The sequence below is a fragment of the Eptatretus burgeri genome, chromosome 13 (assembly GCF_056783735.1).
Source record: "Eptatretus burgeri isolate ZD-2024b chromosome 13, Ebu_testis_v1, whole genome shotgun sequence".
NCBI lineage: Eukaryota > Metazoa > Chordata > Myxini > Myxiniformes > Myxinidae > Eptatretus > Eptatretus burgeri.
In genome coordinates, this window is record NC_140973.1 from 30971753 (window position 1) to 31033693 (window position 61941).

Genomic DNA, 61941 nt, shown 5'->3' on the forward strand with positions numbered 1-61941 from the left:
ACAGGTAAATCAAGAATATGTGTATTGGGGAGTTTTTCTTGACAGACAAATTTTCGAGCAAGATGACAGGACAACATGTGCATGCAAAACGAGCAAGTGAGAATGATTGAATCGGTAAAAGGAAAGAGGAGGAAAAACCAAAAACTCCAACTGTCTATTTTCATCGGGACGATGCGGATTGGAGCGGGAAGGTCACGTGATTGGAGCGTAGAGGTCACGTGATTGGAGCGGGAAGGTCACGTGATTGGAGGGGAAGGTCACGGGATTGGAGGAGGAAGGTCACGTGATTGGAGTGCTTTCTGTCTTGTCTTGGCACGTGACTCACGAATCTGCTTCAACGAATCCGCGTATTTTACAGGTCTCTGTGCAAAAGCTCTTTTTAAATTGGTTTAATTAGTATCCTTAAACAAGTAAATGCCAATCATGGTCTCTCGTGTTCCACAAACAATAAAGGTGTGTGTTTCATTTACGATCCCTTCGCAGGTCCAACATTGTAATAATTATTGCACGTATATTTATGTTAAGAATACGTACTTCTTGTTAATACGGTCTTACAAGGTTTTAAAAATTAAAAAAAACCGCTGCGTCTTCGTGAGGTAATTGAAAGGGAACTTGCGATTCGAACAACATACACTTCCCGAACTGTGGGAAATGAAGCCGAAATGGCTGTGAATATGCAAAGCGAGAGCAAGACAGACCATTAAAAACCCAAGCAGGAGGTAACTATAACATTGAAAAGATGAGCATAGCGAACAAGATAGAAACGAGTGTTCGGGTGACGTTGCGGCATGTCCTGTGACGTGATGACGTTGTGACGTGTGACGTTGCGACATGATGACGTTGCGACGTGATGGCGTTGCGACGTGTTGACGTCGTGACGAATGACGTTGCGACGTGATGACGTCGTGACGAATGACGTTGCGACGTGATGACGTCGTGACGAATGACGTTGCGACTTGATGACGTCGTGACGAATGACGTTGCGACTTGATGACGTCGTGACGAATGACGTTGCGACGTGACGACGTCGTGACGAATGACGTTGCGACGTGATGATGTCGTGACGAATGACGTAGTTCCGCGTCGTGTTTTTTTTATATTTATTTATTTATTTTTGCTTCGGCCGAACAAAGATGTAGAATTGGTTGGCGGGAAATACGAATATTCGCATCCTGACTTGATTAAGCGCTCCAAGAGAAAGTTTCGGTGATGGTCGGCACAAGATCGAAGGCTACGGCCGGACCTTCCAAAATGATGCCGCAAGTGAGAAAGATCAACGTTGTTCGACCGAAGCAGGGTAAGGTTCCATTGCATTAGATTAGGCCTTTCCGTTGCGAGTCCGAGAGCGAGGACGTTTCCATTGACTGAAGAGAACGCACTCGTCTCGGTGGACATGTTCGTGCACGGCAAGCGACCAGGATTGTTTGTGAGAACCCACAGACTTGTTTTGAGTTATTAGGAGACCGTTTGCCCCCATCCTGCCTGCTGTGCTCTGTATGAATAAATACCGACGTCACAGACGTCACAATCGTTACACGTATACATTCATACATGCTGCCCAACTCCTTTCTAGGGAGACCATTCCATGTGTGAACTGTTGTATGGAGTGAAATACCTCCTGCCTTGCTCCACTCCGAACTCTTCTTTCTCACTCGAGGGCTGCTGTGGCCTCTGGTCTTGAGTGACCACCTCTCGTTTACCATCTCAGGCTGCTGTGGCCCCTGGTCTTGAGTGACCACCTCTCGTTTACCATCTAGGGCTGCTGTGGTCCCTGGTCTTGAGTGACCACCTCTCGTTTACCATCTAGGGCTGCTGTGGCCCCTGGTCTTGAGTGACCACCTCTCGTTTACCATCTCAGGCTGCTGTGGTCCCTGGTCTTGAGTGACCACCTCTCGTTTACCATCTCAGGCTGCTGTGTCCCCTGGTCTTGAGTGACCACCTCTCGTTTACCATCTAGGACTGCTGTGGTCCCTGGTCTTGAGTGACCACCTCTCGTTTACCATCTAGGACTGCTGTGGTCCCTGGTCTTGAGTGACCACCTCTCGTTTACCATCTCAGGCTGCTGTGGTCCCTGGTCTTGAGTGACCACCTCTCGTTTACCATCTAGGACTGCTGTGGTCCCTGGTCTTGAGTGACCACCTCTCGTTTACCATCTCGGGCTGCTGTGGCCCCTGGTCTTGAGTGACCACCTCTCGTTTACCATCTAGGACTGCTGTGGTCCCTGGTCTTGAGTGACCACCTCTCATTTACCATCACCACCTGAATGCATGGATTTATTTTCATTTGACCACCTGTTAAACGTCACCGATAGACGTCGAATCTGGGCCGTGCCACGACCGGTTATGAAAGGTGGTTAATTTTACGATCGCACGTTTCGGAAAGCTACTTGCCTGGTGGCCTCTTTATAACAGTTTGACCGAATTGTTGTTTTTAATTTGGTACATCGTCCGTTTGGGTCACAGGTATTTCCAAACTGACCAATTATGAATCGGAGCTTGCATGCGTTTTTTAGTTTTAGCGTAGGTGAGTGAGTCAATTGGTCCGTAAACACTTCAGTCGTTATCGTGAGAACCAAACACACGATTTTGATGAAACTTGACCGCAAGCTTCATATCTGATGCCGAATGAAGGTTTATTGACCGCATCAAAATCTGCGCTCATGAAGGGGATCTGCAGGGGGTTCTTTTCCCCCCCCCCAAATATACCAAATAGGTATTTGCTCTCTTCTCCAAAACTGCATATGCACAATTTTGATGAAATTTGATTACAACCTCCATCACCTGTAATGCACCAAAGTTTTTTTTTGACTACATCAAAATCTGCACTCACTGAGGGGGTCTACAGGGAGGGGGAGGGGTTGACCACTGAAATAGGTATTTGCTCTCCATTCTGGACTCCACACACAATTTCAATGAAACTTTACCACAACTCTCACCTTCATCACCCTTGATGTACCAAAATTTGTTCATGGCATTAATAAAAATTCAGGGTCTCAGGAGGTCGTGGGGCAGTGGCGGGGTGGGTGGGTGTGGGGGGGCTTGAGTGGCTGTTGCTCCTGATCCAGGTGTGCTTCAGGTTAGGCTGTCCTACTTTTTTAGGTCATCTCGTTAGAGATGACCTAATAAAACCAGTCTTGATGTCCGTACGTACGTACGTCCCCATTTTTCTTCCGATTTTCTTGATATTTGGTATGTGGGTAGATGTCGATGAGGGATGCACGACGGTATGACCTTTGACCTGATTGAAGGTCAAGCCCACACCAAAGTTGCGAAATCGTCCATTTTCAAAATCTATCTCCTCCGCCGTTTATGATCCGATCTTCGAAATTCCTTTGGATTCTGATAATATGGAACAATATCTAAACTTGGTCGAGCCGGTTTTTTAAAAAATTCGTCTTGGTTATCGAGTCACGTGTCTTCAAAGTTGGAAAAATCGTCGATATGATACGGTCAAAAAAAAAAATTCGCCCGATCTTGATGAAACTTGGTATGTAGGTAGGGGTCGATGAGTGATGCACGACGGTATGACTTTAGACATGATTGAAGGTCAAGGTCAAGGCCACTCCAAAGTTGTGAAATCGTCCATTTTCAAAATGTATCTCCTCCGCCGTTTGTGATCCGATCTTCAAAATTTCTTCGGATCCTGATAATATGGAACAATATCTAAATTTGTTCGGGCCGGTTTTCTGAAATTCGTCCTGGTTATCGAGTCGCGTGTCTTCAAAGTTGGAAAAATCGTCGATGTGATACGGCCAAAAAATTTTTGTCCGATCTTGATGAAACTTGGTATGTCGGTAGGGGTCGATGAGTGATGCACGGCGGTATGACATTAGACTGATTGAAGGTCAATGTCTAGGTCACCGATGCTGTAAACTTGTGAAATCATCCGCCGTTTTTGACTCAGAAATGCGGTTTGATTTCTGAGGTCCGGTTTCTATCCTTTTGAAGACACATTGATCATAAATGTTCCAAATCAACCATTTTCAAAATCGATCTCCAGATAACTCAGAAATGTAGTTAGATATCTGAGATTTTCTATCCTTTTTACTCCCGGGCTTTCGTCTGTACGTTGACCCAAAAGACAAGACGACATCGAAGCCATTCTAAGCCGATCAGAGATCCACATCTACAGAGCTTCAGAGATGACCGTCACCCCCAACCGGGGGTAATTTTTTGGTATTTCTCACCGAAGGATATGAAGTTGATATAAAAACCACCAAACAAATTGTAAACTCGAGTGCATACCTCTGCGAGGCTGAACAGTTTACGTTTTCTATCCCACTGATGCACCAGATCTGGATTCTGACCTGAACTAAAATTTAATCTGCCGGTTCTTGTCACCGAACCAACTCTTCCACCTCATGTTGTCATAACATGTGCACAACTTTTTGAGATCGTGCTATTATATCGTTTTTGGCCCAATCTCTCAATGGTGAAGAATCATTTGAAAAATTCTCCTATCCAGATTGGTCGTTTTACACTGCAGGGAAAAGACTGGTGTTGTCATCATGGTAAAGGTGGCTTGGCTGCCTTACGATCTTTGGGTCTTGAGACTGAGCCTCTGTTCTGCTGTTTAAATATCACTAGGCGGTTTGACTCAGCTTGTCATCCTTCCGAGGTCAGCAAAATGAGCACCAGCTTACTGGTAACAGGGACACTGCATTAGTGGTACAGCCATGCTTCTCGAAGTGATGCAATCAGCAGGCACAGGCTGCATACGAAACAACTGCAGAGAAAACTTTTAGGGAGGGAACGGCGATTGTGAATATGACGGCTCTGAAGTTATAAACATACCACACCACACTACACCTCATCCATTTATAGTACATTGGTGAATCTGGTGTGATTTCATGTAAACCTTCGCATGTAGGGAACGAATTGTCACAAACTCGGACTCTATCTTCACTTTTGCAACAGAATCTGCAACATAAACAAGCCATTAAAACGAAACTTTCACACTTTCCATTTCTTTTAAGTAGTGAAAAATATTTTAAAAACTAAATGCTTGCTTTGAGTCTCATGAGAATTGGCTCCCACGAACACTGGAACAGATATGTAGATGACGCCTTCGTCATTGTGCGTACGAACATGGTAGACCACCTACTGAGACGACTTGGCTGGGTATTCCCCAGCATTAACTTCACAATGGAAATTGAAAAAGAAAGCAAAGTGGCATTTTTGTATGTGGAGGTTCACCGTAAACCTGACTGCTCCAAAAAGACCTCTGTTTACAGAAAACGAACCCACATCAGCAGATTACTGGATTTTAACTCCTGCAACCCATTCTCACACAAACGCAGTTCAGCACGGACCTTAGCAGCTCGAGCATGGACGTTGTCATCTTCCAAAGCCGAGGCAATTAAAGAAATCAGATTGGTTTGAGGAGTCCTGCTCAGACACACTTGAGCACTGTGTACTGCCATATTACCCGGGCCTTTCTGAAAGGATTGGCAGGATAGTACGTGGTGCACGGATTGGCGTAGCCGACAAGCCTCCACACACCATCCGTAATGTCATCTCAAAACTAAAGGACCCAATACCAACTGGTGATAAATCTGGAGTAGTTTACCATTCATCATGCAAAGAATGTGACCAATTCCACGATGGTGAAACTGGAAGGAATTTGAAACGATGACTAGATGAACATGATGGAGCAATTAGTCTTGGAAAGGTGACCCAGTCAGCCATAGCACATCATTGCCTGCAATCTGGCCATAAGTTTGATTTTGATGGGACCCGTGTCCTGGACACTACACGTAACAAACGGCACAGGTTGATTTTGGAAGCGTGGCACGTGAAGAGCCAGGAGGATGGTCTAACTGGGGAGACGTTGGACATACCCACACAATACACACCTCTAATGCAAATGGGGAAAACTGGATGGTGCAAACGGTTGGATAAGATGAGCAACAAACACTCAATCCCAAACACCACATCCACATGTGCACAACACTCGCACAACCAACACCTCATCATGCCCAGACATGAAACCAGCCGTGTCCGTGCCCCGGAAAAACAAAAACAACAAGTGCACACACGTGCTCACCCACACACATACAACACGAGATCACGTGTAAATCTAAACAAAAAAAGAGCAGAGTATCCCTTCAATGATGTGATTTGACATTTGTTTTTGCTTTTGCAAAATAAAATTTAAAGAATTACTCCTCCATTTGACCTCGAGCACCAGTACGTGACCGGAAATGAGCGGTCGTATTGAAATAGAAACCGGACACGTGGCGCGGCTCAGGGTCTACTTTACCGAATGAAGCCGGCGAAACGTTGCCCAAGCCCAGGTCTGCTCTTGCTTTTTTGCTCAAATTCGTGGAGTCGATCTAGTTTTTTTACTTTTGGTTGGAAGCCCCTTCTTCATATATATATATATATATATATATATATATATATATATATATATATATATATATATATATATATATATATATATATATATATATACACACACACACACACACACACACACACACACACACACACACACACACACACACACACACACACACACACACACACACACAGTATGCCTGGTATTGGCTAAATGGTAAGGGAGGTGGTTTGGGATCCTAGGATCCTGCGTTCAAATCCCACTCAGCTGTTGAAGTAATACCAGGTGGGGTTGACTCTGCCTGTCATACTCCCAAGATCGGCAAAATGAGTGCCAGCTTGCTGGTATCCTGTGTCGGAGTGGCGACCCATCCAGGATTGTGCCCAATAGCCCAGGAGACTGCTTCGGTAGCATCAACGCTCTGTGATATTTTTCCCCATATTTCCTCAGGGCGCTCAAGGTCCGCCAGCAACACCCTTCTGGTAAAATTACCAAAATCAAGAATCACTGCTCACCTTCACTCTTTAATTCCTCTCTTTTCCCACCTTTGGAACAAACTCCCACACTCTTTTCAATCCCACTCTTCCCTCCAGGTCTTCAAAACAGCTGTTCACTACCATCTTGTCTTTTCCCATCCAAAACCATGATCTTTTCTACCCCCGTTAATCCATCCCAAACGCATCTCCTTCAAATTCCCTGCTTTCCTTCCTGAAAGTCCCTGCTGTGTGAGGACCTGAAAGTCCCTGTAGTGTCCATCTTATGTACCCCAACCCTTCCTTCACCGTTCCACAGATCTCCGAATGTCTCTGTTCCCCACTGTTTTGTTCTTCCCTCTCCCGCCCTTCTTGTCTCCTGCTCCCCTTATACGTTTTGTGCGTTTGCTCTCATACGAGCCTCGACATTGCATACAAAACAAAAACAAAGAAATGCATCAAGAAAAAAATAATAACAAAAAAAAGCCTGTATTTACAAAAAGAAACAAAGTATTCCTTGAATGGAGTTTTTCTAACTGATTTTACTGTGTTGATGATGCTTGACTATGGGATTTGGCTGAAAAACTTTTTAAAAAATATCATATTTAATGTTTTTGCAATGTAAATTTATTTACTTCCTTATTTTTTGTAGGTAACTTGGTGAAATCATGCACGCAGCGAAAGACGAGACGAAACATGGTAGGCTTTCATGTGATTTTTCTGATATGTGACATCCTTTTCCAAGATAACATTTTTGTGCTGCACTGCAATCCTGCTGAGAAATTTACACAATACAGTTGTGAATGGGAATTTTTCTGGAATTACCTGGATTAATTACAATAATGTGTTTGTGAAAAATATAATTCCAATATTGCAACGGGATGTAGTCGTTGGCCTTTCTACTCATGAGGCTCTCTCGCTGAGAGAATCTTGTGAACAGGATTAGTGTCAGGAAAACAAGCCACATGTCCGTACAGCCGCAGCTGACACTCACAGATTACACAGATAACAAATCTCATTTGAGTCTCACTCAGCAACCGCTCGTTGGACACAGTCTAATCAGCGATAGCCAAGGATTCTCCGAAGAGACCTGGTACCGAAGGAGTTGAGTTTTCATCTCAGACCATTTGTCAGAGTCTAAGTCTCACATCCTTCGAGCAAGACTGAAGGCACCAAGGACCTGAAGACTCAGACTTTCGTTCTTCTGCTCAGATACTGACAGCGCCGCACCCCATGATGCAGTGAATCCATGACTCCCCAGGCCCGACCCAGACATCTATTCATCTCTGGCTCACAACATGCGGAGACATAAATATCACTGCCAAGTTAAGTAAATCTCTCTGTGACCTCAACATCCTCACCACAAACAGGTACAGACAATATGTCGTTGAAAGCCTGTATCTTTGTTTTGATCCAGGAAGCCCATAATCCCAGCAGCTTCAATTCCTCATTCATCGCTTTGAGGGCCCCTGAAAGATATCCAGCGTCTCCACAAGGATGACTGCATCATCTGTGAAATATTGTCAGAGATCTTGACATTCCCAAGTGATGCACCATAGCTTGATCTCTGACATCTTCCCCAGAATCGAGTCCACGCAAGTGTTGAAGAATGTGGGGGCAATACACACGCCTAACAAACTCCAGTTATAACTTGAAACAAGTCGGAGATGGAACTACCACACCTCACAGCACTCTCTGTACCAGAGTATAGTTCAGAAATCGGATCGATCCGTTTTGGTGGCACCCCAAAGACTGAAAATCCTCCAGAGGGCATCCCGATTCACTGAATCAAACACTTTGCAGAGATCAACATAGGCTGCAAGCAGCCTGTGCCGAACAAATCTCTCGTCTGCGTTTGGTAAGGACCCAGAGAGCAAGGATGCGGTCATTCATTGACCTCTTTGGTGTAAAGCCCGACTGCTCTGGACGCTGGTGCTCAAGCAGATGGTGGCGAACCCTTTAAAGAATTATCCGAGCAAAGACCTTGCCCAGCACTGAAAGCAGTGTCACCCCTCGGTAGTTGTTTCAGTACTGGTGATTACCCTTCCTTTTCTAGAGAGGGACAATAACCCCGCTCTTCCATTCAGTTGAGATGATGCCTGTGCTCCAAACGGAGCACAGAACTGCATGCAATAATAGGAGTACAGCATTTCCACCAGTCTTGAGAAGTTCAACATGGATGCCACAAATCCCAGGGGCTTTACACCTTTTCAACGAGTTCACCACAGCGTGTTTCCACAAATGAAGATGGTTCACAATTGATTGAATGGTCAGTGATGGGGATAGTAATATCCCTTATATCAAACTCAACAGCTCGGTGGGTCAGCCTGGTACAACCGCTCAAAGTAGCCGGCCCAGTGGGCTTTCACTTCGGACTCCTCTGTCAAGAGCCTACCACCCTCCACTCTAACTGCAGTACACTGAGGGACGGGCTTGGAGGAATGCAATGCACAAATTCCTCTGGAAGCAGTTTGAGAATTACTCGTCCACAGGTGATGTTCTACGCCTTCACAGATTCTTCGCACATTGGCCTCCTTGTCCGCCCACAGCGCCCGTACAGTTTTACGCCTCAGCTCCTTGAACAGCTCAGCTTGGCCATGATGCCTGGCCCTGCGACTCTGGTCAATGGTATCCAGTGTCCCTTGAGAGACAAAATTCTTCTTCACCCTACGGTGAGTTCCAATACATCCACCGGCAACATCAAGGATGGTAGTCTTGAAGGCGCTCCACAACTCTTCAGGCTTCCCCATGGACATCCTTATCAGTGCCAGTCTATGCATTAAAATCCAGCAAGACTGGAAGAGTATCTCGCCTGGGGCACTGATCGAGCACAACATAGAATGCCTCCTTCACAGTGAGATCAATTGCTTCAGTCGGAGCATATACAGACCAGCGAAATGACACCCAAGGAGTGACAAATCCTCAGTCTCATAATATGTTCATTGACCGGTGTTCCCTCAATTATCATGGGAATCAGCTTATTGGACACAGCTACAGTAGCTCCTTGGGTATGGTGACGATCAGAGTGATCAGACCAGTAGTAGGTGTAACCACCCACCATGATCTCACCACTATCCACTCTCCGAACCTCGGAGAGTGCTGCATTACCGATGTCTAAAAGCTGGAGCTTAGATGATAGCAGAGACGGGTGATCATTCTCTCGAAGTAATAGGACATGCCAGGCACCCACCTGAATCGACCGCCTCAGGTTAACCCGAGGAGACCACCGTCTGGTGGACGACACATCCCACGGTAATCCGACCCAGGAAAGTTACCCCGTGCTTTTCTTCCCGTCAAAGATGGGGGTCCCAAAGGCTTTGCTCCAATCCTGTCATCCCGTGAGCTGCACAGGAGTTACTCCCACGGAGTTGGGCTGGCCTGTTATTCTGTTTGTCTGTCTCTGTCAATCGTCTGCAAGACACATTTTTTTTTTTAAAGATCACTGCTTTAGATCTTTTTAAAGATCAATAGTTCAAAGGCTAAGGTCACATAAATCGTCAATTTCATCTGATTGACTTGATATGTATATACTGTATATAAAACCAAAAAACATGGATGGATGGTACCTCATCGAGGTGACTCCTTGGTCGACCTATTTGAGTACGTCTATGAATTACGTGTTGTTTTTAACATGACTTGGACCTTGATTATGTCTATTAATTACGGACTATTGGAAGATACTTTTTCGACTTTTATACCTTTAAAGACCCTTTATACCCCCTGAGACCTATTCAGCCTTTTCACCCTGTCGACCTCTTCGAGCCCTTGACACTTTAGACCCATTAACTATATTCAGATATTTTATTCCACTGTTCTTCATTGCACGGCCCGCGAGCCACTGGCAGCCTAAAGTGCAGCCGAGAATACACAAATATGAAAACGCCCCATCATAATCTGCCATAAATACAATGAAATTGAATTTTTAAATTGACATAATGGTTTCAAATGAGCGTTCCAACGCAAAGCATAAACGTTGCACAACTACATCAGGAGGTGGTTGCAGTATACAAACAATAATGCTTGCAGCCCAGTTAACCACAACAGAGAAGAGTACGTGGTGACGGGGCCTAATAGCAGCCCCTGCAGGCGGTGTGGCGGCTCTCACACTGATGCTATATCGGGAAAAGTGCCCCCCCCCCCTTCTATATAAAAGTGAAGATCATTGCTTTGGACCTCTTGACTCTCAGAACTATTATACAGCCTTGTGGCAAAAAATGTTGTGGTCTGACGAAATCAAGATGGAACATTTTGGCCGAAATGCAAAACGTTATGTTTGGCACACACACAGCACATCACCCAAAGAACACCATCCCGACTGAAGTATGGTGGTGGCAGCATCATATTATGGTGATGTTTCTCATAAGTAGGAACTGGGGCACTTGCCAGGATGAAAGGGAAAATGGATGGAGCAAAATACAGAAATATCCTCTAGGAAAACCTGCTGCCCTCTGCAAGAAAGCTGAAATTGGGACGGAAGTTCACCTTTCAGCATGCAACCAAAGCTCCACTGGAGTGGCTAAGGAACAAAATGATAAATGTCCTTGAGTGGCCCAGTCAGAGCCCTGACCTAAATCCAATCGAAAATCTGTGGCATGGCTTGAAGATTGCTGTCCATCAACACTCCCCATGTAAATTGACTGAGCTTGAACAGTTTTGTGCAGAAGAATGGCCAAATATTGCCCAATCAAGGTGTGCAAAGTTGGTAGAAACCTATCCCAACAGACTCGGCTGTAATTGCTGTCAAAAGTGCTTCCACCAAGTATTAACTCAGTGGTGGACACTTTTCCAACCAAGGTTTTGTATTTTTAATTGATTTTCTGAAATTTGTAGAATTTGTTTTTCACTTGGAAGTTGTGGGTTACAATGTGTAAATAAATTGGACTTCCGCTTCCGGTTTTGGAGCGGCAAGAGGTCTCCTTCGGGGCTCCCTGCTGACGTTCTCAAAGTTAAGTTTCCGGTTGTTATTTGTCCCGTTTTAACTGTTTAATTTTCTCACCTACATGTTAATGTGTGTTCCTAGTTCGGTTTTGTTTCAAAAATCGTGCTATTTTGTGAGTATTTTTGTCGACGTTCTTACCTGGTGTTTGAGGCCTAGGCCTAGGCTTGAGGCCTACCGGTTCCACTCGGTGTTTGATCGTTTTTTTTTTTTTTGTTGTTTGTTTGTTTTTTCTCCCCATTACCTTCAATTTCTATCCTCCCCATTCCATGTTCCCCGTCCCATCCCCATCCCTCTGCCTTCCACAGTTCACCTAATGTGTCTGTTCCCCAATGTTTTGTCCCTTCCACTCCCGCCCCTCTTGTCTCATGCCTCATTGCTGTGAGTTGTGTGTTAGCTCTCATACGAGCCTCGACCAAGGTATACAAAAAAAAAATGTGGGTAAAGGTTGATTTAACCTAATTTGATTCCAGGCTATAAGGCAACAAAAGGTGAAAAATTTGAAAGGGGTTGTAGACTTTCTATCGGCACGGTATATATTCACACAGGGTGATTGTTATTTATTTATTTTAATTCGAGAATCCTAAATAATTCCCATACACTAAACTATATCGGTGAGGAATCTAATATTTTGCATAAATGTGGCCAAATTTCATAGAAATATGTGACATGATCCACACAATTGATTTCCTTAAATGAAGTGGTGAAAGTGTCGACCACCACATTTCAGGCACAAATTCATTCTTCGCAGCATGCTCTCCAGCACAGAGTGTCGCATTTCTTGGGGAATATTGCTGATTGTGTCGCTGATTATTGCTTTTAATTCACGAAGAGCATGTGGATTTGTAGCGTACACTATATCCTTAAAATATCCCCTCAAAAAGAAATATGTGCGACATAAGATCTGGGGATCGAGGTGGCCAAAATAACTTGGACACTACACGGTCACCAAAGAGTAGCTGAAGTTCGTTCATGCTGTATCGTGAAGTGTGACTCGTGGCATCATCTTGCTGAAACCATCCTTGGTTGATTTCATCGTCAGTTCGGTGCCCAAGAAACTCATGGATTATGTTGATGTAACGTCCTGAGTTTACCATTTCTGAGAGGAGAATTTGGCCAATCATTCATTGCTGACTTGCAGCACACCAAACACCAATTTTTCACGGAATGCAATGGCCTTTCATGCATTATATAAAATTGTTCACTTGGCCATAAACGAGTATTTTGTGAATTTACATGCCCAGAAAGATGAAACCAACTTTCTGTAACATTAGGCTTCATTTACACAAAATATTAGGTTCCTATCGGGTATAGTTTTTAGTATATGGGAATTATTTAGGGTTCTCAAAAAAAAAATAAAAAAACATCACCCCGTATAAATACAATAGACAGTGACCCAATCACGTCGGGTAGCGTTTGAAATGGCAAAGGGCTTTCGTAGCTTTTCATGGTTGCTTTTTGTAGCTTTCTTCGGCTAGAAGTCCATTTATCCATAATCCGAGCCACCTGAGGTAATTGATTCGGTGAGATCTAATTGGTTATTCCCTCCAGTCGCAGGTGAAAAACATTTTTTTTTAATAATATCAATAAGTATTGTGACCAACCAGTATACAGTTAAACCCCGATTCACATTGTTTCATGATAGCGTCGTTTGAAATACAGTACTGTACTTGTATACAGTATAATACTTTCGCACGATCTGCTGCAAATTATTTTAATTTGTCTCTTCTTAAATTTTACATACACTTGAGGGCAAAAGTATCTGCACTAGAAATCCATTCTGCTTATTGGTGTCCTTGTCATATTTTATAATAGGTGTGTAAAGCAGTGGAGTCCAGCTCTCGGGGAAAGATGCGCTTTTCAGGAATGTTACTTCCACAATATTTAATGATTGGCTTTCAATGAAAATGCATTTTTTTAAAAAAGGTGCACAAATGCATCTCAGTGACATGAATGCATCCTTGCAGTGCAACCCCCCCTCCCCCAAAGAAAAAAAAATGCATCACACCATTTGAGGCACGACATTCGGCACTTTTTTTTTCTCCCACTGCATTGTAACGTTGTAATGCTTGCTTTTTTTTGTTAACTATGGCGTCAATACGCCCAATTAGTGTCAATGTTGCTTCTGAAAGCAAAGGGTCTCGAAAAAGTCTAACACGAGATCAGAAAATGAAGGTGAAAAGGTGCTTCAATTCAGGTGATCATGCCATAACCACGATGAGGACAACTTTTAAACTTTTGGACAAAATTGGATTCACTGGCCAAAATGTGACTCCTTTGACTGCAACTAAGGTGACATAGTAGAAGCAGTGTGATGTTTCGTGAATGACGAAACTGTTGTCTGTGTGGATTGAGGACCAAAATGAGCAGAATATGCCCCTGAGCCAGCTAGTTATTATGGAAAAGGCTAATAGTTTGTTTGAAAAATTAAAACAAGAAGGCGGCGAAAGTTCAATCGTGAATAATTTTACAGCGAGCCGAGGTTGGTTTGAGCTTTTTAAGCGGTGCAGAAAGAAACCTGCAGTGTCAAGATTACTGGTGAGACTGTGAGTGCTCTCTCTATCAAGTGCAGCCTGTGGCTGCTGGTTGCATCATTGGTTGGGATGCGGCTATGCCGCTGATGCAGTGTCACCCTTATCAGTACACTGGTACTTATTTTGTCGACCTCGGAAGGATGACAGGCTGAGTCAACCTCCTGGTGTATTTTAATTCAGCGGCCAACGGGGCTTGAACTCAGGACCTGAGGATCCCAAGCCGTCACCCTAACCACTAAGCCAACACCAGGCTTACTGTGAGTACTGACATGCAGACAGTGGTATCAGCTGACATCAAAACTGAAGTTGTGTTTCTTCCTCCAAACACAACTTCTCTCCAACAGCTGATGGATCAGGGCACCATCGCAGTATTCAAGGCTTACTACCTGCAATGCACGTTTTCTCACCCAATCTGTGAGACCGATGGCAAAGACAGCCAATCCATTTGAGACTTCTGGCAGTCTTTTTAACATCGTAAAAGCCATTGAAAACATTGCTGATGCCTAGAGGGAAGTCATGGAAAACTGCATGATGGTGTTTGGAGGAAGGTTTGGCCAGAGTGCATCAACGACTTCATGTGATTTGAACCTGAGCTACTCACAGTGCACAATGAAATCGCCGAAGTGGGATTTGACCAAGTCAATACATGAGATGTGGAAGAGTTGCTTAACTCTCATGGGGAGAGTTTGACCAATGAGGACCTGATAGAGCTCGACCAACAGTGGGCAGAAGAAGAGGCTGAAGAAGCAACAGAAGAGGGACCAACCAGTGTGGACTTTAACATGCAAAATTCTTTCAAACAGCCTGAAGAAAGAATATCAGGCCCTGGATCTCGCGTTTAAAAATGATCCTGGTTTGGGGCACAGCACTGTGGTGATAGGATTGGCGTTGGATGCTTTTTCATGCTACAATGAACTCTGCAAGGAAAAAGGATGCCAAGACCACTTTCTCCACTCATTTTTCAAAAGAAAACAGCTTGCACTTGCACCAGACTCTCAGGAGGGTAATGCAAATATCCCCACCTACCCCTTCCTCTCCCAAACAACTCCTACCGACCCCAATCCCACATCAAGGCAAAGGCATACAGTGACATCAACACGGCCGACACGAGCTCCAAGATAAGACTGGTGAGTGTTAAAATGAACTTTTTGTTTTTGTTAATTTTCAGATATGTATTCTTTTAGCATCTATATAAATAATACCATTCCTTTCATGCCATAATGGCATATAGGGCTGCCGAGGAAGTTTCCTTGGCTAGGAGTACAGTCCTGGACGGGTCGCCACTCCGACGCAGGTTACCCCAAATGGTTATTACCCCAGTACACTGGTATTCATTTGCCAACCTCGGTAGGATGACAGGTTGAGTTAACCCCACCTGGTATTACTTCAACAGCAGAGCGGGATTTCAACTCAGGACCGTGGTATCCCAAGCCTGCCACCCTAACCATTAAGGCAACACCAGGCTTTAAATATACTCTATATTAATTTATATACTGTATATTAATCTGCTTCATGCTATCGACGATGCTAACAGAAGTTACAATTATAACGTCGTCAGGTCGCATCCCCCCATTTATACATGCAGGTCTATGGGAAATTATACCCTGCTTAACATCGTTTTGCTTAACGTCGTGTCTGGAACACCTATACAATGCTAAATGAGGTATTATTGTATTCATGTAATTCTGATTGGGAAAGGTTATATTTGTTGTGACCTTTCCTGTGAAGTCACAGCAATAACCACAACAACAGTAAGATGAAAAAGGCAACTACAGTTTTAGAATCGAAAGGGGAGATAAGGTCGAGACGGAGAAAAAAAGGCGTTGACGCGTTCTCTTGAGCTGCTGCGATCTGTTTGGAGGAGTGCACATAATTTTAAAACCGACATACTCTGTGAAGGAGGAATTGTGGTCTTCTGTAGGCGAAGTATTCACGAGAGCAGAACATGAAAGCAGAAAATGTAATCGTGGTCGTGGTCTTGAAGTATTCCCCTTCCCACGACGACTAATCGTGGTCTTGAGGTATTTCCCTTCCCATGACGAATACACTTTAACCCGCTTCCGCTGGTCAGTGGAGATTCAGTTTCTCTTGTACATACTCGTGGAGGTATTGCTCTCAGCTGAATTCCCTCAACTATTCGTGGGACCTCCCTGTTGGACATTGCATTCCTATCATCTTGGTGATGATTCCAACATTGCTCCTTATATTCCCTCGTTGGCACCATTCTGCTTGATTTTCATTCCATTTTGAGAAGGCACTCGGCGTGTTGACCTGTGCGTATCCTCGGAGCTTATTCGTCCCTCCAAGCTTTCCTGTCCTTCAACCACCTCATCCTTTTCAGCTTGAGTTCCCTTCTTCATTATCTCGATTGCAGCCGTACCGATTGACTTGGGTTCTTTTCCATGCTTTGGTGATTCACCTTCTGAGGACTGGTTGACCGTGACAGACTGACTGCCTGTGTTGCCTTCACCATTTGTGCACACCTTTCGGACTTTGATCCTTCAATTCGGTGCTCACTGCCGGCCCTTCGCTCATTTATAGTCTGTTGGGGTTTAATGTGCGAACTACTTGAGTAAACTTGCCACGTCTTGTCTTGATTTATTGTACAGCTGCATTGCTGTATGTAACGTTCATACTTATTTAATATGGCGATTATGAGGAAAGTCATTAATTGTTGCATTGAATAAAAATTATTGTGCTTAATATAGACATTATGGATTAATTACGATTTCTTACAACATTACCCTTCTGTCTCCTGTCGTATCTTGGTTTCATCCTTAAAACAACACAAAGGGCACATTAGTGTTTTTATTTATTTTCTGCCGTGATGCTCTCTGGGTTAGGGCCCTGTCACACCTTGACGTTTTTTTAGCCAGCGTATGGCAAGGTATCAAAATGTATGTAAAACGCTGGCGTACGCTGAACCATTGATGTTTTTTTCCAGTTTTGGACGTATTCATAACGAGTTGGACGTATGCATAACGTATTATTAACGTACACAGAACGTTTCGATAACATATAGATAACTTGTATCAACGAATGCTGAGCGTGTTGTCGGCGTTCACAACCTATGCCCAACGATAGTCTAACTTATGCGTAGCGCGGCAGCGTATCGCCGACGATCACGTGTCGTAGGCTATTAATAGGCTGCGGCTCGACGATTCAAATCACTACAATCACAAAACTGCACTAGACATCGAAGTGTCAAGCCGCTGTCACACCTTAACGTTTTAGCCAGCGTATGCTGACGTATGAAAAACTTGCCAAATACGCTGGCACACGTTGAATACGTTATGGGTAAGTTTTGTATACGTTAAGAGCACGCTGAAGCACGCTGGCAGACGTCGTAGTACGCAGAGTACGTCGACAAATTTTCAGCATGTTGAAAATTTTTCGAAGTACTCGGCGTATGATACACGTTCCGCATTCGCTGGCCATAAGTTGTAGGCACGTTACGCGATCGTTGACACACGTCGACACACGCTACTTGTAAGTTACTCATAAGTCGAAACACGTCGAGGTAATTGTTAGCGTCAGTGTTCCAGACTCCCTGTTTTTTTTTTTTTCTTCGGTATGACGGTGATGTTGACACTTCAATTTCTAGTGCAGTTATGATTTAAATCATTAAGCGGTAGCCTATTAATTATACTAGCGATACCCGTGCACATGCACGGGATAGCAGTACAACATAGCTGGTAGCAGATGATAGACCGTACATGTGGAATGACAAAAATACGCATTGTGCAAAATGCAAGTGGTACTATGGAACGCTAAGACTTCCCAAACATTGTCGGCATGTCCGTTAAGTGCCACAGCAATTTCATAGGGATCGTGTGACGGTGAGCCGAGTTTTTAGTGTGCAAGCTTGGTATTATAATAGAGATTATATTATAACCGCACTAGAAATCGAAGTGTCGAACATCACCGTCATACCGAAGAAAAAAAAAAAAAACCAAAAAAAACCATGGAGTCTGGAACACTGACGCTAAACATTACCTCGACGTGTTTCGACTTATGAGTAACTTTCAAGTAACATGTGTCAACGATCGCGTAACGTGCCTACAACACGTTACTCATAGGTTAGAAATAAGTTTCGGGTATGCTAAACATTACCTCGACGTGTTTCGACTTATGAGTAACTTACAAGTAACGTGTGTCAACGATCGCGTAACATGCCTACAACTTATGGCCAGCATTATGCGGAACGTGTGAGTCATACGCTGGCATACGTCGAAAAATTTCAAGCATGGAAAATTTGTCAAACAGTTCGGCGTCCTACGACATATGCCAGCGTGCTCTTAACGGATACAAAACTTACCCATACGTATTCGATGTGTGCCAGCGTTTTAGACAAATTTTTCATACGTCGGCATACGCTGGCTAAAACGTCAAGGTGTGACAGGGCCTTTACCGATGCACTCGCTGCGGTGCTCTGAAGTCGACACACAACAGTATTACCAAAAACATAAAATATGTACAAATTTCATTCATAATAATTCCCCTCACTCAGACTCCTCTGATATGTCAGCAGTGGGAGGATCCTTATCCTGCTGTAAAATGAAGGCGGAGTAAACAGTGCTAATTGGCCCTGAGCTTCTGCAAACAGTACAAATGATAAGTAAAAGTTTTCTCCAGGACAAAGAGCACAATAACGAATCAGCATTCTACGGGGCAGGGATTACTGTATGTTGCTGTTCGTCTTTCGGCTGCTCCCGTTAGGGGTCGCCACAGCGGATCATCCGTTATGATCCGCCTACTGATTTGGCATAGGTTTTACGCCGGATTCCATTCCTGACGCAACCCTGGTCGCCTCTTACGACACAGGGATAAGGATTGGGTTTCGCCGTGATTGCGGGCTGCCCTACACCCTCTCATAGCGCGGCCCAGCGCAGAGCTCCCGTCCTCAAGCGATCCTCCAACCCAAGCCTCCGGGTAGCCGGATTACAGGCGCATGCCACTACGCCCGGTTATGTATGTACTGTATATCAATTATGAAAACAAACCTGGGCCAGGGCTATTAATATTATGCATCCCTGTATACTGTATAGCATAAAAAAATCCTCTTGGTGCCCCTTTCATATTGGAAACTTCATAGCAATCCCAAAACTCGAAGGGCACTCGGTGGAGCCCATACCTCCACCATGCAATGCCTGATCAAGTAGAACATATCGGGCTCAATAAATTTTTGAAATACTTTTTGACCTCATCTCTCAATGGTGAAGAATGTATCTTAATTAAAATTAAAATTAATTTAAAAATTAAAATTTATAGTATCCAGATCTTCACAAAAATTGAATCATGTCGGCCTTCTCACTCACCTGACTTGTTCACCAAGTTTTACCCGAAACAGTCCACAACTTTTTGAGATATCCTGTTCACAGATAAATAGCGATGAAAACATAACCTCCTTCCACCTTTGGTGGTGGAGGTAATGACCTCATGTATTTTTGGTTTGTTGGTTTTATCTTAGCTGTGATATATATATATATATATATATATATATATATATATATATATATATATATATATATATATATATATATATATTATATTGGGTGTTTACATTTTTATTCCTCTCTTTGTAGGAAATGGGGAAGAAGAATGTGGAAGAGGAAGAAAATGTGGAACCAGTATCGACACGTAAAATGATTAATCCTCGAAGAATAAGAGTAGGTCATTAGTTTAATGTCGCATTGCAATTGTTGCAAGGATGGATAGTTTTAAGCCAATTATCTGAGACTGGTTTAGTTGGAGCCATCTCTTTAGTCTATACTTCAAAATGTTGATTCCTCTCTTACTTTTTATTCTCCACTCAAAAAAATTAATTCACCCCCTCTCCCATTCTGTATTTATCATTAATCCCTCTTCCATTGCCATTCCTTGTATCTCCTACGATTCCACTTTCATGCCTTCTTTGTTTCTCTTGCCTTCCACATTTCTAATTATTTTATTTTTTCAATTTTTAACTGTCTCAAGTTTGTCCTCAACTTTCATTACCCCCGCCGAATGATTCGGAGAGGGTATTGCATTTGGGTCTGTTTGTTTGTCCGCACAGAACTTTCGTGTTTTTCTCCGCAACCGCTTGTCGGAGTGAGATGAAATTCTCACCATTGGTGCAACTACTCATGTAGAATGTTTCATTGATAATTACGATGTCATAGGTCACGTGGTGCGGCAGCCATATTGAAAAAAAACCGGAAAAACTTTGGACCTCTGTATCTCAAACGGCACCAAGGAAAATTTTTTAACTTGGCACATCGCAAGTACTCTTCATGGGGAATGTGATTTAAAAAAAAATTTTTGAATAATGTCATAGGTGCCCTTGTTTTGACGCCATAATTGCATATGTAGAACGCCACATCCGATCAGTATAAAACATTTTGAGAGTCATGAAGGGATAAAATTGTGCTTAAATTTTTGTTGATGATGTCATAGGTCACGTGATTTGGAAGCCATATTGTTGTTGTTTTTTTTTAAACCTTCAAAGATCTCTGAAATGGCTGAAAATATTGAGGCGAAACTTTACACATATGACCGCCTATCCACGAGGAACAAAAGTCACACATATGATGTCATAGGTCACATGGTTTGGCAGCCATATTGGATTTACCTGAAAACCTTTAAAAATACACCACTCAAAAAAGAAGTCTTGGCAATAGTTTGCAATCTCTGATTACTCTTTTTCTTGTTTTGGATGTAATGAATCGATCTGCCCTTTTATTGATTTCAAGGCATGCAACACCATGTCTTTCAACCAATGAAAAGACCCATCTGTTTATTGATTTATAAGGGTGCATCCACATTTTCGATAAACGATAGAACAAAGCCAATTAAAGGGCCATCCCCATTAGTTTCTCAAAAAACAAAAATAAGTGTGGATGCCACAAAGTGATGAGCACTGCCTCCATCACATTGTATCCTCAAGTGACTGCATTTACTTTGACTTTAAAATGTTTCTTCAGTGAAATGTGTGTCGACCTTTGTAATCGTTTCCTGTTGTGTTTTTTCTTTTCTGTACAACCTTCCTCAAGGTTCCATTCCATTCTTCACCCTTGCAAAGTGTTCATAACATGAAAAAGAATAACTTTAAAATGGTATTTGGTTCATACCTCATGTGGTGTTTTATATCTGATGTTTTATACGTATACCTGATGCGGTCTCAGTATAACAAATCCATTTGCTTAATTGACTGATTGCTCCATAAAATTTGTTGCACTCCAACTTCAAAACATCCAGGACAACACAAATGGGACGCATTGTCACCCCAATGCCCTCGCAGCACAGACTCGACCATTGCATTGGCACACTTCACTGTGTTGTGATGCTGAACCTTCACACACAAGACTTGTGGCACCATCTCAAACTTTGAATAATTGGCCATGATATCTCGTAAAGCATTACACAACATGATACGATTGTCAGGTGGTTAATTTTTTTTCCCCTTCGTTTGGCAGGAATTGGGAAAGAAGGAGGACGTAAAAGTGGAAGCTAATGTGGAACCAGAATCAACAAGAAAATCCATTGCTCCTCGAAGAATGAGAGTATGTCATTCGTCGAATCTAAGATTGCAATTGTTGCACGGATGTGTTGTTTTGAACCAACTGTCGCAGACAATCTATTCTCATGTTATCTCCAATGATTCTACTTTCCATCACTTCCCTCTTCCTACACACTTCACCCCTAACTTCCTTCTCCTACCTTCCATCTTTGTCCTTTTTTTAATTTTTTTTTTTGCAATCTTAAAATTTCTTATGTTTATCCTCGACTCTGTGTGGATAAATATGGTATATAGATGGACCATTTTATTGGTTGCAAAGCATGGCATGCCACAATACTAAACACAAACATATGGGCAATACCCCTGGGTGCTGATCTGGTCGTGGCTGGATAAGAGAACCAGGGAACCATTGGTAGGCATGGATGACCCACAAAATATATAATGGAGAAGAAAGTAAATAGCTATGGATTTATTTTTTAAGGCCATGAACAAACCTTGGTACATCACAGGTGATAAAGGTTGTGGTCAAGTTTCATTGAAATTGTGTGTGTGGTTTCAGAGAAGAAAACAAACATATTTTGGGGGGGGGGCAACCCCCATGTAGAATCCGTGAGTCAGTGAGTCCCAGGAGTTTGACGGATCAGTGAGTCCCAGGAGTTTGAATGACTGAGCTTCCTCAAGAGGATTGTTAAGAAAGTCGATATGAGGGTTTGCAAGACGGTCCTTTTGGAGTGAAATAGTGAGAGTGTGATGTTTATATCGAAAATTGAAAGGGTTGAAATGGTGAGTGAGATTTGTTTGGATCCTTTAAAAGCTTTTCAAAACGTATTAAAATGCTTGAATGCCTTTATTTCTCTGGCGTCATCGTGATTCTCACTCCACCCTCTCCAAGTTTCCCTCTCACTCCACCCTCTCCAAGTTTCCCTCTCACTCCACCCTCTTCAAGCTTCCCGCACACCCCGCCCTTTCCAAACTTCCCCTGCACCCCTCGCTCTCCAAGTTTCCCCCTCACCCCACTCCCTTAATACTTCCTCAATGCTTCCCCTCGTCCCGCCCCTCTCGCCTTGCATCCTCGTCCCGCCCCCTCTCGCCTTGCACCATTGTCCCGCCCCCTCTCGCCTTGCACCCTCGTCCCGCCCCTCTCGCCTTGCACCCTCGTCCCGCCCCTCTCGCCTTGCACCCTCGTCCCGCCCCTCTCACATTGCCTCCGTCCTGCCCCCTCTCGCCTTGCCCCCTCCTCCCATCCCCTCTTGCCTTGCCCCCTCCCATCCCCTCCTGCCATCCCCCTCATCCCCCCACCCACGATCCCCTCGTCCCACCCATTGCCACACCCCTTTTCCCGTCCTCTCATTCTCCCCTTCCCATCTTCCTCACCCCCCCCACCCCATACCTCACCCTCCAAATGCCTCTTTCCCTGTACCTGTGTGGACTTCAAACATCCAACTCCTCCACTCCAACCAGACATCTCTCAATCCAGGCTGTTGCTGACATCTGTTCAGCAGAATCCTTCCTCCCACAGAATGTCCCTAACAGAACTCCTTCATATCTCTCACTGGCTATTGTCTCTTCTGATTTCATCGGCCTGAACCCCGCCCTACTGGCGGAGTTGCTTTTTACATCAATAACCCCATTTCTCACTTTCCTTGTACTTATCTTACACCTCCCAACCCCCAGGAGTATCTTTGTCTGCGACTTCTCCTCCGCTCCCACCTCTTGTTTGTCTGTGTGTTGTACCGTCCTCCAAACAGTGACGACTCCATCTACATCTCTGTCCCAAACAACATGGACCAACTTTTAACCACTCATCCTAACTCCCTCTTCCTCATATGTGCCACTTTCAATTGTCACCATGCAAGTTGTCTGGATGTTGACGCCTCTCTCACCAGCCCATAGCACTTCAGCAAAGGACTTCTGTGACTCTGGAACTTATTCAAACTGTGAACTTTCCCACCTGGATTTCTCCCAATGGAAAATCCTCCCTTCTGCACTTGGTGATGACAAACTGCCCCACAAATGTTTCCTGCTCTTTCTCTGCTCCAATTAGTTCATCTGATCATATGCTTGTGAGAGTCAACAGCTCCCTGACTATTCTCAGAGAGCTGCCTCAATGCCAGAGTCTGGAAGTTCACTCGGGCGGATTCGCAGGGACCGTGCAAGCAGCCATCTCTCTTCAGGACTGGTCTCCTACATCTACTACCCCTGATATTAACTCAGCTTGGGAATTCTTCCACAGAAACCTGCATGCTCTCATGCACAGTTTCATCCCATCTTGTCTTCACATATCCTACCCCTCTTCCTGCTCGTGGTGCACTGCATTTGGTGAGGCAGTTACTTTGAAACAACCTACCTTCTCTTCCTGGAAGGCAAATCTGACCAAAGGCAACGTCAGTGCATTTCAAAAGTCCACAACAAGTGTGTATCCACTTTCTGAAGTGCGAGAAAACAACATCTGTCCAACCTCAAGAATGAACTTTCAAACATGTCTCCCTCCTCTGAATCCTGGTGGTGTCTTGTTAAGTCTGTCTCTGGTGCATGCTCCCCTTCCATCCCTTCCCTCACTTGAAATAGTGCCATAGCCGACTCCACTCGCAAGAAGGCCAAATCCCCAAATTCTGTGTTTGCTTCCAAATCATGTCCTCAACCCCTCACTCACTGTACCCAACTACTCCTGGACTCTGTATCTTTTGCACCTGAGAATGTGGAGAAGGTTCTTTCAACCCTTGACTCTGACTCTGCAACTGGACGAGACGGCATCAGATCACGTGTCCTAAAAATCTGCTCTGCTGCTTTTGCACAGGCTCTCATTGCCCTTTTCACCCTATCATTTGCCCTAGGTCTGCATTTTAATACATTTGATATGAAATCTGCATCACTGCATTTCATTAAAATGTGGAAAAACAGATCCCCTTCACGACAGAACTGTCGACTTGCTTCCAATTATCAGCAAGGTCATGGATCCATCATCGCAGTTCATATGAAATCCTTCCATTTCTCCAACAGCCTCATCTTCGATCACCAATTTGGACAACCCAGGTCAGTCTACTTTGGACTTGCTGCTTATAGTCTCCCAACAATGGATAGATGACTTCAATGCCGGACATGAGATCAGGGCCGTGTCCCTGGACAAATCTCGTACTTTCGTTAGTCTGGCATCTTGCCTTGCTCTCCAAACTCTTTGCCTATGGCATCCAAGGCCAATGTCATGCATTGCTTGCTGACTTCCTCCACTCTTATAACCAAAGTGTGGCTCTCAACAAAATCCTTTCATCTCCTCTCACTGTCCAGGCTGGAGTGCCCCGAAGCAATGTTCTGAGCCCAGTTCTATTCGTGATCTTCATTAATGATCTCTCTGACTCTGGAAAATACCCTTTATACGTTTGCTGATAACTCCACCCTCTGCCGTGACATCCTTCATCCTTCAGTCAGGGAGGCTGCAGCCTCTTCCCTCTCTTCAGACCTTGACAAAATCACAAGCTGGTCAAACACTTGGAATATGTCCTTCAATCCAGACAAATCTCACACTCCAACTCTCTTTCTGGAAGGACCATCCAGCAACCCTATCCCTTTACCCATTTACTTTCTTAATGATCCTCTTGAGGAAGTTCAATTATTCAAACTCCTCGGTCTCACTATCAGCCGTGATCTTTCTCGGGCAAACCATATTTCAAAGTTGGCCTCCAAAGCCAGGACTGAGCATCCTCTGCCATACAAAGTCCTTCCTTGGCCACCACCCCCCCCCCCAACCCCTAGGTTTCTGCAAGGTGCACACAGTCTATCTGCAACCCCCTTCTGGTGAAACTCCTAAAATCCATGATCACTGCTCACTTCAACTCATTCATTCCTCTTTCCCCCCCCCCCCACCTGTGCAACCAACTTCCCCATTCTCTTCAATCTCATTCTTCCCTCCAGGTCTTCAAGACAGCTGTTCACCACAATCTCAGATCATCCCCAATCCAAAACCATGATCTTTTCTACCCTCATTAATTGTCCCACCCCAAATCCTCTTCCTTCCAAATTTCCAGTTTTTCCTTTTGGATCCATCTTATCAACCCCATACATCCTTTCGTGTTCCCCATTGCTCCCCACACCCATTATTCGTCCAAGTCTCCCTCTATCTTGTCCTTCAACTTCACTGTTGGTGCCTCCCTTCCTCTACTGTTCCTTTTGTCCTGTTCGGTCCTGATCCGTTCAGTGTATTAGCTCTTCCATGAGCCTTGACTCTGTTAAATAATAAATAAATAAAAAACATGGACGGGAATACAAACGAAGAAGCAATACAAGTCAACTAATCCCAAATTCCAGACGCACCCCTGAGTTAACAAACGAACAGATCCTTAATTATCTAAGCACTTAACGGGCCCATTCACACGTCAGTAGATGGACAAGAGAATCAGTCAGGGCTGAAAATATAGCTGGCTGTCCCTCGACAAGATGCAGCTGATTCCCCGGTGGAGACACTGAACAGTTTGTGCCATGGATGGAGCTGGCACGAGGGGAGATGTTGGTACGGCCTGCAGTATAGGTGTGTCGGGAGAGGGGAGTAGGCAGATGCTTTGTGCCTTGCAGAAACTCCTCAATTTCTCATGCAGCTTTCTCAGCTAGGTCTCCTGGATTCCCTCCTCCCCCCCCCCAACAGTTCGCATCACTCCCTGTTATAGATTCTGCCTCCATCTGCAGCCGTGATGCCATTAGCTCCTTCCTTCTTGGCTGCCATTGCCTCGGGGCCCAGTTTGTGGGTGTGCATTCCACCCCGACCCTTCACCCAGATGATGCTGACGGGGCGGGACCAATCGGGATGGTGGTTGTCGGCTATTCACGCCTAAACTGGTGCCTGATGGCCTGTCGTACCTTTGAAAGCAGCATAAAAGACAGCTTACGAAGGGATAAAACATTTTAAAAGTTTCAGGGGAAAGCGGTTTTAGACGCACACTTATAGGGAGGGAAGAAGACAGCTTTCTACGCATATAACGATGCATGTCCTTGATTGCAATTAAATTACCTCATGTTTATGCCAACACATGCACTTTGGGAAATAGCTCTCGCTTTGGGATACAAAGTTGCACCCAAGAAAGCATTCCCACAACGCTATGAATACAGTTATAATCGGTTTCTTGCTGTATTTTTTTTTCTATACAACCTTCCTAAGGGTTCCATTCCATTATTCACTCTTTCAAAGGGTTCATACCATGAGAAAGAAGAACTTTAAAATGGTAAGTAATTGCTTTATACCTGATGAAGTTGTCTCGGTATAATAAATCAAATTGGGACATATTGTCACACCAAGGCGTTCACAGCACAGACTAAACCATTACATTAGCACACATCACCATGTTGTGATACGGCTAAGCATTACTCAACATGACAATATTGTCTGGTGGTAAAAAAAAAATTCCCCTTCTTTTTGTAGGAAATTGGGAAGAAGAATGTCGAAGAGGAAGAAAATGTGGAATCGGTATCGACACGTAAAACGATTGCTCCTCAAAGAATAAGAGTAGGTCATTAGTTTAATGTAGCATTGCAGTTGTTGCAAGGATGGATAGTTTTAAGCCAATTGCCTGAGACTGGTCGAGTTGGAGCCATCTCTTTAGTCTATACCAAAATGTTGATTCCTCTCTTACTTTTTATTCTCCACTCAAAAACGTTAATTTCTTCCCTCTCCTCCCTGTGTATTTATCATGGATCCCTCTTGCATCGCCATTCTTTGTATCTCCAACGATTACAATTTCATTCCCTCCGCCACTGAAGGTGAAGGAGGTGATGTTTTCACCCCTTTTTGTTGGGTCGCCGAAATAGGTGACCCTTATTGTCAGTAATTCTGTCTTTGTTTGGATGTTTGTTCGTTTGTCATCAGCATAATTGGTAGTAAACGTGGGCCGATTTTGACCAAACTCGGGTGGTAGGTACATCTTATGACCTCGTGCTTTGGAAATTGTGATGGCTGCTCGGGACGCTTTGGTTCCCCAGCAACAACCAAAAAAAAACCTTCAAAATCGGTACCGTTCACGCGAAATCAATTCCGAAAGCCATTATCGCACGTAGGGTTATGAAATTTGGCACAACTGATCTACAGGTGATGCTCTATCAAATATATTCCGGTTTTTGTGATATATGGAATACTTTACCCGCAGCGCCCCCTACAATTACTGTATGCGCGAAAATTGAAGGCCCCCTAGCGACCAGGTGAGTGCATCGATACGAATGAAACTTTGCAGGTTCATGGTACTCAATGAGTACTACAACTTTGCCGCAGGACATATTGACCGATTTCACTTAGGTCAGGGGTCAAAGGTCAATCAGTGCAAAAATAGATAATATGTGAGAGCTGGAGGTGCCTTCACGCCAAATGCTACTCCTCCTAGGGTTATGTTTGGATGGTCATGAAAATTCACAGTAATCATCTGGAATACATTGTGCACAAACGATCGAGCCGGATTTTCGATTTAGATCTTTGTTCACCCACAGCACCCTCTCGAACTTTGGGGATTTCCGATATCAAACCGCATTTTCGGTACTTTTCATTCAAATGGATACCGAGTAGTTATCGGTAGATGGAACTGGATGAGATTTGATATGCATAATCTTAAGGCGATTCCCTATCCGCTATATGACATCCATTTTGCTCTATATCTTATAGTTTCCATGCTCGGCGACCCATCTCCGCCTACCGGCTTGTCTGTCTGTCTGTTTGTTTGTCTGTTTGTTTGTGTGCAGGATATCTCAAAAATTTGTGGACGGATTCAGACAAAACTTGGTGGACATGTTGGGTGTGTGACAAGGAAGAATTAATTCAATTTTGGTGAAGATCTGAATCGGATCCGGATCTGAGAATTTTTTTTTTTAAGTGATTCTTCAGCATTGAGACGAGAAAGAACTAAATCGATTTATAGCACGATATCTCAAAAAAGTTGTGGACAGATTCGATTGAAACTTGGTAGACAGGTTGGGTGTGTGGCAAAGATGAATTGATTCGATTTTGGTGAAGATCCGAATCCGGATTTGGATACGAGAATTATTTAATTTTTAAAGTGATTCTTCACCATTGAGAGAGAGGGCCAAAATCGATATTGTACTGTATAGCATGATATTTCAAAAATGTATTGGGCCCGATATGTTCTTGTGGATCAGGCATTGCATGGCAGAGGTATGTGCTCTAACGAGTGCTCTTATGGTTCCTTCTTTCTTTCTCTTGCCTTCCACATTTCTATTTTTTTTTCTATTTTTTTTCACTTTCTCAAGTTTGTCCTCAACTGTCATTTTCAAGGTAATTAATCGATATGCCCTTTTATTGATTGTAGGACATGCCACACCACATCTTTCAACCAATGAAAAGACCTGTCTTTATTTCATTTATTGTGGTGCATCCACATTTTCTATAAACAATAAAATAATGCCAATTAAAGGCCAATTAGAATAATGCCATCCCCATCAGTTTCTCTAAACACAAAAATTACCCCCATGCGGGAGTGACGGTCATCTCTGCGAGAAAATATATAACCTCCTGAAGGTAGGGCAGTTTTTGCAAACTTTGAAGTCACATGATGCGAAAACGAAAGCGAATATCGAAAATCCGGCCCGACAAAATTTAGATATTGTCCCATAGATTTATATGCCACAATCAAATTCAAGATCGCTTGAGAAATGGCGGAGGAGATAGATTTTGAAAATCGTCATTTTCGCATTTTTTGCCAACTTTGAAGTCACGTGACACGAAAACGAAAGTGAATATCGAAAATCCAGCCTGACCAAATTTAGATATTGTCCTAGAGATTCATATGCCACAATCAAATTCAAGATCGCTTGAGAAATGTAGGAGGAGATAGATTTTGAAAATCGTCGTTTTCGCATGAAAATCGTCATTTTCGCATTTTTGCCAACTTTGAAGTCATGTGACACGAAAACGAAAGCGAATATCGAAAATCCGGCCCGATCAAAATTTAGATATTGTCTCATAGATTCATATGCCACCATCAAATTCAAGATCGCTTGAGAAATGGCGGAGGAGATAGAATTTGAAAATCGTCATTTTCGCAACTTCAAAGGCCTCGTGACCTTGACCTTGACCTTCGGTGACCTTGAAAGTCATACCATCGTTTACGTCTCATCGACCTCTATCAGGATCACTAATGACCAGGTCTCCCGCTTCAACTTCATTGTGAACGGACGGACGGACGGACGGATCGTCACCTCTCCTCTCAACACCAATATTATTAGGTCATGTTGGAAGAGATGACCTAAAAATGAGTGTGGATGCAACAAAGTGACTAGCACTGCCTCCATCACATTGTATTCTCAAGTGACTGCATTTACTCTGACTTTAAAATGTTTCTTCAGTAGACTGTGTCGACCTTTGTAATCGTTTGTTGTATTTATTTCTGTACAACCTTCCTGAAGGTTCCATTCAATTCTTCACCCTTGCAAAGTGTTCTTAACATGACAAAGACTAACTTTAAAATGGTAATTGTTTTATACCTTATACAGTGTTTTATACCTGATGCAGTGTTTTATACCTGATGTTTAAGACCTATATCTGATGCAGTCTGGGTATAACGAATCGATTTCCTTCATTGACTGACTGTTCAATAAAATTTGTTGTACGAGGACTCCAAAGCATTCAGGACAACACATATAGGACGCATTGTCACACCAATGTCTTCTCAGCACAGACTCTATCATTGCATTGGCACACTTCACTGCGTTGTGATACGGCACGTGTGGATAAATGCTACATCTTCACACAAGACTTGTGGCACCATCTGAGACTTTGACTAATTGGCCAGGAGATCTTGTAAAGCATTACACAACGTGATACAATTGTCAGGTGGTTAATTTTTTTTCTTCTTTTGGTAGGAAATGGGGAAGAAGAAGAACGTAAAAGAGGAAGAAAATGTTGAACCAGAATCAACTCGAAAAACCATTGCTCCTCGAAGAATGAGAGTATGTCAATCATCAAATTAAAAATTGCAATTGTTGCAACAATATGGTGTTTTAAGCCGACTGTCTGAGACGGGTTTTGTTTGGGCTGTCTTTATTCTCAATTCAAAATCTATTATTTCCTACATCCTCTGGTTCTGCCTCAAGTATGTTCTATCCCTTCACCTTAATATATCTCCTATGATTCCACTTTCCATTCCTTCCCTCTTCCTGCATGCTTCAACCCTACTTTGCTTCTCCTTCCTTCCATCTTTCTCTTTTTATTTTTATTGAATCTTAAAATTTATTAGGTTCACCCCCAACTCTTTTGGATGAAATAGGGAACATCGATGGACTCTCGGCTTCCCTCTCGTCCTGCCCCTCTCGGGTTCCCCCTCATCCTGCCTCCTCTCGGGTTCCCCTCGACCTGCCTCCTCTTGGGTTCCCCTCGTCCTGCCCCCTCTCGGGTTCCCCCTCGCCCCGCCCCCTCTCGGGTCCCCCCTCGTCCCGCCCCTCTCGGGTTCCCCTCGTCCCGCCCTCTCGGGTTCCCCCTCATCCTGCCTTCTCTCGGTGTCCCCCTCGTCCTGTCCCCTCTCGGGTTCCACCTCGTCCTGCCCCCTCTGGGGTTCCCCTCGCTCTTCCCCCTCTCGGGTTCCCTCTCGTCCTGCCCCCTCTCCGGTTTCCCCTCGTCCTTCCCCCTCTCGGGTTTCCCCTCGTCCTTCCCCCTCTCGGGTTTCCCCTCGTCCTTCCCCCTCTCGGGTTTCCCCTCGTCCTTCCCCCTCTCGGGTTCCCCCTCGTCCTTCCCCCTCTCGGGTTCCCCCTCGTCCTTCCCCCTCTCGGGTTCCCTCTCGCTCTGCCCCCTCTCGGGTTCCCTCTCGTCCCGCCCCCTCTCGGGTTCCCTCTCGTCCCGCCCCCTCTCGGGTTCCCTCTCGTCCCGCCCCTCTCGGGTTCCCCCTCGTCCTGCCCCCTCTCGGGTTCCCCCTCGTCCTGTCCCCTCTCGGGTTCCACCTCGTCCTGCCCCCTCTGGGGTTCCCCCTCGCTCTTCCCCCTCTCGGGTTCCCCCTCGTCCTGCCCCCTCTCGGGTTCCCCCTCGTCCTGCCCCCTCTCGGGTTCCACCTCGTCCTGCCCCCTCTGGGGTTCCCCTCGCTCTGCCCCCTCTCGGGTTCCCCCTCGTCCTTCCCCCTCTCGGGTTCCCCCTCGTCCTTCCCCCTCTCGGGTTCCCTCTCGCTCTGCCCCCTCTCGGGTTCCCTCTCGTCCCGCCCCCTCTCGGGTTCCCTCTCGTCCCGCCCCCTCTCCGGTTTCCCCTCGTCCTTCCCCCTCTCGGGTTCCCCCTCGTCCTTCCCCCTCTCGGGTTCCCCCTCGTCCTGCCCCCTCTGGGGTTCCCCCTCGCTCTTCCCCCTCTCGGGTTCCCCCTCGTCCTGCCCCCTCTCGGGTTCCCCCTCGTCCTGCCCCCTCTCGGGTTCCCCCTCGTCCTGCCCCCTCTGGGGTTCCCCTCGCTCTGCCCCCTCTCGGGTTCCCCCTCGTCCCGCCCCCTCTCGGGTTCCCCCTCGTCCCGCCCCTCTCTGGTTCCCACTCGTCCCGCCCCCTCTTGGGTTCCCCCTCCTCCCACCCCTTCTCGGGTTCCCCCTCGTCCTGCCCCCTCTCGGGTTCCCTCTCGCTCTGCCCCCTCTCGGGTTCCCCCTCGTCCCGCCCCCTCTCGGGTTCCCTCTCGTCCCGCCCCTCTCGGGTTTCCCCTCGTCCTGCCCCCTCTCGGGTTCCCCTCGTCCTGTCCCCTCTCGGGTAACCCCTCGTCCTGCCCCCTCTCGGGTTCCCCCTCGCTCTTCCCCCTCTCGGGTTCCCCCTCGTCCTGCCCCCTCTCGGGTTCCCCCCCGTCCTGCCCCCTCTCGGGTTCCACCTCGTCCTGCCCCCTCTGGGGTTCCCCTCGCTCTGCCCCCTCTCGGGTTCCCCCTCGTCCCGCCCCCTCTCGGGTTCCCCCTCGTCCCGCCCCCTCTCTGGTTCCCACTCGTCCCGCCCCCTCTTGGGTTCCCCCTCCTCCCACCCCTTCTCGGGTTCCCCCTCGTCCTGCCCCTCTCGGGTTCTCCCTCGTCCCGCTCCCTCTCGGATTTCCCCCTCGTCCCGCCACCTCTCGGGTTCCTCCTCGTCCCGCCACCTCCTCTTTCCTTTTTCGCTTGTCTTTTATGCAAAACCCCATGCCGCATGACTATCAACGCATTGTATCCTCAAGTGACTGCATTTACTCCGACTCTAAAATGTTTCTTTGAAGTGGAATATATGAAGACGATTGTCATTGGGTTTTTTTGTTGTATCTTCTTTTTCCATACAACCTTGCTTTAGGTTCCATTCCATTCTTCACCCATGAAAAATGTTCATCACATGAAAAAGAAGAACTTTAAAACGGTGATTGTTTTATATCTGATACACTTATGGGGACATTAGGAATCGATTTCCTTTATTGACTTATCTTTAGATAAAAATTTTGGACGAGGACTCCAAGGCATTCAGGACAACATGAGTGGGAAGTATTGTCACACCAATGCCCTCACAGCACAGACTCGACCGTTACATGAGCACACGTCACTGTGTTGCGATGCCGCACCTTCACATAAGAATTGCGCACCATCTCAAAGTTAGAATAACTGGTCATGAGATCTTGTAAATCTTAACACTACATGATACTACTGTCTGGTGGTTAATTTTTTTTCTTTCTCTTTTGGTAGGAAATGGAGAAGAAGGATGACGTAAAAGAGGAAGAAAATGTGGAACCAAAACCAATGCGAAAAACAATTGCTCCTCAAAGAATGATCGTACGCTATTCGTCTTATCTAAGATTGCAATTTTTGCACGAATATGTTGTCTTAAGCACACGAAAATAAACGCAATTTGTACTGGCAGCCAGGCTGCATTGTTTTAGTTGAAGGCTTGGAGAAAGAGAAGTACTTTGAATGAGGCGTTGAGAAGAAAATCCACAATACTGGTTTGCCATTTTGTGGTTTTAATTGTTCTCAATTGCTGTTTGCTATACCAAGGTGTTATTCGGTGGTGATCCTTTTCGGTCTTAGTTCCATGTCGGTATCCACAACGTCTGCAACAGAGAGCTCTTTGGCTGATGGTAGGCGGGCAATATAAAATGTAAAATGTTAGGTGTACGAAACAAAATCCAGACTCGGTGGTGTCATGGTCAGAGCATCCACTCCAATTCTGCAAGGTGGGTGGTTCAAACCCTGGCTGAGTGATGCCAAATAATTTTGGAAATGGTACGTGCTGATTCCCTTGCCTTGACGTTCAGAATTTAAAAGGTTAAGAACACTGACACTCCCCATAGGTTGACCTGCACTGGGAGGAGGAAATGCCTCAGGAATTCCACACTCAATGTGGTAAGAAAAGCGGCACCATTGTTGTGACGTCTCTGGTACCCAGAGTACCCCGGGGAGTGATGGCACTTCCGTGTGTGTGTGTGTGTGTGTGTGTGTGTGTGTGTGTGTGTGTGTGTGTGTGTGTGTGTGTGTGTGTGTGCGTGTGTGCCAGTCTTGACAGCTCCACTACTAGCTTTAAATCCTATTGAAAAAAGTGGGTGGGTGGGAGAGCTTTAGCTAGATTTTCGTGTTCTCAGTCGCTAAACGTGCTGTTCGTCATACCAAATTTGTTGCGTCGTGTTCTTTATCATCGTCATTTTCTCAACTGTATTTTCTGTTAATTGTTCATCACTTTGTTCTGGTATTGATCAATACACTGTAATTGTGGAGCACCGGATTGTTACGTGGTCCTGTCCGCCACCTGCACAATCCTCAAATAGCATCGGCCCGTCAAAGGAGACTATACGTCATTCACCGCTGAAGCCTAAACAATCTTTGCCTCGGTTTTCGGCATGCAGAAAACTTTAACAAAGATCTGTCGCTACAACCGTTCTTCATTCGAATTAGATTGCCCAAGTGATTTCACCTAGTGGAGGCTTCGACTAAATTGTTGATGCCCGTAGCAACGATGTATTTTAACATGTGCGTGTGCACGCTGTCGTCATACTGCCTATTTGATGTTCTGCTTTGTTTTTTTTTTTCTTTAATTTCCTTTTTTTTTTCTTGCAGGGTTGTGTATCATCGCATGGCCAGGACCTTCCAATGCCCATTAATGTGGTGTCTGGTAACCTTCATCAGCCATCACATGAAGCTACTACCACACAGCGGATTGAAGATGCACAGACCTCTTCTCCTTCGGTACCTTTCCACATCTCTCCTTCAAAGGCTGGAACATGTGAGGATGTTGAACCCTCAAGAAAAACCTGCACAGTCCCCTTGGAATTGTCACCATGTCCCTGCCCCTCACCACCACCAATATCCCTCAAAGTCAAGCGCACATACTCGCGTCTTTCTGAGCCCTCCGTGATGGGAGATTCTCCCCTGCCTTCATGCTCTGGTGAATCACAGACTCCTACTTGTAATTCCAGTTCAGTCCAGCATGACTCTCTCTTTGGATTTGCGAACCTGCTGAGCTCTGAGCAGCTGGCTTCAATTTCTCCAGTTCATTCGAGAGAAGAGTGTTCATTCCCTGCTGTTGGGAGTTTTGTTCTTCCTTGTTCACAAGGTACTGAGGATTGTTTTCCCATTCCTGGAGTTGAGCTTGATAAGAAAAAGAAAAAGAAGAGGATTGCCAGGCAATTAGATGTGAGTACCACAACATATTTCTGCTTTTGTAAAATTAGGCTTGGTAATAGATTACCGTTTGGTCTTTTCTACAGTCATTAAAGATTGTGATGTAGTTTGTGTAGGGATAATACAAAAGATAACAAGAATGGCACTCGATAGAGTGCATTGTCTCGCCTCGTGTGCTCATTCTGAACAAAAATACCATCGTTAACTGAACACACAACTATGGCCCACTGCTATTATGACCCATATACACGTACCATCCATGCGCCCGATTATGTCACACACATTGCCCTTATCCGTAGGTTTATTGATTATTAGGATATTTCACAACCACTTTTGTGCACATTAAGGCTGACTTTGTTGGACCAAAATGAAGATTAGTATGCAAAACATTTCTAACTATATTCTCCATGGCTATTCCATCATATCGTTATAGCTTTCCACCGCGTTCGGCGTGCGGACGACCGTTTCAGCCAAATCGCGGTCGCGCGCCCACCGAAGGCCGCAGTCCAGTCGTGGCTTTCCGGAATCCAGCCACGGATGCCTTAACTCATCATAAACTAGTCAATTATTCTGTCCACGCGCTACAGGGTCAATCGCCGAATTGTCGATATACCTAACTATTCGCGCGGACAGAAATACCGAGGGTTTATACCTCGACGGGACTTGTATGAAAACGAGCCGCTTAAGCGTGCTCGTTCCGTGTGCGAAGCCGAGCGGTTTTAAATCGCCAAATCCCGTCAGACCAAATGATCACGTTTATTGGCTTTAATAGCCAGTTAATTCCCGATACGTGCCGTGGCAGTCAATACAAGGAAAATGACGCAAACGAGCAGGTGAACGTTTAAACAATGGGTATTTATTTTTACACAGGCATGCAAGCAATGGGGGCTCAGGGAAAACGACACGAGAAAGCCTACAGCCGATTGCTATTTCATTTACAGCACGCACTTAATACAATTCTACTTAGAGGGACAAGGCGCCACAGACTCTCACACAAAAACCCAAGGAAAGAAAGAAACTGGCTCGTGAGCCTTTAATGTTCCTCAGAGCCGGGATGACTGGAAGGCTCCGAGAAGCCAGGCCGGTTACCTTGTCGCCCCTCGGTGGCGACTAGGTGAGCTTTGGCTCGGCGACCCTCGGTGTCTCCGTCTCACTGGCTCGTTGCCAACGCGCCCGTTGCTTGAGCAGTTCGGGGGCCTCAAGGGCGGCTTGGTCGGTCAAGGGCCTGACTGCGCGCCCGACTCTCCACGCTCCCACAAACGAGCTCTCCGGCTTCTCCCACGAACTGCTGCTCCAGCGATCTCGTCCCACCAACGACTCGACCTTTCCCACCAACTCCACGACGACACTCAACTTCCTCCACCTCAACTGCCTCCAACTCAACTTCCTTCTCGGCGTCCCAACACGGCTTTTTATCGGGTCCGGGGCGTTCGCCCCTCCCCCTTTTCCTCTCCGCACAAGGCAAAATCCTTGGGATCTCCGATGGAGATGTGCTTACGCCTTTTTGAGGGCCCCGCCCCAACCGTCAGATCTGTTTTCTTTGGGTGGCTTTCTGGGAGTGTTGTTCTTTGGTGTAGAGGAGGGTCGTTCTTCTTCAAGGCAAAGGGCTGTTTTTCACAGTTATGTTTGTGGAGATGGCGTGGTTGTAGACTTTGTGGCGTTGTGGTGGGGATGGCATGGTTGTGGAGATGATGGTGTTGTGGTGGAGGTGGCATGGTTGTAGAGTTTGTTGTTGAGGAGATGTTGTTTAAAATAAAAGAGAGCAAAGGAATAAGGGCTAACTCAAAGATTCACAGCCCGGCACACGAACGAGACCCGTTACACATCGGTGGGGAAATCTAACCTGAAACACACACTTATCGAAATAACTGATCTCTGGGGAACCTGAATGGTGGTCTGTGAATTTCCACATCCGTAACACTATGTATGAAGTTTTACATTGATCTGTTGAGTGGTTATGGAGAATTTTTTATTTTTATTTTTATTTTTTTTTACGTTTCTCTCTTCAATTAAATATGGCCACCAGACCACGTGACATGATGTTATAAATTTTATTACTTTAAAATTGTATGTGTGTACATATATATATATATATATATATATATATATATATATATATATATATATATATATATATATATATAACAAATACCACCTGTCGCTTCGCTGATGGGAATGCGAAGGCGGGGAGGTGAGAGGAAGGGAAGGCAGACATGCGGTGCAGCGTTAAATATGATTCATACTGTTTCATCAAAATGATTCTGCATTGAATAACAATGAAGATGGAAACAAAATAATGTCTGAAATCCATTTTCTACCGGTCATACTATAAACACGACCCGGAGACAAACACCTCCTGGACACGTTCAGAGACAAATACTATCTGGACATAATCAATGTGAGGGAGAGAGAAGAGAGGGAGAGAGACAGAGACAGGTGGGGGGAGGGGAGTTTGCAGAGAGAAAGTGTTGTGCTTTATGAAACACACACACACACACACACACACACACACACACACACACACACACACACACACACACACACACACACACACACACACACACACACACACACACACACCTTGGCCAATATTCTTCGTCTTGCGTATGGCAGCTTAGCTGCCGGGGTAGCTATCATTTATTGGAAGCGCGACTGTGTCGCTGATGCAGTGCCCCTACCAGCACACACTGGTACTCATTTTGCCGACCTCGGAAGGATGACAGGCTGAGTCAACCCCCTGGTATATTAATTCAGCGGCCAACGGGGCTTGAACTCAGGACCCTAGGATCCCAAGCCGCCACACTAAGCCAACACCAGGCTTATAATTGGCCAACATTGGCAATTCGTCAGGGATCGGCAGATTGGAGTCGGCGTGATTACCGACTACATTACGTCCTGTACACAACCCAAAAACCTTGAGTAGCTTTCACCCTTGTTTTGGGGGAATTTCAATCAACATTTATTGACATTTCAGGGAGATGTGCATAAACATTAATCTTTAAAAACAGCTGCCAATCGTCACGTGATGAGAGGGGGAAAATTAATTCGCTCTGCAATTGAGAAAACTTGTTAATATGGCAAACAGCTTGGATATCGGGTGTTATAAAATAATTTCCTTTGAAACTCACAAAGAGAAACCATATAACCTTTGTAAACCATATACTTCAAACTTGAAGCAACTGCCGACTGTACATCCCGATAGGGACACAAACTGCACCGCTATTGACTGTAGGGTTCTCGCCAACTGGCTGAAGCACCCCATTTAAATGGTTGATAAGGAACGGCTGGCCAGGCTGTGGCTGCATACCTTAGAGAATCCCTTTAACTTTAAAGCTGGTCTTCACCAGGCCCACAGTAGTTAAAGAAATTTAATGAATTCGTTCAAATAATTACTTTATCCACAAAAGAGTTGCTGTTTTAACATAGAACAACCCTGGAGACATCGCAAAGTTTAATCGCCCGTGAAATAAACATTGCAGATAATAATCCGCCATTAACAGAGAAAACTAGAAGGGCACTCGGTAGAGCACATACTTCCGCCACGCAATGCCTGATTCACGAAAACATATCAGGCCCAATACATTTTTGAAATATCATGATATATATATATATATATATATATATATATATATATATATATATATATATATATATATATATATATATATATATATATATATATATTGTTTTTAGCCCTATCTCTCAATGGTGAAGAATCACTTTAAAAATTAAACAATTATCGTATCCAGATTTGGATACAGATCTTCGCCAAAATCGAATCATTTCATCCGTGCTACATACCCAACGTGTCCACCAAGTTTCGTCCAAATCCGTCCACAACGTTTTGAGATATCATGCTGGATATAGTTTTTCGCCTTATCTCTTAATGGTGAAGAATCACTTAAAAAATTCTAGTAGTCTGATCCGGATCTTCACCAAAATCTAATCAGTTCGTCCTTGTCACACACCCAACTTGTCCGCAAAATTTCATCTGAATCCGTACACAACTTTTTGATATATATCTGCACACAGACAAACAGACAGACAGAGAAGGGTCAAACCATAACTTCCTTCACCTTCGGTGGTGGAGTTAATCAGATGACGGGCGATATCTTTATCATTAAGAAATCATTGTGGCCTGTTCCAAGTCAAGGCATGGTTGAGCAGGCCAAAATACATGATGGCTTCAGACCCCCAGCGAGGTAACCCAGGATGCGCCTTTAGACCCCAGAGAGCGAGGTGGCCGAGCCACTCCAGTGGCGCTTTAGCTGTGTGTTTCGGGTCGTTGTCGAACTGAAAGGTGAACGTCCGTCCCAATTTCAGCTTTCTTGCAGAGGGCAGGTTTTCCTCCGGGATTTTTCTGTATTTTGCTCCATCCATTTTCTCTTCTATCCTGACAAGTGCCCCAGTTCCTGCTGATGAGAAACATCACCATAACATGATGCTGACTCCACCATGCTTCACAGTAGGGATGGTGTTCTTTAGGTGATGTGCTGTGTTGGGTTTGTGCCAAATGTAACGTTTTGCATTTTGGCCAAAAAGTTCCATCTTGGTTTTGTCAGAGCAGAAAACTTTTTGCCACATGGCTTCAGAATCTCTGGAATGTTTTTTTGCATTCCTCAAACGGGACTCAAGGAGGGCTTTTTGGAGTAATGGTTTCCTTATTGTCACCCTGCCATACATGCCAGACTTGTGGAGTGCTTGGGATATTGTTGTCACATGCACACAGTGATAATATAATGACTTGTTTCTCTTTCAAAGTTGCCATTGACCTCTTGGTGGCCTTTCTGATCAGTCTCCTTGCTTGGTCTTCAGTTTGGAGGGATGGCCTGATCTAGACAGGGTCTTGGTGGTACGATACACCTTCGACTTCTTAATGATTGTCTTTGACTGTGCTTCAAGGGATATTCAAGTCCTTTGAAATATTTTTACACCCATCCCGCAATCTGTGCCTTTCCACAATTTTATCCCAGAGGTCGTTTGAAAGCTCCTTGGTGCTCATGGTTGAGTCTTTGCTGTGAAATGCACTACCCAGCAGAGGAAACTTCCAGGAACAGCTGATATTATTCTGAAATAATCAGAATCACTACAATTTAACACAGATGGTGGCCAATTAACCTGGTGTGTCATTTTGTAGGTGATTGGTTATACCTGAGCAAACTTAAAATTTATATTATACTGGGGGTGGACACTTATCCGATCAAGATATTATAGTTTTGTATTTTAAATTAATGTTCTGAAATGTATGGAATTTGTTTTCACTTGGAAGTTGTGGGTTACGATGTGTAAATAAAGGTTGAAAAAGTCTGCTTTCATGTCATTTAATTCCAGGCTACAAGGCAACAAAAGGTAAAAAATTTGACTTTCTATAGACACTGTAATTCCTATATTTTTTTCTTAATCTTGCGAGAATCCCAGAAGATGTTATCTCACAATGCTTTGCATTCAGCCGTTTACCCAATATCCTGCATCGATTTTTCAAAACTTCTGAGTAAACTTTCCCCAAGCCATTTTCTCCTCGGTGTACCACAACCAACTTCTTCCCACTGTAATCCGACACTATGTCATTCACTCTTCCTTCACTGCACCCACACCACTCACTGCCTGCCCCTGCTGCACCCACACCACTGCCAATATCCTCAGCAACCTCACTCCACAACCGTAACCAACTATTATCGACAAATTTCTCACATTCTGCTACTTGCTGCAAATAATTAACTATCCTCAAGTGGACTATTTCCTCACACTTCCTACAACAGCGAGTCCCTTCTGCTTCCCCTATTCTTCATGTAGCTCACATTGAGCATCTATCACATTTTATGTACTCCTCTTCCTTTCTCTTCCGCTCTCTATTTGTACCCTTTTCCCCACCATATTCCCAAAACCCCAACTGACTTAAATGCTTGCTTTAAACTTGGGTAGGTAACAAAAACAAGCTGATTAGATTTTGATTAAGGTCCGGATGCAGATCTGGCCGATCAATGGGATGAAAAACATAAATTGTTCAGCCTGGCGGAGGTATGCGCTCTACCGGATGTCGTTCTCGTTCTTTCATGGGCGAGAGCGTCAAAGATCCATTTTTATCCGATATCTGCAGACTTACTGCGGTACCTAAAGAAACACTTGATGGCCTCTTTCCATCGCTGATGAATTGTTGGAAGAATAAATAAATAAATAACAAGCTTCATGTTTTAATGGACATTTTGTTGCAATTTGTGATGTGTAGAGATTATTGTTCTTTTTGCTGGAAAAGAGGTAGTGGGTGGAGGGGTATGGTGTTCAAAAGGGAGCAAAGTTTGTTTTTTGGTTTACGCTAAACCTACGTCTTCATGATTTCAAACTCCACAACACACGAGGAAGTTGGAATGACTCCGTGTTACTGGAAAAGAATGAAAACCTTTGTTTGCTTACATACACGTGACTTTGTTTTTTTTTCTTCTGGTTCTTAAGGTTTTGGAAATTCATGACATGATGACGAAGTTGAACAAGGAATTCTGCGATGCTGAGGAGTTTCAGCTGATTGTGGAGTGACATCTCTGCCTTTGAGGGCGAATGACATGGAAGACGTGTGAAAGGCGACATCTTTGTGATTTGTTGATTTCATCACCAAATGATTTTGTTTTTTGTTTTTTTTCTGTCTGCATATCATTTTGGACATTCTACGCTCTGGAGATTGACTGCAATGCTGAAAAAGTTGAAGAACTTTCGTAGGAATTTTTTTGTTTTCAATTGCTTTCATCATGCTATATGATTCTTGCTGTGTTGCCTGTGTAACAGCTGTTTGTCGTTGCTGCTGCATTACAGGTTTAATGGAGCTGCCAGTGAATGCTTCTGGAAACATTATGAATGCAACTACCGTTGTATTGCTAACGATAGCCTTGTCTCTGCCAAAATGACTTTCTGGACGGCCTGGGGTTTCTGGGGCTCAGCTTTTTAAATACCGATCAAAGTCCAGTGTGAAATTTTAACCTTTTGGTCATTTAATAAAGGGACCTTGTGCGCTATGATTGTGAAGTAACGTGTGACCCATGAGTCTGGACTGTCCTCCAAAAGGCAGAGTAATTAACCCTTTCAATTGGAATGTGCAAATTTTTTTATTTGACTGCCGGACAGTCACAAGATGCCCAACTATTTTTGAAACGTATCATGGGAAATTTGATTTCAAAAGGATGCAATGATGCAAATTAATATTTGGATTATGTACTTGGGTTTGTGTTTATTTCCATCAGCAGACAAGTACAACGATGGATGAAATCAACAGGATGATGATTGAGGTGCATGAACCGCCTTGGGAAGCGAGGAGAACCTGATGTTTCGGATGTTAACCCTTCATTGGAGCAAAAGAGAGGAACCGACATTTCCTTCGCAATTCAATAATTGTGCTCTTTTGCTCCGACAAAACGTTAATGCCCGAAATTCTCCTTCCGACAGCGATTAGCATACCTCGATCAACATCTTGTTGATGTTTGTCCATTATTTTATCTCTCCCTTGTACGACGCAAGCATTGGTGTGGAGTTTGGATCATAAATATTGACTGCCTTTTTTATTTTTTTATTATTATTTTTTTCCGATAACTTTCAAGTCTCAAATTAATTTAATTGGTCAGGAAGCATGGACCTCGTGTGTAAATATATCATAATCAAGGGCTTCACGATGTTTGTTTGTTTTTGAAGACCGTCTGTTGACTTTATTCATGTCAGACTTCACCTGATATGAAAAGCATTCTCAAAAGTTTAACTCTAGATTTTTGTCTTTATCGAAAGCCTTGTTATTTTCCGTTCTGTAGACTACTTTGTGCTGGATTTAATTTGTTTTGTAAATGGCAGAGAACCTACAAAAGGTAAGAATGCAAACTCATTGTTTTTTGATGTCTGAAGAAATTGTGGTTTCTTGCTGTTTAATAGAACACATCTCTCCCTTTTGGCATCACAAACCCCTCCCCTCCCCCTCCTCCACTGTCTCTCACCCCCAATGCTGTTTAATTCCCCACATCCCTCTCTCTCTCTTTTGGCACCACTAAGATGCCCTCCTCCCACCCTAACCAACCCCATCCTTCTCCACCAACCCTTATATTTCACTTACTCACTCACTACATTATTTTCCCTTGCTCAGTGCAACCAACATTTCCTTTGCAATTAAATAATTGTTTGAATACTTCCAATTTGTCGTTTTTGTTTGCATAGAAACAGCTCTCGACATCGGTGAAGTTGTGATTGCGTGTTTTCTTAGTTACTGACAACTTGTGCATTGTTCTAAAACGTTGGGGGAAACCCAAAGGTGGGTGGAAATGCAACTTTTGGGTATGATATCCTCTCACCTGTAATTTGAGCTCAAGAGGAAACACACCCGATAATTTGGGCTAGCATGTGGTTGGCCACGTGCCTGGCAAACACCACATACACATTGAGTCATGCCCCCCCCCCCTTGACCTTCTCACTCACAGCTGTTCAGGCAAAGATGTCATCTGCTTGCGTGAGCTATAGTTTATTGCAATTACTTTTAATCAGTCTGGATGACATTTATATGATGAATTGGGGCCGCAAGTATCTGAGGAGTGTTTGACATGTTAAGAACTTCTCTGGTTATGAGTTCAATCTGAACCATGCCTGACTTGGGTGAGCAAACATACAGAAATGCATTGGTGTTGTGCTTGTGAAAGGTTCTTTTTAATGAGGATTAGCTTGTAGTTAAACATTTCCAATTTTCTGAAAGTGTCACACATCGACAAACAAAATCTTAACACAGAAACAAGTTATTTCATTCGGTTTGCTCTACCATTCGACCATATCTACAATTATTGTGTTGAATGTTGGTAAGTCCTCAGTCACATTTGCTCTACGGCTAGGATACGGCGGCCGTACCCCCCCAACCCCCTGAATGGACAAACTTGCGGCGGCCGCAGAGTTTCTGAGGTGGCCTCAGGGTGGCCCGAGGGCGTATGGCTATCTTTTACAGGCCGTAGGGGTCTCTGTGGAATTATAGCGCGAAGTTATAACTTTTTTTCATTTCTAGGTTGGCCGTAGCAATTCGACAAGCCGTAGCCATGACGTAGATGTGTTCCACGTCGGGCGTACGGTGGGATTGCGTTATTTATGCGGCTGCCGTAGGCTCTTATCAATGAAAAATGAATTTTGCCAACCCCCAAAAAATTATGGCTGTCGCACGATTTCCACGGTCGCCGTAGGGTAGTCCTAAGGCGTCCCTGTGTTCATCGTACGGTGGCCTTGCGTTCTGTGTGACTACCTGCAGGCAACGCAGGGTCGACGCACGGTTCCCTTACGCCCGCCGTGCGCCCTGCCTCCGTGGCAGTCTGCGTCGACCATGCGCTACCGCTAGAGATCGGAGTATAGGTGTTTGCCACACACATCACATTTCACCAGCAGCTCAGACCAGACACATCACCATGCCTCCAAAGAAGCAATCAACCAAGGACAAGGGGAAAGGAACAATCAACCGTTGAGGAACAACCAGTGCCATCTGTATATAACCTGGTCCACAATCTATATGACAGATATGAGATATGATATACATATGAAAAAGAACTGGTATATATACCCACTCGTTACCATCCATCTGCCCGCACGTTCGCCTTAGGGCCCCCCTGCGGTCGCCTTGTGGGCACCTTGAGGACACCTTGCATCTGCCTTGAAAATTATATGGCCGCCGCAGGGACGCCCTAAGGTCACCGTGCGACATCAAATCAAAGACCGTACGGCACCCCCACGTTTTCGGTCTCCACAATTTCTAAATACCCCGTGCGGCTACCCAAAAAATACAAACATATGTGACTGTGGAAATACTGCGGCCGCCCTATAATTGCTAGTGGCCGTAGATTTTTTTAGACCCTATGGCCGCCGAGCCAAATGTGACTGAAGCATAACATATTAAAGAAAGAATACACCTGCTTTAGAGAGGGTTCGGCAAAAAGTAACAAGAAAAAGAGGAATCAAAGATTGCAGAACCTCTCCAGGACTTTTGTGTGGTGTTTCTGTACTGGTGTGTTACTGAACTTTATCTTTGCTTTTTGCTTGTTAATTATCAGGAGAAACCTGCATAGGATTCACATTTCGGCTGCTGCTCCTCTACCCTCAAACCCATCCAAACATAGCCAAGTGAGCCTCATTCAAAATAATTAATAAATTCTGGCTGCCAGACCATGCATCCGATCAGGTTGACATTTCAAACATGTATTCCCCCGAACTACTCGATCATAATTGTGAAGTTTCATATCGATTTATTAAGTGGTTCAAGAGAAATAATTTTTTTTAAGATTTTCGCTCAATCCAATATGGCAGCCAGACCGTGTGACCTATGATGTCATATGTGTGAACCTTTTGTTCAGCATGGATTGGCGGTCATACGTGTAAAGTTTCACTTTGATCTGTTCAGCCACTTCAGAGAAGATTTTTGAAGGTTAAAAAAAAAAATTTCTTTTTCACAATATGGCTGCCATCAAATTTTCTGTGGACCATTTTATCGCCAGATGACCCTCAAAATTTTTCATACTGATCAGATGTAGTGTTCTACATATGCAATTATGACATAACAATGGCACCTCTGACATAAAAAAAAAATCACACTCATTCCCCACGAGGAGAGGAGTACTTGCTGGATTACTTCCCTTCCAAGGAACTTCAACACAGAAATAGACCATTCGACCCACGAAGCCTGTACAATGGTTGCTAAACAATAACTTTTTTTGTTTGCAGAGTCAAGGCTCGTGGAAGAGCTGGAACATGAAATGGAACGACAAAAGTAACAGTAGCGAGGGGGGGGGATAGGGGGGACACCAACAGTGGAGTTGAAGAACAAAATCGAGGGCGAATTGGTAAAACAATGGGAGAGGGAGGAATAGGATGGACAGGATGGATACAGAAGGAAACCTCTTCCTCCACCTGGGCCGAGATTCAAACCCAGGCAAGAGAGCTTAGAGGTGCTTGTGGGTACCTTAGTCATCCTGTCGGCCAAGGTTGTATCTTAACGCACCGTTAATAAATTGTATCTTAACGCACCGTGGTATTTATATGTTAAAAATGTCCAGATAGTAAAAGTAGAATCCATCCATCCATTAGTACCATACTCTGTGCAGAGTATTTGTGCTACATAAGCAGTCTCTGGCTATTGAGCAGAATCCTGGATGGGTCACCACTCCAACACAAGATACCAGCAAGCTGGCAATCATTTTGCCAAACTCAGAAAGATGACAAGCAGTCAACCCCACCTGGTATTAATTCAACAGCCAAGTGGGATTTGAACTCAGGATCCTAGGATCCTGACTAGGACCCAAATCCCACCACCATAGCCATGAAGCCAATACCAGGCTTAAAAGTAGAATCTGAATCTAAAATGATCTCCACTGGTGTGGTTCCTGGGTGGTGTAAAATAAAATCAGACACACTAATTACTGCACCTTTGAAAGAGTGGGAAAATGAATTTTGGAGCCATTTTACCTCAGTTCCGTGGACCCAATTATTTAATTGTATCATGTCAGGTGAGGAGAAAGTCGATCGTTCCTAATTTTTATCCGATTTAACTCCAGATTTCGACATAAATATTTAGGCCATGATTTCCAATCGTCAAATATGAAATCAGAAAAAGAGCGATTTAGAGATTGCAGATCCTCACCAAGACCTCTTTTGATTGGTGCATTTTTTATTGCTTTTTTGGGTAAATCCAATATAGCTGCCAAACCATGTGACCTATGACATAATATATGTGACCCTTTTGTTCCTCCTGGATAGGCGGTCATATGTGTAAAGTTTTTCCTCGATCTGTTCAGCCATTTCAGAGAAGATTTTTAAAGATTAAAAAAAAAAAAACAATATGGCTGCCGAATCACGTGACTGATGACGTCAACAAAAAAAATTTATGCACCATTTTATCCCGAGATGACCCTCAAAAATTTTCATACCGATCTGATGTAGTGTTCTACATATGCAATTATGACATCATAAAAAGACGCTCATCCCCCCATGAGGTCAGGTATGGGAGCATGTGCCAGAACAGCGCGTTGCTGCGTCCACTTTCCGCCGGTACTCCAGGGGCCTCCGTCTGGCCATCCCCCAGGCAGATGCCAGGCCCATCCCCATCTCCTTGAGATGATGGTCAACCTGCTGCAACCATGAGGCACGTGGTCGGCCCACTGGCCTCCTCCACTCATGAGACTCCCTCGCTGAGAGAATCTGGTAAGCAGGATCAGCGTCAGGAAATCGAGCCACATGTCCATACAGCCGCAACTGACGCTCACGGACTATGCAGGTAACAAATCTCATCCGAGTCTCTCTCAGCAACCGCTCATTGGATACAAAATCCGACCAGCGATAGCCAAGGATTCTCCGAAGAGACCTGGTACCAAAGGAATTAAGTCTCCGTCTCAGATCCTTGGTCAGAGTCCAAGTCTCGCACCCATAGAGCAAGACTGGAAGTACCAAGGACCTGAAGACTCGGACTTTCGTCCTCCCGCACAGGTACCGGCAGCGCCACACCCCATGATCCAGTGAATCCATGACTCCCCAGGCCCGACCCAGACGTCTATTGACCTCTGACTCGCAGCCAGCAGAGACATGAATATCACTGCCAAGGTAAGTGAATCTCTCCACGACCTCAACATCCTCACCACAAACAGACACAGACAGGACAGCAGCATCCAAGATGTCACCGAAAGCCTGGATCTTAGTTTTGACCCAAGAAACCCGTAATCCCGGCGGCTCCGACTCCTCATTCAGCACCTCGAGGGCCCCCAAAAGGATGTCTAAAGTCTCCGCAAAGATGACTGCATCGTCTGCAAAATCAAGGTCCGAGATCTTGACATTCCCAAACGATGCACCGCAACTTGATCTCTCCGACATCCTCCCTAAAATCCAGTCCATACAAGTGCTGAAAAGTGTGGGGGCAAGTACACATCCCTGACGAACTCCAGTAACAACTGGAAATAAGTCAGAGATGGTACCACCACACTTCACAGCACTCTCAGTACCAGAGTAGAGTTCAGACATCAGATCGATAAGTTTTGGTGGCACCCCACGAAGACCAAGAATCCTCCAGAGGACATCCCGATTCACTGAATCGAACGCTTTACAGAGATCAACATAGGCTGCAAGCAGCCCCTGCCGAAACTCTCGCCTGCGTTCCGTGAGGACACGAAGAGCAAGGATATGGTCAATCGTTGACCTCTTTGGTGTGAAGCCTGACTGCTCTGGACGCTGGTGCTCAAGCAGATGGTGGCGAACCCTATCAAGAATTATCCGAGCAAAGACCTTGCCTGGCACTGAGAGCAGCGTCACCCCTCGGTAGTTGTTGCAGTCTTGGCGATCACCCTTCCCTTTCCAGAGAGGGACAACAAGGCCCCTCTTCCAGTCAGTTGGGATGATGCCTGTGTTCCAGGCAGAGCACAAAACTGCATGCAACGACACGAGTGCAGCATTTCCACCAGCCTTGAGAAGTTCGGCATGGATGCCACAGATCCCTGGAGCTTTGCCCCATTTCAACTGGTTCACCGCAGCCATGAGGGGTATTTGCTATGTGCCAAGTTTCAATTTCCCTCTGATTTGAGTAAATCCCGTTAAGGTTGATTGGTTGCGGTCCCCACACCGCTGGAGGACCGGATCACGTGGCCATTCTGTTTGTCCAGCCCAATTGGATCAAGGCATGTGACGCCGATCGGCGGAGCACCTGATTGGCGCAGGTGGTTTCAATGGCCATGGAGGCAGAGATCAAGGGGCGCGATCGAACCCAGAGCTGTGGACTCACCTGACTGCAACGGGCGTTGTAACACGGCCCGTCACATTCGAACCGGGCAACAGGAATGGTTTAACAGCTGGAAGAATACTTTTTCGACCGACTTCGATGAAACTCTAAAATCTTGTGAATTTTTTTATTCTCAATCCAGATGATTGATATTGCCTCAGGTTTATTTGGTGTAAAACATAATTTCCTTTTTCGTATAATGTCGTGAAAAGTTTTTCTGTTGGTCTGTGTGATTGAAATGATTGTTCATAATCACTGAGCCATTCTTTGTCTGTTTTTTTCTTTATCAGTAGCAAATGGCAGTTTTTTGTATAATTTGTCATCGAGTTCTTGGGGATATTATAAACCCACCTCGAATAAATAGCCAACTTTTGTTTCAGATAATTCATTTTTTGGGAGAGAGAACACAATGGTTTTTAAAATCTGTTCGAAACTTATATTTTACTCATTTGAAACGTCCATATGATAAATACTGCGACATTGCCCATCCATGGAGATTGTTGGCATCGTAATACATCTGATAAGAACTGTCTTTTGAAGCATCGTAATCTGAGAGGTATTTGTTGTTTGATGCAGCATATCTCTTTGAACAGACTTGTGATGTTCCACCTCTTTTTAGCTTTCTCCGGCATCAACAACATCACCACATCTGAAATTAATTCAATAAGTAGTTTTGCCATCTTTAACATCGCACCCCAAGCTAATACTGGAGCTGCATAATCATGAAAAGGGAATAATCCAGATGAATTCAAGTACATATATATATATATATATATATATATATATATATATATATATATATATATATATATATATATATATATATAGTGTTACGGTTGTGGAAATTCACAGAACACCATTCAGGTTCCCCAAAGATCAGTTATGTCGATAAGTGTGTGTTCAGATTAGATTTCCCCACCGATGTATAACGGGATTTATTCGTGAGCCGGGCTGTGCATCTTTGAGTTAGCCGTTATTCTTTTGCTATCTTTATTTTAAAACAAGCAACATCTCCTCACCACCTTCAGCACAACCGCCAGCATCCCCTCACCATCATCTCCATGGCGCCGCCATCTTTTCCCCAACAAACAACATCAACAAACGAACAACGTCTCCTCACCATCATCTCCACGGCGCCGCCATCTTTTCGCCGGCAACGGCGTCCATGAACGAGCGGCATCTCTGCCAACAAACATGACGGCTTCCTCGTTGGAGCGAAAGCCGGTGATTCCTACCACGTCCGCGTTTGACGGCAAGATCGGATCAGAATGACAAAAGGGGCGGAGCCAGCCGGGGGTGAAGGGTCGGAGGTGAAAGACCAAACACCACCCCCGAACCTGATAAAAGGCCAGGCTGAAACGCCGAGAAGGCAGTTGAGTCGGCAGTCTGGAGTCTGCAGTTCGGAGTTTGGAGCCTGGAGTCCAGTCAAGCCTGCAGTGCCGTGCAGAGTTGTGGGTCGGTGGAGGCGGCGGTGAAGTCGCCAGCCGGAGAGAAGTCGCCAGCCAGCAACATAACGGTCCGAGGTGATTGGGCCCCGGGACGGTCCGAGCGACGCTGAGGAGTGAGCGGGCTCTTAAGAGAGCATCAACTCCAAAAGAGCAAGGCCAAGCCCAATCGACCACGCCGCACGGCTAGGCCTGGACCAACCAAGTCGCCGCTACACCAGCTGCCGTGTTGACGACGAGACATATGGAGGGTCGTCGAACCAGGGCCCAGCGAGTCACCACGAGGGTGGCAGGTAAACTGCACGGTCTTGCGAAGCTCCTTCGGTCTTCACTGCTCCGAGGAACATTAAAGGCCTACGGGCCCTGTTCTCCCTTTTCTTTCCTGGGGTTTTTGCAGGGAAGTCTGTAGCGCCTTGTCCGATAAGTAGAATTGTTGTTAAGTGCATGTACAGAGTAAATAGACAATGGCTGTAGGTCTTTTTGCTCATGTCTTGTCCCTTACCCCCATTCATTGCATTGCTTGCATATGTGCATGTACAAATAAATGTCCGCATTGTTTGAATATTCACCTGCTCGTTGCGTCCCTTCCTCCATTGAACTGCCATAATTGCGTTCAGAATAAACAGCTGGTTATTAATAGCCGATAAGATAATCGGGTCCAACGGGGCTTGGCGATAATAAACGGCTCGGCAATCGCAGACGGAAAGAGCTGCTTAAAGCGGCTCGTTTCCAGACAGGTCCCGTTGAGGTACAACTCTCGGTAGTCTGACCGCGCGAATAATTAGGTAAATCGACAATTCGGCGATCGACTCTGTAGCGCGGGCAGAGCATTGACAAGGTTGTGGCGTGGTTAAAAACACACCCACAGCTGGATTTTGGCGTTGATCCGAAAGCTGCGACTGGATTGCCACGGTCGGTGGGTGCGCGGCCACAATTAGCTAAAAGCAGTCGCCCGCACGCCGTAGTGGCGAGAATCCACAAAAAAAAAAAAAAATATATATATATATATATATTTCTTACATGACTCATGTTTCAAACAAATACACCAGCTAATAACAAAACATCAGTCTTGAAATACAAGTCGTGATGTTCACAAGGTTTTTTTTATGTTTAATTTTTCCCAGACAGATATATTGTGCGTACTGATTGGCCTCATTATTAGCAATATGTTTTATTCAGCTCATTGCAGAAACTTTCTTTTGAAGGTAGTTGTGTTTCACTAAATCGAAAGAAGTTGCACTCGTCGTCATAAGGATAAATACCCTTTCGTGATAAAAGCTCAATGCCTTCTGAATTGAGGATTTTTAAAAAAAAGATTTGGAAATGATGTGAGGTTTGATACTAAAGTGGATAAAGAACTTGCAATAAATGTACATGAATCAAGAAAGCTGATGTGAGTCTTGTGCTTCCTGATGATTGTTTTTGAAAATGAGATGTATTTCTGGTCTGTAGTTGGAATGGCAGATTCAGTGGCTGACAAAAGTATTCACCCCCCCCCCCTTTCCTCGCCTCCCTCTAAAGTTTTCACATATTGTTGTCACCTTAGCTTATTAAATGATTCTTTCAAAGCAATCTTAATATCGAGTCTTCACAAACTACTTCAAAGTGATAAAGATAAAAAATGCAAATAAAATATGAATAAGTTAGATTCACAGAGAAAAATCAGATAATTCTTAGTTGCATAAGTATTCAAACCCTTTCCCGAATTAACCCCAAATCACTTAAGGAGAAAATTATTTGTTTGAAAGGTTACAAAATAAGTGTAATACGTTTCACATTTGTGTAATCGGTGGTTTAAATAAAAAAAATTAAACTCCCCCGCTTATATCAAGAGTTTTAAGGTGAAACTCACTTGGTCAACCAACAAGGCAAACATGAAGAATGAAGATCAAGGAGCTTTCCAAAGAAGTCAGACATAAAGTGGTGGAGAAGCACTGTTCAGGAGAGGGTTACAAGAGGATTTCAAAGTCACTCTTTATCGCTTTGAGTACAGTGATATCCATCATCAATAATTAGAAGTATCATACCACCCAGACTCAGCAGCCGGGCAAGCAGGAAACTGGTTCGGGATGTAACTGTAAATTCAACAATGACTTTGATAGATCTGCAAGGCTTACTGTCTGAGATGGGGGTCAGTGTTCATCAATCAACAATGTCCGGTTCCTCAATGGACAGGTGGCAAGAAAGAAGCCAATACTGTAAAAGACATATTTCAAAGCTAATGTGGAGTTTGCGAAAAAGCATCTTAATGATATTGCAGTCATGTGGAGAAACGTTTTGTGGACAGTCGAGACAAATATTGAACTTTTTGGTCTAAATTCAAAGCATTACGTCTGACACAAGCCTAACACTGCACATCACCGAGTCAACACCATCCCTACTGTCAAGCATGGTGGCGGCAGCATCATGTTATGGGGCGGTTTTTCATCAACAGGGACTGGCAAGCTTGTCAGGAGAGACGGGACAATGGATGGTGCAAAGTACAGGAGAATCCTTGATGAAAACCTGCTTGAGTCATCCATGGATCTGAAACTCGGTAGGGGAGTCACATTTCAGCAGGACAATGATCCGAAGCACAAAGCTAAAGCTACACTGGAGAGGCTGAATAAGAACAAAAATGAATGTTCTTGAGTGGCCCAATCAAAGTCCGGACTTGAACTCAATTGAACATTTATGGCGAGACTTGAGGATTGCAGCCCAATGACGATCTCCATCAATCTTGGCAGAATTAGAGCAATTTTCATGTCAAGAATGGGTAAACATTTCACCATCTCACCGTACAAAGCTGGTAGAGAACTACCCAAAAAGATTAGTGGCAGGTATTGCTGCAAAAGGTGCTTCCACCAATAACTGACAGAAGGGGCGGAATACTTTTACAACCAGTGAATTTTGATTTGTACATGTTTTTGCAGGTATTCCTGACAGGTAACCTCTTTCAACTATAACTGTGTTTAGTTTGATCTCCAGTTATGAATAAAAGAAGTTCATTTGGAAAAAATGTTTCTACATAATTTGCAATTCATCTAAATGTAGCATATATATATATATATATATATATATATATATATATATATATATATATATATATATATATATATATATATATATATGTATATATAAATATATATATATATATATAATATATATTTGTAGTTCCTCCCGAACACCCAGTCCTGAGGTCCATCATGCACAAATAACTTCATGCTCCGGCAGGTTATTAAGCAACCACAAATGCCAATTTGTACTGCCTATTCTGGCAGTGTTTCACTACTTCACGTGGTACCTTACCTGTGGAAGGCCACACCAAGGGCGGGGGGGGGGTCTCATGCCCTTGATGTGTACTTGCGTTAACTTACCTGAGCAAGTGCAGCTGAGCGGAGCTGCCAAGTACGCACTGGCTAACAGCCAATCGGTGGGGTAAAACTTCCCAGCTACACTACGTGCGGACTATGCTGGATCAATAGGGAAAAAAACGCTACAAGCTGAGTACAATTATAACAAGCAGGTTTATTTATAACACGTGAAGCAAGTAAAATGCAAATGTTTGCATAAGTAACAAGACACATTGCAGAATTTCACCCGTTATTAAGAACTTCTACAGTCTTATCCCTGTGTGTCGTAAGAGGCGACCAGGGTTGCGTCAGGAAGGGCATCCGGCGTAAAAACCTATGCCAAATCATTATGCGGACAACAAAACGAATTTCCATACCGGATCGGTCGAGGCCCGGGTTACCAACGACCGCCACCGGTACCGGTGGTCAGCAGGGTACCAGTGGAAATTGTGCTACTGCTGGGCGAAGGAGGAGAAGGAGACGGGGAAGGCGAGTCCGGAGGCAGTGGGAGAGGGGGAAGGGTAGAAGTGTGGAGGTGAGAGTTGGAACTCTGAATGTTGGGACGATGACTGGCAAAGGGCGAGAGTTGGCTGATATGATGGAGAGAAGAAAGGTGGACATACTGTGTGTACAAGAGACCAAATGGATGGGGAGTAAGGCGAGGAGCATTGGAGGTGGTTTCAAACTGTTCTACCATGGTGTGGATGGGAGGAGAAATGGTGTCGGGATAATCCTGAAGGAAGATCATGTCAAGAGGGTATTGGAGGTGAGGAGGGTGTCTGACCGAGTGATGAGTGTGAAGTTGGAAATTGAAGGGGTGATGATGAATGTCATCAGTGCATATGCCCCACATATGGGGTGTGAGATGGAGTATAAATAAGATTTCTGGAGTGAGTTAGATGAAGTGGTGGAGAGTGTATCCAAGGATGAAAGAGTGGTGATTGGAGCAGATTTCAATGGACATGTTGGGGAAGGGAATAAAGAGGATGAGGAGGTGATGGGGAGGTACGGTCTCAACAAGAGAAATGTGGAAGGGCAAATGGTGGTAGAGTTTGCAAAAAGAATGGAAATGGCAGTGGTAAACACGTATTTCAAGAAGAAGGAGGAACACAGGGTGACATACAAGAGTGGAGGAAAGTGCACACAGGTGGATTACATCTTAAGTAGGAGATGCAACCTGAAAGAGATTAGTGACTGTAAGGTTGTGGCAGGGGAGAGTGTAGCTCGACAGCATCGATTGGTGGTCTGTAGGATGACTTTAGAGGTGAGGTTGAGGAAGAGAGTGAGGGCTGAACCAAGGACCAGATGGTGGAAGCTGAAGGAGGAAGACTGTTGCGTGAAATTTAGGGAGGAGGTGAGACAGGCGTTGGATGGTGGTAAAGATGGGTGGGATGATTGGGCAACGACAGCAGAAGTTGTGAGGGAGATAGCTAGGAAGGTACTTTGTGTGACATCTGGACAGAGGAAGGAAGATAAGGAGACTTGGTGGTGGAATGAGGAAGTACAGGAAAGTATAAGGAAGAAGGGGTTGGCGAAAAAGAAGTGGGATAGTCAGAGAGATGAAGAAAGTCGGCAGGAGTATAAGGAGTGGCGTCGAAAAGCAAAAAGAGAGGTGGCTAAGGCCAAGGAAAAGGCATATGACGAGCTGTATGAGAAGTTGGATAGAAAAGAAGGGGAAAAGGATTTATACCGATTGGCAAGACAGAGGGACCGAGCTGGGAAGGATGTGTTGCAGGTTCGGGTGATAAAGGACGCAAATGGGAATGTGCTGACGAGCGAGGAGAGTGTGTTGAGAAGGTGGATGGAGTACTTTGAGTAGCTGATGAATGAAGAAAATGAGAGAGAGAGAAGGTTGGAAGAGGTGGAGATAGTGAATCTGGAAGTGGGGTGGATCAGTAAGGATGAAGTGAGGACTGCTATGAAGAAGATGAAAAGTGGAAAGGCGGTTGGCCCAGATGGTATACCAGTGGAGGCATGGAAGTGCTTAGGAGAGATGGCAGTGGGGTTGTTAACCAGATTGTTTAATAAAGTCTTGGAAAGTGAGAGGATGCCGGAGGAGTGGAGATTAAGTGTACTGGTTCCGATTTTCAAGAATAAGGGTGATGTGCAGAGCTGTGGAAATTACAGAGGGATAAAGTTGTTAAGCCACACCATGAAGTTGTGGGAAAGAGTAGTGGAAGCTCGGTTGAGAGGAGAGGTGACGATTTGTGAGCAGCAATATGGGTTTATGCCAGGAAAGAGCACCACTGATGTGATGTTTGCTTTGAGAATGTTGATGGAGAAGTATAGGGAAGGCCAGAAGGAGTTACATTGTGTGTTTGTGGATTTAGAGAAAGCTTATGATAGGGTGCCAAGAGAGGAGTTGTGGCACTGTATGAGGAAGTCGGGAGTGGTGGAGAAGTATGTGAGGATCGTGCAGGATATGGATGAGGACAGTGTGACAGCGGTGAGGTGTGCGGTAGGAATGACGGACCGGTTTAAGGTTAAAGTGGGATTGCACCAAGGATCGACTCTGAGCCCTTTCCTGTTTGCAATGGTGATGGACAGGTTGACGGACGAGATCAGACTGGAGTCTCCATGGACCATGATGTTCGCGGATGACATCATGATCTGTCGGGAGAGTAGGGAGCAGGCTGAATCGAGCCTTGAGAGGTGGAGGTACGCACTGGAGAGAAGGGGAATGTTAGTCAGTAGGAGTAAGACGGAGTACATGTGCGTAAATGAGAGGGAGGGTGGTGGTATGGTGCAGTTGCAAGGAGTTGAGGTGGGGAAGGTGGATTGGTTTACATACTTGGGATCAACTGTCCAAAGTAACGGAGAGTGTGGGAGAGAAGTGAAAAAGAGAGTGCAGGCAGGATGGAGTGGGTGGAGAAGAGTTGCAGGAGTGATTTGTGACAGAAGGGTAGCTGCAAGAGTGAAGGGGAAAGTATACAAGACGGTAGTGAGACCAGCTATGTTGTATGGTTTGGAGGCGGTGGCACTAACATAAAGACAGGAAGCGGAGCTGGAGGTGGCAGAGTTAAAGATGCTGCGATTCTCGTTGGGAGTGACGAGGATGGATAGGATAAGAAATGAGTGTATTAGAGGGACAGCGCAGGTAGGACGGTTTGGAGACAAAGTGAGAGAGGCGAGATTGAGATGGTTTGGACATGTGCACAGGAGGGAAACGGAGTATATCGGGAGAAGGATGTTGAAGATGGAGCCGCCAGGCAGGAGGAGAAGAGGAAGGCCAAAGAAGAGGTTCATGGATACGGTGAGGGCGGACATGCGGGTGGTTGGAGTGTCAATGGAAGATGTGGAGGATAGAGCGAAATGGAGACGGTTGGTCCGCTGTGGCGACCCCTAACGGGAGCAAGCCGAAAGAGGAAGAAGAAGATTAAGAACTTCTACAGTCTTAACTTATACGAGACAAACCAGGTGCTGTCAGAAACATACCCCGAGGAAAGATAGGGAGTAAAGAGCGATGAGGTGTTTGCAACCTCTGTTGTACCTGGCATGGCCAACGCTTCCCGTTCCACACTTGTTAAGTAACCACAAATGGTTGCTTAACGAGCTTCGTTCGTGGGCACATACATTGGAAAGCTTTCTTTGATTTGATTGAAAAGTAAGTCGATGTAGGAAGAATCTTTAAGAGAGTCTGATTTTAAAATGTGTATATCCAATAAAATGATTTTACCTGTATTAAATCTACTTCCTTCCATGTTCTTGTCGGCACTCATTTCATATATCTGAAGTTTATCATAAGCATTACACCCTTGAAAAACGTTGACATGAAGTAATAAACTTATGGGGGTTTGTTCTCATGTAAGGGATTTCTTCTTTCACCCCTTTGTTGTTTTCCCTTCTCATATAAAATTTTACTCCCATATTAAAAAGTATTGAATTCCTTTAAGCATTCTTTATTCACAGACTGGACTGATGTATTGATTTATATATATTGCTTCTGCTATTCATTTTGGTTCTGGTTTGATGTCCGAAAAGGTCTTATTTTAATTTGTCCTCCAAAAGCATTGTTGGTGTTTTCTATTGTATATCCTGAGTTTTGTTGGTGTTTTTTGTGATTGTGTCGTTTATAGCTGTGTTTTAAGAGGTCTTTGGAACATACAGGTCGTGGAGAAAAAAATGGAAACACCTGGGTAAATGAGGGACACCAAGCAACGGCTCCCACACAGGTGTGGCCCATCTGTTAATGAAATTAATAACATCCTAGCATGTTTATGGTCATGTATAAAAATGCTGCACAAGCCTGTTACCTATAATTATGGCTTGCATGGTTTCAAGAGGTGGTTGCTCTTACCTTGAGTTCCGGTCTCAAGCTGCTTGCTACCCTGTTTTGTTTGTCTTGCACGATTTTCTTTTCCCCTTCTTGTCTATTTGTTTATCTTATATATTTTTTTTGTCTTGTTAGTCCTGTGTTTTCATTCATCTTTCCCTTCCTGCTTTTCCCCGGCCTTCCTCCTGTCTGGCAGGCTTCGCCCACCAGGCAGGAAGGTATCCACACGCTTCCTTGCCACCACCCCCTCCCTCCCCATCCCCCTCTTTCCTAGTGTTGTCCCTGCCCTCCCCAAAACTCTAGCATGGTGATCAGGCACCATAACTGTGTCCAGTTGAGGTTAATGAAGCAAGGATCTGTTCCACCAAGTGAGGTATTTGGTTGGATGGTATTGTCGGTTGTGCTGGAGTTCAAGGCTGAGGATTTTTACTGCATCATCTCCTTGGCCCATGGAGTTCTGGGTGTGGTGGACGGCTGCCCAGTCAGCTGAGACTCTGGTTGATTGGGTGGTCAAGGTGCTCTCTGATCATGAGAAGGTTGTGATGGTCTGCCTCTACAAGGAGAGCATTACTGATGATGTGAAATGTTGGTTGCCTAGATATGTTAATGTGAAGACCCCACCACGGTTTATCTGAAATGGTTTGGGAATATGGACTGGGGCTTGGCAATTGTCAGGCCAGACCAGATCAGATGTGTAACTTGCTACATGTACCACGTAAACCTGTACGAACCTGTTTCATGGTCGGGTTGTCGGCTCCTAAACCATCTCCCCCACAAGGTTTCCTGGTGAGGAGGGTGTATGGATATGGACACCCAGCAGGATTAAAAACAAAACCTGTCAAAGGGTGGAGAAGCTCCTTGTGAGCCAATGGCCATCCATATCTAGTGCCCAACTGTCTGCGGACGTCCTCCTGCTTCAGATACTGGCACGCACCTACGGGCCCACACTAGTAATTCAAATTTATTATAACTAGTGCGGGCCGTAGGTGCGTAAATGACGACCGGATTGGGGCATTTTTTCACCCCTCCTCTTAGCCCCCCTCCTCTCTCCCCCTCTCTCGTGCCAGTACCCTCTCTCCTGGGTGAGGCGTGCCAGTATGTGTAGCTTCGTTCCTTCGCTCTCGTAAACGACGACTGGATTGGGGCATTTTTTCAATTAGATCGGACCAACCGTATCATAAATGGCCATAACTTGGGAAACGTACTCAGGTCCCCAGCGTCAATTGTGACATCATATCAAACTAAAGAATTGTGATGCCCCTCTCTCTCGCCCCTCCTCTCTCCCCCTTCCTCTCACCCTCTCTCTTTAATTGATGCCCCTCTCTCTCTCAACCCCCCTCTCTCCCCCCTCGCCCTCCTCTCCCCCCCTCTTTCCCCCCTCCTCTGTCTGTAAATGTATTCACAAAAAAGCCAAAAACAAATAAATAAACATTAATTGTGACGTCATTCGTGACGTCATAGCACCATGTCCTGTCATTGGTTTGGTAAATAAATGGCCATAACTTGGGCACCGCTTGTCCGATTAATATCAAACCTTGAAAAGGCACATACTCAGGTCCCCAGCGTCGATTGTGATGTCATACCAAACGAAGAAGAATTGTGATGTCAATCGTGGAAAAAAAAAACATTAATTGTGACGTCATCGCACCGTGTCTTGTCAATGGTCGACAGATAAATGGCCGTAACTTGGGAACCGCTCGTCCGATTGATATCAAAGCTCGAAAAAGCACATCTGCGGGTCCCCAGCAATATTCCTGGCAAGTTTCAATCAGATAGGACCGGCGGTCGCAGACAGACAGACAGACAGACACACACACAGAGATTGCTGGAATTATAGATAGATAATATGTAATTATATAATTCAAATTATAATTCAAATCACCTCACAGCACAGAAAAACGTGGGAACAGGAATACTATCCTGTAGATGGTGGTGACTTGTAATACCATCTCCTACCTACAGGCGGCGCGACATGATACACATTTACATCGATAATTTCTGTGGTGTAGCGGGCCTGCGGGGGCAGGGCATTGATGTGGAGGAGTGGTCACGTGCGTGGTCACGTGCGTGCAAGGGATATAGGAGTGCGCGGGGGCAGGGCATGATGTGGAGGAGTGGTCACGTGCGTGGTCACGTTCATTCAGTGGAAAGCGGAACCCAACATTCAGGGTGGTTGGGTTCGGATCGGCAGCGAGTAACTCAGCGCACCCCGCGCGGTTAGTGTGGTGTAGCGGGCCTGCGGGGGCAGCGCATGATGTGGAGGAGTGGTCACGTGCGTGCAAGGGATATAGGAGTGCGCGGGGGCAGGGCATGATGTGGAGGAGTGGTCACGTGCGTGCCAGGGATATAGGAGTGCGCGCCGCCTGAGGCGTTGTAGTGGTTGCTGTAGTCGCTGTGGCTTGTAGAGTGCATTGAGTACGCAATAAAGGGGAGTTACGGGCAACGTACGCTCACGCTCCCGCTCGTGCAACAAAGCCGGGTTGGACTGTTTCCCCCGCTCGTGTCTGCCTTCAAAGCACTACCACCCACGACACCACAGTTTGGCGACGAGGCTGTTCGGATCGGCGTGTGCAGGGTGGTTGGGTTCGGATCGGCAGCGAGTAACTCAGCGCACCCCGCGCGGTTCGAGGTTCCGGAGGAGCGCATCGCGAAGAGCGTATCGCAGGTTCGCATGCCGCGCGCACAGGCTCCGGAGCCAGGAGGCTCGCCAGCATGGCCAGCTCAGGCATGACAGGAAGTCAGGGCACGGCGCACGGACGCGTGCCCGCCTTCGTCGGAGTCGACTTCGGTCACGTCGAGTGGACAACGGCCGCGCTCGGAGTTCATTTAATTGAGGCACGACAAATCTTGGGAATGGTTTCTGCGAGGTCACGGCTAAAGAACGAGGACACGCAGTTCAGCTCGGACGTGGCGTCGGACATCGCGCAAGCTCTGAGGAATGTCCGGGGTCTCGATGGTCGGTGTGCAGCAGATGATTCGGAAGTCAGCGCGGTGTTCCAGGCGCGCACGACCGCGCGCACGGTCTTTGGCGCGGGTCGTGGCCGAGCGTTGCAATGCAGTCAATCGGACGGCGGTCTGAGCACTCGGGGACGTCTACGGTGTGTGTGCCAAGAGTCATCGGCCATCATAACGGTCATGGATGGCGGTGTACGAAGCGACCCTTGCGTCCCGGGTCAAGACCTACTGCCGGTACGGTGTTCGGTACATGGCGTACACTTTAACGCCCCGGGTCGAGTCTTGCAGCCTGGGTACAGAGATCCCAGCGACCCGGAACGGGAGATACTGCCGATGTTGAACCTGCCCTCAATTGGTCCGGAGGTGACAAGACCAATGGCAGGGGAGGTTGAGGTGACCGGGGCACTGATGCTGCCCATGTTGAGCCTGGTTTCAGTTGGTCTGACGGTGGCAGGACCAATGCCAATGGAGGTCGAAGTGATCGGGGCACTGATCGGGTGTCGAGTTGAGTCCGCTCGTGCTACCCTCGCATCGCACGCGTATGCCGATGAAGTGCTGCCGGCGGTTGGCGGGGCACATGTCTTGGTTGTCCAGCGGGGTCAGCGGGGTGCGCTTTCGTGGTGCGAGGGGAGGGGCTCGCAGTTCCTGTTTCGGAGTTCGTACCTCCAGGTGCACCTGTGCCTCCCTCGGGGCACGTACCTCCGTGTGGGCCTGGGCCTCCCTCGAGACGCGAGGGTGAGGTTCTGGCGACGGGGGCCGCGACGATGCAACGTGAGCTGCCGTTCGTTGCTTCCTGCACCGTTGATGTGCGGTTCGGGAGCAACGGGAGCCGTGCCAGCTCTCGCGATGA

The 61941-nt window shown here is 45.3% G+C and overlaps 1 protein-coding gene across 7 annotated transcripts; it reads left to right on the top strand.

Moving 5' to 3' along the window:
• The first annotated feature begins 1095 nt into the window (after positions 1 to 1095).
• CDCA5 (cell division cycle associated 5) lies at positions 1096 to 43494 on the top strand. 7 transcript variants are annotated; one of them, XM_085851927.1, is made up of 10 exons: positions 1096 to 1297; positions 7468 to 7514; positions 19871 to 19954; positions 21740 to 21826; positions 27191 to 27274; positions 30631 to 30717; positions 33028 to 33090; positions 33411 to 33497; positions 34776 to 35351; positions 41790 to 43494. In XM_085851927.1, the coding sequence occupies exons 1-10, from the start codon at positions 1210 to 1212 to the stop codon at positions 41868 to 41870; spliced, it is 1284 nt and encodes a 427-aa protein (XP_085708053.1). In that variant the 5' UTR covers positions 1096 to 1209; the 3' UTR covers positions 41871 to 43494. The 7 variants fall into 7 exon arrangements, with proteins under 7 accessions (XP_085708053.1, XP_085708054.1, XP_085708055.1 ...); XM_085851928.1 differs by lacking the exon at positions 33028 to 33090; XM_085851929.1 differs by lacking the exon at positions 27191 to 27274.
• Positions 43495 to 61941: the final 18447 nt, after the last annotated feature.

Coding starts and splice junctions, on each gene's coding strand:
- CDCA5 (XM_085851927.1), top strand. CDS start 1,210: ATGGTCGGCACAAGATCGAAGGCTACGGCCGGACCTTCCAAAATGATG. Junction 19,955..21,739: donor TTAATCCTCGAAGAATAAGA/GTAGGTCATTAG, acceptor TTCGTTTGGCAG/GAATTGGGAAAGAAGGAGGA. Junction 21,827..27,190: donor TTGCTCCTCGAAGAATGAGA/GTATGTCATTCG, acceptor TTCTTTTTGTAG/GAAATTGGGAAGAAGAATGT.